Source organism: Mangifera indica, chromosome 20 (assembly GCF_011075055.1).
Source record: "Mangifera indica cultivar Alphonso chromosome 20, CATAS_Mindica_2.1, whole genome shotgun sequence".
Lineage (NCBI taxonomy): Eukaryota > Viridiplantae > Streptophyta > Magnoliopsida > Sapindales > Anacardiaceae > Mangifera > Mangifera indica.
The window spans coordinates 1643766-1714728 of NC_058156.1; the positions used below are offsets into that span (position 1 = coordinate 1643766).

The 70963-nt window shown below is 30.9% G+C and overlaps 8 protein-coding genes and 2 long non-coding RNA genes across 21 annotated transcripts; 6 read left to right on the forward strand and 4 right to left on the reverse strand.

The window, feature by feature from the left end:
• Positions 1–226: 226 nt before the first annotated feature.
• On the reverse strand, positions 227–2288 carry LOC123204792 (cytochrome P450 78A9-like). Its single transcript, XM_044621589.1, has 2 exons — positions 1252–2288; positions 227–874 (listed from the first exon to the last, which is right to left on the reverse strand). The coding sequence occupies exons 1-2, from the start codon at positions 2212–2214 to the stop codon at positions 263–265; spliced, it is 1575 nt and encodes a 524-aa protein (XP_044477524.1). The 5' UTR covers positions 2215–2288; the 3' UTR covers positions 227–262.
• Positions 2289–16000: 13712 nt separating this feature from the next.
• On the forward strand, positions 16001–18241 carry LOC123204586 (mediator of RNA polymerase II transcription subunit 10b-like). Of its 2 annotated transcripts, none has more exons than XM_044621325.1 (6): positions 16001–16161; positions 16407–16640; positions 16734–16814; positions 16894–16996; positions 17086–17175; positions 17983–18241. In XM_044621325.1, the coding sequence occupies exons 2-6, from the start codon at positions 16423–16425 to the stop codon at positions 18052–18054; spliced, it is 564 nt and encodes a 187-aa protein (XP_044477260.1). In that variant the 5' UTR covers positions 16001–16161; positions 16407–16422; the 3' UTR covers positions 18055–18241. The 2 variants fall into 2 exon arrangements, with proteins under 2 accessions (XP_044477260.1, XP_044477261.1); XM_044621326.1 differs by having other exon boundaries at positions 16003–16161; positions 16411–16640.
• A 102-nt stretch (positions 18242–18343) lies between these two features.
• On the reverse strand, positions 18344–19695 carry LOC123204584 (homeobox-leucine zipper protein ATHB-12-like). Its single transcript, XM_044621324.1, has 2 exons — positions 19086–19695; positions 18344–18991 (listed from the first exon to the last, which is right to left on the reverse strand). Exons 1-2 carry the CDS (start codon positions 19365–19367, stop codon positions 18656–18658), a joined length of 618 nt encoding a protein of 205 aa, XP_044477259.1. The 5' UTR covers positions 19368–19695; the 3' UTR covers positions 18344–18655.
• Positions 19182–20980, forward strand: LOC123204587. Its single transcript, XR_006499581.1, has 3 exons — positions 19182–19316; positions 19709–19824; positions 20573–20980. It is a non-coding gene; the product is annotated as an uncharacterized LOC123204587 (long non-coding RNA).
• A 6476-nt stretch (positions 20981–27456) lies between these two features.
• LOC123203843 lies at positions 27457–30468 on the forward strand. Of its 11 annotated transcripts, XM_044620292.1 has the most exons (4): positions 27621–28211; positions 29335–29441; positions 29514–29590; positions 30125–30468. In XM_044620292.1, the coding sequence occupies exons 1-4, from the start codon at positions 28115–28117 to the stop codon at positions 30168–30170; spliced, it is 327 nt and encodes a 108-aa protein (XP_044476227.1). In that variant the 5' UTR covers positions 27621–28114; the 3' UTR covers positions 30171–30468. The 11 variants fall into 11 exon arrangements, 2 of the variants coding, with proteins under 2 accessions (XP_044476227.1, XP_044476225.1); XR_006499384.1 differs by having other exon boundaries at positions 27632–28597; positions 29514–30468; XR_006499386.1 differs by lacking the exon at positions 29335–29441 and having other exon boundaries at positions 27646–28597.
• Positions 30469–43528: 13060 nt separating this feature from the next.
• LOC123203817 (transcription factor MYC1-like) lies at positions 43529–45328 on the forward strand. Its single transcript, XM_044620261.1, has one exon. It carries the CDS (start codon positions 43714–43716, stop codon positions 45166–45168), a length of 1455 nt encoding a protein of 484 aa, XP_044476196.1. The 5' UTR covers positions 43529–43713; the 3' UTR covers positions 45169–45328.
• A 3590-nt stretch (positions 45329–48918) lies between these two features.
• Positions 48919–52728, reverse strand: LOC123204191 (probable lysophospholipase BODYGUARD 3). The gene is made up of 4 exons (XM_044620779.1): positions 51947–52728; positions 51530–51861; positions 51237–51436; positions 48919–49413 (listed from the first exon to the last, which is right to left on the reverse strand). The coding sequence occupies exons 1-4, from the start codon at positions 52455–52457 to the stop codon at positions 49047–49049; spliced, it is 1410 nt and encodes a 469-aa protein (XP_044476714.1). The 5' UTR covers positions 52458–52728; the 3' UTR covers positions 48919–49046.
• Positions 52729–64162: 11434 nt separating this feature from the next.
• On the reverse strand, positions 64163–66057 carry LOC123204109. Its single transcript, XR_006499445.1, has 2 exons — positions 65114–66057; positions 64163–64954 (listed from the first exon to the last, which is right to left on the reverse strand). It is a non-coding gene; the product is annotated as an uncharacterized LOC123204109 (long non-coding RNA).
• Positions 64215–66586, forward strand: LOC123204108 (endoglucanase 1-like). The gene is made up of 5 exons (XM_044620667.1): positions 64215–64649; positions 64733–64933; positions 65453–65545; positions 65620–65781; positions 65861–66586. Exons 1-5 carry the CDS (start codon positions 64215–64217, stop codon positions 66473–66475), a joined length of 1506 nt encoding a protein of 501 aa, XP_044476602.1. The 3' UTR covers positions 66476–66586.
• Positions 66587–67967: 1381 nt separating this feature from the next.
• On the forward strand, positions 67968–69728 carry LOC123204621 (protein CANDIDATE G-PROTEIN COUPLED RECEPTOR 7-like). Its single transcript, XM_044621382.1, has one exon. It carries the CDS (start codon positions 68111–68113, stop codon positions 69419–69421), a length of 1311 nt encoding a protein of 436 aa, XP_044477317.1. The 5' UTR covers positions 67968–68110; the 3' UTR covers positions 69422–69728.
• Positions 69729–70963: the final 1235 nt, after the last annotated feature.

Here is a 70963-nt window from a genome sequence, read left to right on the forward strand (position 1 = left end):
AGTATAAAGCAAATAACACATAAAACAAAGATTGTATTGATTACTAGCACACATAGAACACTTAATTATATGAATAACATTATGTGTATTTATTTTAGATATATAATTATGTATACACTTATATATATCATCATATGATTGTGTGTTATTTTTTTAATTTAAAATTATTCAATTATATAATGACATATATAAATATATATATATTTATATATCTAAAATAAATATACATAATTTTATGTTTATTAATTAGGCTTAAACTTAATTATCTACGCCTTGGCAACGCCTTAACGGTAAGTGGGTTTTTCATTTCACACGAAAGCCTTAGCTCCTCTGAAAGATCCACCGGGTTATCATCCGATTCGACCCACTTAAATTCATGCAATAAACTTCCTACCCAGAAGGTGGCCGTAGCCAAACCCAACGCTTTTCCCGGACATGTTCTACGACCCGATCCGAATGGCGCCAGCCTGAGGTCAGAACCCATAACTGAAAACTCCACGTCACCACACAGAAACCTCTCTGGCATAAATTTCAGTGGGTCCACCCACACTTGTGGGTCCCTCGTGATTGCCCACATGTTAACCATTGCCGTGGTCCCCGCGGGCACGTGATAGCGATCTACTGTTATGTCAGTGATTGCCAAACGGGCCCACGACAAAAGTGGGCCGGGTGGGTGTAGCCTTAGAACCTCCTTCACTACTGCTGGCAGGTATGTCATTGATTGAATATCAGATTCAATTAACGGCCGTGATCTTCCCGCAACTTTATCAAGTTCATCTTGTACCTTTGCCTGAATATCAGGGTGTAGCACCATCCTCGCGAGTGTCCACTCAATCAAAACCGCCACCGTGTCAGTTCCTCTAAATATCATCTCCTGGTTAAGAAAGTCATTAATATTACTAAAAGGAAACAAAATATGGACAATCGAAAATAAGAAAGGGGTGTTTTAAATTCATTATTTAAGTGATATATTACTATATAATTTAATGTTATTTATTTTTAATTTAAAAATTTTTAATTATATAATTTATCTTTAAATAGTAGTTAAGTGATAATAAAAAGATTTTAATATATAAAAAAATATAAATATAAATTCTTTATAATATTTTAAAAATAATTTTTTAATTTTTAATTTATTTAATTTAATAATTATAAAATTAATCAATAAATTTAAAATTTTGTTTATTTGATAGTTTGGTTTTGAGAAAAAAAAGGGGCAACTCGAGTGAGATTTCTCGCTAAAGAGCTTACCCAGAGGACAGCAACCATATCATGGTCTGATAACCTGTCGGCTCCACAAAGAGAGAGTAAAACATCGACGAAATCATTTTTCTTTTGGTGGGTTTGGTTTTTGTGTTCTTGGATAATCCGGGTCACAAACCGGTTCACTTTCGGGACTAGTTTTGAGCATCTGTATCGGATTTTTTGGAGGTCAAAATCTGCAAGCCATGGAAGGTGATCAGACCAATTGAGCTTCCCTAAAAGCTCGTACCCTTCTTCAACCAATTGCCTTATTTCATCAGCTTCACTATTATCAGCACAACGCAGCTGGTATTTACGACCAAAAACTGAACTCATCATGTTGTTCAGCGACGCCCGCTTGAGTATATCACGCACGCGGAACTTTCCGCTGCTGCATGCAATGATCATCGCCATTTCGGAGGCGATATCAAACCGCTGTGACTCAGTAGAACTAATCTGTCTGGGGCAAAAGAGATGAGTCGCAGCGATTCTTCTTAACGTTCGCCAGTAAACTCCATAAGGAGCAAACCCGATTGCCCGGTTAAACATTAAACTATAGGCAGACTCTTTAATCGGACGGTCAGCGAAAGCCGAGCTGTTAAGGATCTCTTTAGCAACGTCTGGATTGCACGTAACAATACAACGAGTGTAACCGAGGCTAAAAGCCATCAGCCGTTTTGCTCCAAAATATTCCGCCACTGCAAATAGCTTCTGGTGTGGCAGGTTGTTCATCAGCATGATGCTCCCTACAATCGGGAAGCCTCGAGGTCCGGGGATTGTCATAGCTTTGATTCCTCTTTTGACCCAGTATCTTCCCCAAGCAGGGCCTCCTGAGTAAGCCCAGTGGCAAACAGCCATGGCTATACAAAGAAAAACAAAAAAGCAAAAAACGTTTTGAGAGGATGAGAAAGTTTTGCATTTGGAAGCAAGAGCGAAAACCCAAAAACAATCCCAATCCACCTTTGTATCCATTGAAGCAAAAAGAACAGTGAAAAGATAAAGAATTTTTTTAAGTGTTTAGTGTAGTAGAGAAGAAGAGCGTTCTTTTTCCTTTTTTGGGTTGATCTATGAAGTGGGAGTTTTGGTATATATAGAGGGGAAATTGAAATTTTTACCACTATTTTATTCCGTGTATACAAAAATATCACATATTCAAAAGTTTAAATATATATACCACAACAGTAACCAACTTCTCTAAAATACTCTTTTTTAATCTTTCATACAGATATTCTCTCTCTTTTTCCCTGTAACTTTTTTCTCTCTTCTTTCAAAGTGATAAAAGAATCACTCTTTCTTTTTCTTTGTCTTCAAAAACAAAAGAAGAAAGAAAAATACTGAATTCTTCAGATTAAGAATTATTCAAAGTAAGAATAACAAAAAAAAAAAAGAGTAACCCAAAAAAACTCAACTACATCCACTTTATATCTTGAAAGAAATGACAATTAAAGAAGATCATTTAATAGGATTTAACTGAAAAAAAAATTAATATTTGAGGATTTAAACTGAAAAAAAAAATTGTATTTCACTGAAAAAAACATAAAAAAAGTTTGACGTTAACTGAAAAACAAAGATTGATGTTAACGCCAACCCTTGCGTAATTATATAAAGGCTAGCGGCAGACGCCAACCTTTGATATATTTTATATTTTATATATATATATATATATAACAAAATATATTATAATATATATAATATATTATATTATATATAATATATAATATATTATAATATAATATGTTTTATATTTTATGTATTATATATTAACGCTAACCCTTATATAATATTATATATTATATAACTATATAATTTTGTAGAAGCCCATCTTTTTATGTTGTATTATATATTACATAGTTAATGCCAAAGGTTAGCTTATAATTAAGCAAGGGTTGGCTTGACGTTAACGCCAACCCTTGTTTTTCAGTTAACGTCAAAATTTTTTTACGTTTTTTTCTCCAGTGAAATACAAATTTTTCTTTTTAGTTTAAATCCTCAAATGCTAATTTTTTTTTAGTTAAATTCTATTAAATGATCTTCTTTGATTGTTATTTCTTTCAAGATATAAAGTGGAAGTGGTTGAGTTTTTTTGAGTTGTTTTTTTTTGTTATACTTTGAAGAATTTAATATTTTCCTTCTTTCTTTTGTTTTTGAATATAAAAAAGAAGAGAGAGTGATTTCTTTATCACTTTGAAAAAAATAGAGTTTGAATAATATTTCTTTGTTACTTTCTCTCTCAACTAAAAAAAGAATCCTGCAGCATAAAAAAAAAATTCAGTGTTATGATTTTGTTTCAATTAAAAAAAAACTTTAATTTTTTCTTTTATTTAACTGAAAAAAATAAACTAAAAATTAAAAAATAAATTAAAAAGGGTTAGTAAGGATTGGCAGACGCGAACCCTTCAATTAAAAAAATAAAAAAGAAGGGTTGGCGTCTGCCAACCCTTCAATTAAAAAATAAAAGGAAGGGTTGGCGTGTTAACCCCTTTAAAATACGCCAACCTTTAAATTTTTTCTAACTTTTTATTTTCATTGTTAACTCTTTATTTTTACGCCAAACAGCCAAAATCAATTTTTTGATAATTTTTTTATTTATAAAATTATTACACTAATAATTCTCTACAAGTTAATTTATTCCTCACAAGATTCTTTTATAATAAAAATTATTCTCTCATGCTTTTATAAATTTTTCTCTGTAAGATTCTATAATTCACTTTTGTTTTGATTCTTCAGATATATATATATATATATATATATATATATATATATATATATATTAATGTATTCTTTACATATTCAACATCAAATACACATAAATATAAATTTTGTTTTAAATATTGATACTAAATATTTATATATTTTCTCTCTCTACAGTGTATTAAAAATAAGTAATACTAAAAACTTAGTTTTAGTTTCTCAAGGTTGAAGATAAGGACAATTTAGGTATATTATCCTATAAAGTGGTAAAAACGTTTAGAGTGTAAAAAGTATGATATAAATGTATATGTGAGCCCAAATAAGGGTAAAAATTTCAATTTCCCTTTATAGAGTGTTGATGAGGACTGTGGACGTGGATTGAGGGCATTTTCTGTAAGGGGATTATAGAAAGGAGCGGCTAAACCTATGGGCGGACACTCAACCAATTTGTGTAAGATGACATGTTTGAATTAATAATAAATTTATACATATGATTTCTATACATAATATTATATAATATTAATAATATATTATTTTATAATTAAATATTAAATTATCTTTAATTTTTAACTACCTAATTATATAATAATATATAATTATTTATATATAAAATATTACTCTAAAATAATATTTTAAGAGTTTTGGGTCTCAGAAAATCCTAACAAGTTGTACAACATAGGTATATACATTGATTGTTGGCCCCATGTTCATTTCCCACCTGAACTATAATGAAAAGACGATTTTCATTTTTCAAATTTGAAAAAAAAAACTAATTTATTGTAGATCTTTTAATGATTGAAGAGTATTTATGTAATTTTATTAATTATTATAATTCAGAGATGAAATTTTTTTCAATTTTTTTAAACTTATGAGGGGGCAAATGGGTATTTTCTCTGACTTATTTTAGAAATTATTATATTTATTTTATATATATTAAAAATATATTTATACTTTTAATGGTTTTACTATAACAATTGCAACTCTAACTTTTTGTATTATATAAATTTGTTGAGAGTGTAATTATAATTTTTGAAATTATAGATAAACAATTTTTTTATAATAAAGAATTTTATCTAAATCAGATTATTTTTTCAAAGTAGAATAAACCACATTGAGTAAATCAAATTCTAGGTCTAATAATCAATCAAAAGAAACATATTAAAATTTAAATTCTAAAACACCCTCGAAATTTTTTAAAATTTTTGCAAGCCCCTAAAAATCTCTTTATCACCTCTAAAATTTAAAAAAAAATATTATACATCTCAAACATTCGATTACATGTCTTATAAACTTTTGGGCTATAATATTATTTAGGTAAAGAGATTTTTTTTATTGCCTTTTTCAATATTTAAAAAAAAAAATTTACCTTTTTTTCAACAAATTAAATAGATAAATATGAAATTGGTTTTTTCAAATTTAAAAAATAAAGATCTATCAATCATTTTATTAAACATTGGGTGACAATGGAGGCTGCTAGTGAAGCATCCACGCGTCTACTTGCAGCTTCCGTCAGTAATGATTGTCCAAATCATGTGATGTGCCCTTTATGCCGAGGACAAAATCGTCATATTATAAACATTATATATATTTACTTGGAATCGTCATTTGGAATTATATATATTTACTTCTATTTAGTATTATTGTATTTTTTTATTTCTACTTATTTTATAATTAATTTATTAATATAGAATTGAAAGTGCACGCGCCCAAGTCAGAGTGGGAATAGCGAAGCAACTTGTGTGACAATGGAAGCTGCTAGTGAAGCATCCACGCGTCTACTTGCAGCCTCCGTCAGTAATGATTGTCTAAATCATGTGATGTGCACTTTATGCCGAGGACAAAATCGTCATATTAAAAACATAGTTCAACACGGAAGAGTGGGGTCCATAGTGCGTCAGACGTTTTCCAAAATTGAGTCTAATTATTGGGAGATTATAAAATATTAAAAAAAGGGAAAAAAAAATCGTTTTTATTTGCAAATCGAAACATAAGACGGACAAAATCTAGGGTTTCGAGAGGGACTTCGTTTCCAATTATGGTCATGAGATTCCTTTGTATAATTTATCAGAGTAATTTATACTAATTTATGATGATACATTAAAATATGTATATTAATTTATGTATTTATATATATATATATATATATATATATATATATATATAAAATATTACTTGTATCAAAATGATAAGTTGCAATTCTTAAAATTGAAAAATAAAATTTTCAAATATTATTATCAAAATTATTTAATTTCTAGAATAAATAAATTGAAAAGATAAAAATACTTCTCATAACTTTTAAAATTTATTAAATATCAATAACATTTTATCTCTAAACTTTATTAAATATATTTTTTCCTCTATTTTATTAAAAAAAAAAAAAAGCCAAAGGACTTATTCCCATCCAAAGATTCAAAAAAAGCTTTCCCACTTCTGAATCTGGCCGAATTGTGGTTGATTCAACCATCGATGGCCTTAACCTTTTCATCTTCCTTCGGTGAGGGTCGTTGGCGGCAGGTGAAGGGTATGGGTTGTTAAGGGTATCTGCTGGCTCCGGTCATCAAAAAAAAGAGAAAAAACTGTAGACCCTAGTAGGGACAAATGTAACATTTTAAACTTTTAGATAAGAAGAAATTATTAGTTTTTAAAGTTTGAGAAAAGGAAACAAAAATTCTTAAAATTAACATATTTGATTAACTTTAATAGTTTATAAGTGGGTAAAAAGTTTTTCAAAATTAAATTGTGAAAACTTAAGAAAACAACAATCCTTGGGTGAGAATAAATCTTTTGGCAAAGAAATTAAAATTTAAAATCTAAACCAACCAAGCATAACGAAATATAACAAGAATCACTTAAAATATTATAATTCTAATTAAAATCATATTACAATAATACAGTAATATAATTAGACCCATAGAGGTGTGATTTCAACTATTTTTACACCAGAATGATGCAAATCTAATTGAAATCGTGTCAATATAGTATAATTTCAAGGAAATATCAATTTTTTTTTTTTACTTTTAATAGTGAGAACTTATCATTTTAAGGTAATTTTAGTTAGGGCTGGATTCGAGTCGAGCCGAGCTCGGCTCGATTTATTTATGGGCGGCTCAAGCTTAACTCGGCTCGGCTCGAGTTCGGCTCATTTTCGACTCGTTTTTCATATCAAAATGACATCATTTTTAATATATATGGATCAAAACAACGTCGTTTTGTATAAAAAATTTTAAAAAAAATCTACCGAGTCAACCCGAGCCAGCTCAAGCTCGGCTCGAGCTCGATCGAGCAGAGCAAAGCCCGACTCATTTCGGTCTTGAACAGAGCTCGAGCTGGCTCGGCTGGAATCCATCCCTAATTTTAGCGGACAATAATTATTCTCACTTTTTTATAATTATTTTTTCACTTTCACCTTATATTATTTTGACACTAGTGGAATCAACTGTCAAGCAGTTTCATAAATAATAATAATAACATTTTATGTATAAAATTAAACATTAATAAATACAAATAAGTTGATATGTCATCACATTATTTAATATTTTTAAATTAAAAATAAAATAAAAAATAAAATATCTCATCAATAGTTTATTTTTTATTTATATCTATTAATACCTACTATTTATTGATATAATATTTTACAATAAAATAATAACCTATGTGGTTGAGGCCATTGGCTTTGTCACTTGTTTCTTGTGGGATGCCATTGGCATCCATCCATTTTCGTATCATTAATTAATTAAGATTTTGGTTAGGAGTATGTATAATTTGATTTAAACTGTAAAACTGAACTGAACCGCTTATAAATTATAGTTTGGTTTTGTTTGATTTAATTTGAAAGTTTTTCAAACCATTTTTTTTACTTTGTGTTACAATTTGGGTGGTTTTCAAATCAAACCAAACTGTAAACCATATTTTTTTAATACATATATATAACTATATTTAACAAATTTTTTCAATAAGTAATTAGGTCTATAACTTTTTTTTTTTGCTATCTATTTTGTCATATTATTTACATGTATATTTTATATATATATTTCGTATTTTTATTTTACTTATTTACATTATATTTTAGGAATCTATAATTCAATTAATTTTTATTAAATAATATGTATTTAGAAGTGAATGATTTTAATTGATTCAAACCGTAATTTTAATTAGAACAAATTATGTTTTTTCAGTTTGAAAATTTTTTAAACTATTTTTTAGTTTGATTTTAAAAAAAAAAAAAACTTTCAAACTGTATCAAACTAGACTTTAGACACCCATAATTTTGGCTAATCAAAACCACCGTGCAAGGTTCTTCATCATCATCTTCTTCTGCATTTAATCTGAAAGATGAGGATTACAGTGAAGTAGATAAAGGTTTCAACAGCTTTTGCACTACAAGAAAAGAAAATAAGGCAAGCCAACGCTGGGAATCAGATTTGTGATGGCATCATTCAAAAGAGTCGTGGATTTCAGATTCCAGTGCAATCAAATAACCTTAGAATACTAGATATGCTTTTGTGGAGGTGCCATTATGAATCTATAAAGCAAATCTGAGATTAGCAGCCACAAACTCATTATCCTATTATAAATATCAGTGCCTCTATAGAATCATATACCTTTTTTTTTTTCTTTTTTATAATGCTAGGCTGCCATTCATATGAATTGAACGGATAAATCTGAAATATAATAATCAAACTTATAATTACTTAATTAAATAAGTCAAAGTTTCATAAGTATGAAAGAAACTTAAACTCAAATCTTTTCTCTGAAAATTCTTATGTTTCACTAATTTTGTAACCCTAAGAGTCAAATACTTTTGCTATTACACAACATCATCTCTTAGAAAATTTTCTCATGTGAACTAACATTAATTATAATTATAATTTAATATAATTAGGTTATTGAATAATCTAATAACAGTTTACAAATGAAATTAAGTAATCAATAAGGATTAGTAAGCTTGATATATTTAAAAAATTATTATCTAAGTAGATAATATTAATATGAATCTTAAGGTTTATTGAACATTTAATGGACAGTTCATTAATCAACTATAGATTGGCTAAATCTTCTCTCCAAAACCATACAATTTACACATTTAAAACTATTATTTAAGAAGGTTTCAGGAGTGAAAGACAAATCACTCCAGTACAGGTTATTTTGATAGAGTTACGAATTCAAAATGCATGATTTTTTACGTATTTTTATAATACTAAAATTTTTAATTCAATATTTTATAATTTATATATAGATCATGTGGATTGGGATTAAATATTATTATTTAAGAAGGTTTAAGGAATAGAAGATCAATTACTTTGATCTATGCAATCTTGATTGTTTTATAAATTTAAAATATATGATATTTAGGATATTCTTATATTCGTAAATTTTTCAATTCAATATTTTATAATATATGCACAATTCCTATGAATTATGAGTGAATGCTATTTCTTTGGTCATGTTAAATCTTACTATATGAACATGAACTTGTTTAGGATTGCTTCCTATTTCCTTCCCAACAGCGGTCCTGATATTATTTTTTACTTGTTATTTGGCGACTCAAATATTAATATCAATCAATATTCCAATTTAAAGAGTGGAGCATATTGGCCATTATTTGATTCCATTCCATTACTTTGACTCATCAACTCATTCTTCAAATCATATGAATGAATATTAATTAATTAATTACTCTCTTTTGACAAGCATTTTAGACTTGCCCAATTGGTGCAAATGGAAGTTTTCTAGATCCAATATTGAGTACAAACTTACATATAAATAATAATATATTATCATATAATTAAATGATTTTCAATTAGAGATAAAATATCAATTAATCATATGATGATACATAGTACTATACTTGTCGTTTTTATTCAAAGGTAAGTCGAAAGTGCATTGATTTTGTAGTATTGCTACAAAATCTTAGTAGTATGGCTAAATAAAGTAGTGGTGGGAAGAATGTTTAACTTTTCAATCTTAGCAGTATGGCTAAATTCAGAGACAATGTGGCCATCTTAGCATCTATTCTCTTAAGGACAATTAGATAGTTGCGACTGACACTACACTATTTTGCTATCTTGCCAGACTTATGGTTAAATCTCAATTGGGACATTGATTATTGTTGGTGTTAAAATACTCCTAAGTACAAATAAGTATATTGAATTGTTATTGAATTGTTATGAAATTCAATGCAAGAATAAGAAAATACATATAAAAGAAAATAAAAAGTTAATTGTGATAATTAAAATGAGTACATATAGTATTGTTCTATTTAATATTAGAAAGATTGTAGGAATCATTATAGATATGAACTTTTTTATCTTATTTGTAGCTTCTAAAGAAGATCGTATTTTATCTAAAGCCGCTTGTTGAGATGTGGGTTGGTGTAATGCTTGTTTGCTACCCACTTATCATTGGTGAATTTGATCGAGAAGAAATTTTGACTATATAACAATAATATACATAGTTGATTCATGATATAGTTTCATATCAACTTTACAAGAGAAGCACTAATGAATGGAATCTTAGCCATACAATTAATTAATCTTAGGCTTTAATTATTCTCCTTTTCATTGAGCGAGATGCGAGAGAACAAGACTAGTTCAATGATTTAAATATGTTCAACTTGAAAAGCTCTAGGGTTTTTGCTTACAATGTGCACATATCTCACCATCGTTTTCTTTATATATTAATTCACTACATTAAATAAATCGTCGTTGTTGACAGACAACTTTCTTTAATTGTGTATGATTTGTTCACTAAAAATTAAGGCAAAGTTGCTTCTCCATTAAATGAAGAATATTCCTCAACAACTCAAGTCTTGGTCATTAAGAAATATTTATTTATTTCTTATACAAGTTATATGTATATAGTTTTTATATATAATTTAGATACATAGATGATAAATTATCATGTGATTGAATATTACTTTATTGTTAATTCAAAATTATTCAGTCATATGATGACACATAATTTATATACAAAAATTATATACAAAAAATATATATACAAAATTTTATTGTTCTTATATTTAACCTATATTAATAGCAATGCATACAGTATATTATCGACGTTTTGGGTAAGATTGTTAGAAACTATTTTATTGTAATTAAATAATATAATAAAATTATTAGGTTTAAACACTTTCATTTATATTATTTTCGTTTTGGTTTGTGACGTGTAGAGACCAAATCTATTATATTTTATTATTTATGATGTGTTAATATAAAATATAGTATAGATTAAAGTAATTAGTCTAAACCCTAATTTTTATTTGTATAATTACCCATATCTCATCACTAAGTAATATTGTGTGAAAGATGATTAAGTATATTTCTTTACATAGTTATGGATTTAGGTACGTTTAGATATATATATATAGTTTTTTATTTCATTAAGATGACGATGAGCTGAATTTAGATGTATCTCACCGTTACTCTTGATTAGCCTTTGTGAATTTCATTCATGCAGCCAACTGAATGTGACAAATCAAAGGATTCGATGGTATTTAAATCATCATTAGTTTACAAACAAGGTTCTTGGGAATTCCACAGTTTAATTCCTCTGCCAATGGAAAGTACCGCTGCTGGTATTTCTCAATGTAATCAATGAAATTCAATTCAGTTTATAGGTTGGAAGACCTATTTCCACCAAAGGTTTAGCCCATCAACAAAAATGGTACTCACAACTTTTCGAAAATTTTAATACTTATTTATCATTTAATTTCTATTAAAGTTTTTTATTAATAATATCATTTTATTAATAATATTATAAAAAATATTATTTTATTTTATTTTTTCCTAGGTTCCCCTCCCTTCATCCTTAAAGTTTTTTCCTTCCATTTTTTATCACCATCTTTGTGTCTGACAACTGTCTCTTCTCACTTTAAATCTTCACGAGCCATCTCTCTTTATCAACACATGAAGACAAAGACAAATAATTCATGAAGAAAAGTCCTCTTTGTTTCTTCATCGAGGAAGAGAGACAAACCGTTCTCATCTCTCTCCGTTGACAAAGAGAGAGTCGTCGGAGATGAAAATAGTAGCTAGAAAAGGGATAAAAAAACTTAGAGATACGGAAAAAGTCATTTTTTAAAATTAGAAAAGTTGAGGTTGAAGTAAAATTATTAATTTTTAAAACCCGAGAGAAATGAGGGATGAGATGAAATTATATTTTTTTAATATTATTAATAAAATAACATTTTTATCCTTACAACTAACAAAGAACTTTAATAAAAATTTGATGACAAATGGGTATTTAAATTTTTGAAAAGTTGTGGGTATCAGTTTAACAATGACTTAAGTCTTTCGGTCTACTTAATAAATTACCTTGTTTATTATTGTTTATGGACATTCATCAGGGTCACAATTAGCTGGGAAAGCATTAGCTTTATGTCTTTTTTCGGGGACTTCTAATATATATACTCCAGGCCTGTTCTTATCTTCTCTTTCGATTCCCTGAACCAGAAACGTGGGAAATAGAATTACATTAGAGGCTGGTGTGTGCTGTTTTGATTTTTTATTTCTTCTTTACCCTGGAAGAAGCTAGATATAGCATATCTCTGAAGCTACTTTAAGATCTTCTAAAACCTTAAAGCTACAAAGAGAAGGATGGATTTATTAGAAAACTAAGTACACGCTAATAGTGGGTAATGATTTTGACATCTTGAAGTGCCATTCGACGAGAGAAAAGAGATGAAGTTAAAAACAAGGCCAAAAGACTTATTCCTCCAAACTCCTCCACGTAAAGTTTTGAAAACTTAAATACTCATATTTTCATTAAAATTCTTTATTAAGATTAAAAAAAAAATCGTCATTTAACAAAAAAATATTTAACTTGTTAAATGATAATTTTACCCTTAATCCTAACAAAAAATTTTAATTGAAAGATAGATATTTAGAGTTTTGAAACTTTGCAAGTAAAAGTTTACCTTAGGTGGGAATAAGTCTTTTGGCCTAAAAAGTAAAAACAATCACACACATATATATAAGACTTAGTCGAGGGACCTTTTCTAAAAGCAAAGCAAATGAAAAACATGTAAACATATTTATATATAGCCTAAATGGATCAAATATATTAATTTGGTTCCCTTTGCTTTTGTGCTTTGCAGAAAATAATGGCGTACCCATTTAAACCCGTTTCCATTTGCCAACAGGAAAATAAACCCAGAGATATTTTGTACTTTTGATTCGAAACCAACCAATGCATTGAAGTCATTGCTGTTTTTGCTAGCTTTCTATAATGCTGTACTGCACAAGTTGATTATAAAGATGTATCTTCTGAAAACTGACTGCAATGAGGATAATATTAAACATTGACGACTGTGATCATATATATATATATATATATATTCTAAAGTTAGATTGAGTTAAAGCATTTCTTTTGCTCATGCTTCTGGCTTGGAGTTTCTGTGCAATCTTTCAAATGTAGACATGATCATCTGAAGGATCTTTGTGATAATGAAGTCAACAAATAAATTATATATACAAAGCTTTCTTTTCTTTTGCTCATGCTTTTGGCTTGGAGTTGTTAGCAACTTTTTTTTTTTTTTAATGTGAGTTAACATTAATTATAATTTTAGTTTAATAAAACTGAATAATCGAATAGTCTAATATTAGTTTACAGATGAACTTAAATAATCAATAAAGATAAGTTTAATACACTTAAAGATTATGATCAGGGTAAACGGTTTAGTATGAGTTTTTAGGTTTTTGGATTTTTGATAAGGGTCCAAGTAATTTTTTTTATAAATTGATTAGGTTTTTACTCTAAAATCTATTTTGTTACAACTTTACCCATTAAAAGTCATCGTAAGGGAAATTTTTAAAGTGAAAAATTAGACATAACAAATCTTCAATTTATGGGGATTCTCAAAGATTGTTCAGATTTAAATTGCATGATGTTTCAGATGTTTTTATAACTTTTAATTTAGTATTTTATAACCTGTGCGTAGAATACTCTAATTTAATATTGATTTATTTATTTAATTTATATAAAATAAATCTTACAAGAGTCTCTATGCAATCTTTCAAACGTTCACTCTCAGCTTTTGAATTTGATAAGCTTCAACAAACTATAGTTGGACTTAGTAAAGTCTCTTGACAACATCATCCAAAGGAAGGATCTTAGTGATAATGAAGTCAACAAATAAATGAAAAATAGGGTTCTTTGATTTAAGTACTCGTCTTTTATAATATGTACATAATTAATTGAAAATAACTAAATCAGTAGTGATTGGTGGTCCATCGGGTTGGATAGCAACTAAGTTGACTTAGTCTTAATGTTTAATTTGAACAAATCCAAACTTGAATAGGGGTAGCCCCAGTTCAAGTTTGAATCCAATCGATTTAATTTTACTAATTCGTTAGAAAGTCGTTGACAAATCTATATTGTCTAATGATTTTTCATACACAATGTTGACAGATCTATCTTCTCCAACTTCTTCTTAGGTAATTCTCTCTTTTTTTTCCTCATCTCTAACGATCTGTATTCTTTCTCTTGAACAGCTTGTTTGAAACTTGTCATTAATTCGAACTAGTCTTTCTAAATTTGAACGCATTTAAATATCCCTTAGTTGAGGGTCACTCGAATCCAGCCCATTATTAAAAATGGTGGAGGAGGTTTCTAAAACTGAAAAACTTCTTGGGCCAAGAGGGGTTTATATAGAGTGAAAATTCACAGAGCCCGCCCCAAGAAATCCGCCCAAAGCCTGTTTCTTTCAACAAATACACAACTCAAAATAGCATTCAAGTTATTCAACCAATGTCAAATTCTTTTATTGGCAAAATTTATCTTCTATTTGTGGGCTGGTTAGCAAATAGGAAAATGAATGCATAATTTGATTTAAATTGTATGATGGAATCAAATTATTTAAAAATTATGGTTTAATTTAGTTTAGTTTGTCAAATGATTGGGTTTGAGTTAAAAAATGGCCAAAGGACTATTTCCCACCCAAACTATACTGAATTCTCAAAGTTCTTCTTATTAACTATGAAAATGCCGTTTACCCACTTATGATCGGTTAAATTTAACAGAACCCTAACGCCTGAAAATTTTATCTCTTTTTGCCCCCCTAAACTTTAAAAACTAAAAGTTTTCCCCAGCCTAAGTTTTAAAAAATGACAGTTTTACCCTAGGGTTTCGTTTTGAAATCTCTGACGACATCTCCAACTTTATTACTGACGGTCTCTCCCTCCCGAAGCATCCTCTCCTTCCGACGATCTCTTTCCTCTCATTTGGATGCTTGATCGACATCGAAAAAGCCTTGGGAGACGAAGAACTTCATCAGGGAAGACGATGGACTTCGTCTCTCAAGGTTTCTCCAACACTAATCGGGCGTTCAAATAGGAAGAAAGAGATCGTCGGAAGGAGAAGATGTTTCGAAAGAGAGAGGCCGTCGGCATTGGAGTCGGAGATGTCATCAGAGATTTCAAAACAAAACCCTAGGGTGAAACTGCTATTTTTTAAAACTTAGGCTGGGGAAAACTTTTAATTTTTAAAGTTTAGGGGGTAAAAATAGATTATATTTTAGTTTATTTTTAATATTATAGAAAAAATGATGATTTTACCATTATCGCCGTTAATTTTAACTGCTCATGGATGAGAAAATGATATTTTCGTAGTTAATGGGAAGAACTTTCAAAATTCATCATAATTTAGGTGGAAAATAGTCGTTTGGCCTTAAAAAATTTTTAAATTATTTTTTTCAGTTTGAGTTATAATTTGGGTAATTTTTAAACCAAATCAAATTGTAAATCTTATTGTTTTAAAATACATATATATAATTATATTCTATAAAATTTTTCAATTAGTAATTAGATATACAATTTATTTTTTTATATTTATTTTGTTATTTTTCTTATATATATTGTGTATATATTATATATTTATTTTATATTTTAAAACATTATAATTTAATTAATTTTATTAAATAATATATATTTAAAAATATATAATTTTAATATATCTAAACTGTAATTAAAATTTTTTTAATTTAATTTAGTTTAAAATTTTTTTAATTAATTTCTTTTTAAGTTTGGTTTGACAAAAACTTTAAACCACGACAAACCAAACCGCGTTCACTGTTACAATATAAAACCCGGCCCGATGGCTCATTCATGGTCAAAACCAGTACAGAAGGAACGCTAGATTGACGAGAAAATTTCGACCGGATTGGTGATTGCTGAGTAGAAGATAAATAAAAGAAATCTCGACGGCAACGAACTGTTACAATTTTCAGTTGTATGTAATTCTATTTCCTTTGTTTTCCTCTTTCAAAATTTGTACTGCAGTTGTATTTCGGACTTTTAGGGCTTCAACGATTTTACTATTTTGATTTTCTGATTATGCAATTACTCACTTTGTTTGTTTTGTATTGATTAATCTTTTGCGGGCTTATATTTCTCTTGGTTTAAGAAATTGAAGCTGAAAATACATGTGAATTTTATTTATTGTTTGTTTATTTTTTTGGTTTATGTGTTTGGTAGATAGATAGATAGAGATATGGATGCTTCGTATAATGCAATTGGCGGAAGCGGTGGCAACGGGATCTTGAGTAATCAAACTGACGATGAAGCTATGGCGGCAGCTGCGGAGGAGGCGAAGCAGAACCTAAACGAAGTTACTAACTCAATTCAGAAGACTCTTGTTCTGCTTCACCAGCTCTACCTGACCGTCTCTTCATTCAATGCTGCATCGCAGCTTCCTCTCCTTCAACGGCTGTAATTGTCTTCAAATCTGCTTTCTTTTTCTTACTGCTGTTTGATTTTTGTTTGTTTGATGGTGATTTATTTGTGTTAGGGTTGTTTTTGTAGGAATTCGTTAGTTACAGAGCTCGATAACATGGCTAAATTGTCTGGGAAGTGTGAAATTGAGGTTCCCACGGAAGTTCTTAAGTGAGTTCTTTTTTGTATTTTTATTTTGGTATGGAGGTTATTTTTGTTTCTGCCTGATAATTTATTGTTTCATGTTTAGTTTGATTGATGATGGAAAAAATCCGGATGAATTCACGAGAGATGTTATAAATAACTGCATTGCTAAAAATCAGATCAACAGAGGGAAAACTAATGCTTTCAAGGTAGTTTCTTGTGTTTATGTTTTTTCTTGATTTTAGTTTGATTGTTTGATCAAGTTTGTGAATCATCATTCTGCTTGTGGATTTTGCAGAGTTTACGTAAGCATCTTTTGGAGGAACTTGAGCAGACATTTCCAGATGAAATTGAAGCATACAGGGAGATACGTGCAAGTCCAGCTGCTGTAAGTTGTCACACTGGTGCCTCACGTAAAATGGATATCACAACTGATTGTCCCATTGATTTATTTTTTCTTCTGCTTTTCTTGTTTTCTTTGTGTCAACTAGCTGAGAAGCGTCATTTTTCTACATCTTCTATCTTATTATTATTGCAATTTCTTTATGATCTAAGAATGGTGCACAATCTAAAAATTGAGGCAGTGTATGCATGTTTGAATTTTTAATAGCGTCAAGCTCTTAAAATTAATTTTTACAGCCTCAATAAATGCATACTGAGGTTATGTCAAATGAAATATTCCTATACTCTGTACTTTTCTGCTGATTTGGGACTTGTTACCTTATTGCTTTCACCCAGTCAGTACACATGCTCATTAGTAGGTGCCTGTAACTGTTAATGGTCAAGTGTTTCATCTGCTTCTCCAATTCTTGGAAGGTTCAATATATTTCTATATATTGATTACTGTAGCTTAGGTTAGTGGTAGAACTCATACATTGAATTCAATATATCAAATATTGCAGCTTAGGTTAGTAGTAGAACTCAGACATTGAAATCAAGGGGACTTTGTTCAGTATTTGTAAAAAGAAAAAAAAGGAGATGTCTGCAATTATAGAATTAGGCTAGAATTAAAAAACTTTGTACTGTAAAGTGAATGGATGAAGTTCAGTCGTGGATTTTGCCTCTAAAATTACTTCTTTTTGCATTTAATGGAAAGGCTGCTTGGAAGCTTTTGAACATATTAGGCTCTCAGTCTTGCTCTGTTAGTTTTTCTATACTATTAGCGTAATATACAAGATCTATGCTTCTAATGCAGGATTCAAAACAACTTCGTCAATCACAAAGCATGCAACCAAATGGAGGTGTGAAGGTTAAATCCGAGCTTTAAAATGTTGGTTTATCTAGATGGGTTGGGGTTTTTTGTCTACTTTTCTGTGTCATACTTTGAGTTGCTTGTACTTGATTTCATGGATATGTAGATATAAGTGGCAACATTTATTGCTTCAATTAGAGGGCTGAGCACTTGTGATCAGTTATTTATATATCAATAAAGAATATTCTTTTAGAAGAGTTAATATATTATTCCCTATGAATGTTGCTATGCCAGCATTCATGTACGAGTCATTTCATTGTATATATTTGTCAACTTTAAATTTTGCCACTATTGGAATCATACGTCTCACAAATTTGCTCTATATCACAGAATTCGATTTCCTATGTTCACCCTATAATCTGTGTTGGAAATTTTCTGTACAACCTATCTATTGAAAGTTAACCTAGATTTTGGCGAGTATTGATGATGCGGATTCTTTAGCAGTGGATCAAAGGATATCTAGAATGAGCAACATCCCTACAAGTGATATGCCGGAATTGGAATTCTATCTAAGATGATTCTCCCATTTGTTGCCGATGCTATGATAGTCTCTCCAAACTATGAGGGTATAATCTTACATATTCTGATCTAATTTGAGGGGATGCTGCCCGCTGGTTCAAGACCAGAACTCCCACCATTCTGAAGTAGAACTTGACTCCTTTAGAAAACTGAACTCAAAATTGCACCAGTTTCTCGATGATTCTGTGTGGCCTTCTATGTTAATCACTGCAGTGTTTTCCACAGTGCTTTCAACATCTCCTTTCTTATTCTCAGTGTAAGGCTCAGAGCTTATATGATCATTACATTCAGATACAAGGATGGAAACTTCTTTCAGTTCAGTTGTTGTGTCCTCGTTCATGCATTTGACATCTCCGCTGATTTCATCATGGTCCAGTGCTGAATTTTCTATGCCATGTTGATGCTTCCCAAGCATAGTCTTTAGTGTTTGTAACTGTTGAAACGACAAAATTCTTTCAGTTCAGAGCATTAGAAGCCATGGTTAGCGTGTTGATATATATGCAACCAGAGAAAAGAGAAGCGGGTACCTGGACAATCAATGAGTGATGCTCTTCTTTCAAGGACTCATAGCTGCAAGCTAGAGTGTCAAATTTTGCTTTGAGCTTGCTATAATCGAGCTCAATCTGCTTAATCTTCAGTCTTGCTCGACGATTTTGGAACCATGTCGCCACCTGACGAGGTTGTAGACCAAGCTCCTCAGCCAGCTGCTGTTTCATCCTGGACTCTGGTCTTGACTCCGACTCAAACATGAATTCCAGGTACTTGATTTGTGTATCGCTGAATTTTCTCTTACTTGCTATCTGCTGCATATCCAAATCTTGGCCTGGTAAAATGGCTTCAAATTTCACTGTTGTTTATGTGGTCGATCAAACTCAAAGCTTGCTCCTGGCCTGGTGGGCGTAGTTATGTTTGCAGAGGTGAACTGGGTGATGGATTTTCAACAAATAAATACATTCATAGTCAGGGAAGTGATGTGAAAATTCCCTCGAGTGGGCCTCAAGCTTGGTCTAGCTGGGGAAAATTTTTCTGGATGTACTCAGATTTTTTGCGTTTAATTTGGACCACCTGTCATTGGATATTTCTGTGTTGTACTCTCACGGCCACCGACATTGTGATTCATATTCATTTGTCTGGTTGACTGTTTCTACAGCACACAATCTTCAGGAGGCTAGCTAAATCCTTCTCGAACAGTCAATTTTCTGCTCCATTCTTACATGGATGTAAATACCCCTGATAAAACAGACAGGTTATTCACCGGATTTTCAGGTAATTTGCTTAAAAACTAGGATTAAGATTTTTGAACTTGTATTCATTTTAGATCTGCACTAATAGGTAATAAATTTTTGCGGATAAATTAGGTATATCTATGGGTCATCCGTTATTTTGCATATTTATCCTCTTCTTCCTCGTCAATATCAAATTTACAACATTTTTAATATAAATTTTACATATTTTTCTTTCTTTTGATATGAAATTAACTCAAATTCATTATAAAATTAAAAAATTTATTATATTAAAAATAAATTTAAAAAATATGAGTGTCAAATATTTTATTATAAATATTTATTCAGTGTTTAATATTAAAAATTTTCAAATCTATAAAAAATATTTTTATAATTTAAGATAAATTTTTATTTCTCTACGAAATAGTTATATATTGAGGAGAAAAATATTAAAATTTAATAAATAAATATATTAAAATAATAAAAACAAAATAAAAAATAAAAAATTAATATTAGTAGGTAATTCATAAATATGAGTATAGATTTTGTTTTTAGATTTTATAATTTAAAATATATTTTAATAATTTAAAGAGTTTATAAAATATTTAATTTATCTTATCTTATCATCTTCAAACAATATAATATATATATACAAACCCTAAATTTTTCTCATACTTTATCATTGTAAAATTTATGGGATTAACATTCATCCCTCTTGTATATTTGCATGGGTGTTAACACTTTCTCGATTACTCATTCCTTCAAACTGATTACATGGGGTTTTGGGTCAGATTTCATGGTACAATGAATCATTCAACATTTGGGAATTGGGGATCTGTAACTTTTCCAAAAGACTAACACGTTGATTAGAAGTCATTTATCCAGAGAGGGTGGCAACCTTTAATCATTGCTAACGACAAAGCCATGGCCGATGGGTCTTCGTTAAACCAATCTCAAAATGCCACGGCTGTGACATGTCAAAACAAGGGTCTCCTTGAATGATTTCAGGAATTGGAACGTGGCTCTTGAGTTGTGGTTGTGGGAACGATGGTCCAGCTGAAGCTTGTCTTGAAGCGTTTGAAGAATGCAGTGGACTCCATTTCAGGTAGACAAAGCTGATTCTTGAAGATTTCGATCGTCAGTCTTTGTTGTCCAACCGTAACCAAGTCTCCTTCAATTACAGTTTCATTTTCTTGCTACGGCATTTGCAATTTTCATGAGTCTCTTTAGAATTGGATCGTTATCAAATCAATCATTTTATTGATTTATGATTTGATTGATTTAACTAAGTAATCAATTAATTTAGTTTATTATCAAATTATTATGTATTTTTAAAATAATATTAAATATTTTTCATATTTTTTAAATATAAAATATATAAAAAATAATTTTAAATATTTTAATTAAATAATTGACACTTTATTATATAAATTAAAAAAATTAATTATAAATTATTAGTTTTAAATAATTTTTTTAGTTCAATAAATTTATCAAGTTCAATTGAATTTTAAATGAGCTAATATTTATTATATACATTGAATTGAATTGTGAAACTATACTGCATTGTAGACTAGCTCACGGTTCAACCAATTGAACTTAATAAACCCGGTCGAACCGGTCTGGGTTTAAAACACTTATTTTCATCAATTGAAAGCAGCTTCAAGATTTTCCCTTTTAAGGACAATAACTTCGTCTGTACGCACAGGCAGTTTTGAGCCCAAATGGTTGGGCCTGTTGACATCCATAACATCTGACTTGAGAGCACTTTAAAAGCCCAATATATGAAAATTAATATATTTTTGCCATGGATTTCCATTTATGAGTAACGCACGGACATTTAGTTTTACATACTCAATTGAGTATTTAACTAATATATTATTTTATGTATAATTTTATTTTTAATTTAAAATAATTTAATTACATAATAACATATTATTTAAATATTCTATTAAATACTTAAAATTAAGTACGTATAGTTTTATTGTTAATTTAAAAGTATTAAATTAAAAGGAATCATTGGGATTAAATGGATTCAAGTTGAGTTAGCTCGGTCATGGTTTGGTGTTTAGCTCTAAATAAATTGAATTCAAGTATAGGTAGTCCTAGCTCAAGTTCAAGTTAAATTGATACGGATCGAATAAGTCATAGGTAAACTCATCGTCTTAAAGGACATTTTTGACAACATTTCTTCTTCTTCTTCAGCATTTTTCGACAGTTTGTTCAACAATTTTATAGCCAGCTCTAACAAGTTTGAGCTCAAGATGAACTTATGGATTTAAGTGAAATTTAAGCTGGTTCATACTCAAATTTAGTTTGATTTGAATCCACCCTTACGACTGCATATGGATAGAACAAAAATGGTAATAACTCCTAGAATAACATTATGGACTTATGCCATAAAAATATTTGTTTGACAGTTGATATTAATCTTTTATGAGAATTAATTGATTACAAGAACGAGGAAATTACACATGAGAGTAATGGAAACTTCGGTAAGTGAATATAAATTCAACCACAAATAAATTATTATACCTATTTCGATCTTCTCAACTCTTATCAAATTTGAGCTCTCTTAAGCAAGAGAGCAGGATCTCCTGTTAGCAAATCAGAAATGTTGCTGGAAGTAATTTAAACTTTCCTCTCATGATCGAAACCTCAAACTTTTGGCATTTAAGTTTATGGTTGTTAAATCGGGTATTATATCATTTATCAAAAACCAAATTTTCTGTCATATATATTGAGTATCATATAATACAATTTTTTAAAAATAAAATAATAATAAAAAGATCTAATTCACTCGTCATATTTTAGAAAATATCATAAACATCTGTGAAAATTTAATATTTCTCATATATACTTTTATTATATCATTATTTTCTTTATAAAATATATCAAATCATATCAATAATATGTATCGTATCATAAGATACATATCGTATTGTATGATACATCCGTTGTATCGTATTAATTTGATATACCTCATGATATATATTATTTTTTACCTATATCATATCATATCGTAAGATATTTATCATATATCGTATGATACTGATAATTATACCCAAGTTATCTTTAAGCTCATGTAAAAGATTTGGGAGGTTATGGTATCCAACTTTTTAGTAAAATTAAGGTCAAATGACTTATTCCCACATGAAGATTAGTGTTTTCTTAAGTTTCCATCCAAAAATTAGTGTTTTTTCAAGTTTTCATCCATTAACTTTAAAATACTTAAACACCCATCGATCTATTAATTTTTCTAGTTATTATTAGAGGTAAAATCATCATTTAAAAAAATTTAGAAAAACAAAAAATTTATCACATTTCTCTCTCTAGATTTAAATAAAAATCTAACAATTTACCCCCACCTCCTCACCCAAGGTTTGAAAAGTAACAAAATTTCCTATGGGGTTTGGAATTTTTTGCAAGTGCTTTTTCGGTGATCGGAGCCAACCTTCCCCACCCATCTTTTGTTAGTTGCCGAAGGAGAAGGAAGGGCACCACTTTTATCTTTGTCTGATGCTTGAATGGGAACGAGAATCTCAGTCACAATGCTCAATTTGACAATGACTACTATAGGATGATGTTCGGGTGTTTGGACGATGACGAGAGATGCTCGGACAACATTAGTGAGACTAATCGTGCAACCAAAATTCTAGTGTCATTCGAGCATCATGGTCGAGATTTGTCACCCTTCAAGTATTGGGCAAATTGGTTAGCCTTCCTTCTTCTTTTGCCGCCGATGAAACATGGTGGGGAAGACTAGCTCCGATTGTTGGAGAAGCCTTTGGAAAAAATTTCGAATCCTATAAAAGAATTTGTCATTTTTCAAATCTTGAGCGAGGAGGTATGAGGGTAAATAATTAGATTTTTAAATTTATAGAAGAAAATATAATAAATTTTTAATTTTTTAAAATTTTTTATTAAATAATAATATTATTTCAGTTTTTTAAAATTAATAAATAAAAATGTAAGAAAACACTAACCTTTGGTGGAAATTAGGCCATTGGCCTAAAATTAAACAATGTCCAACAGCTGCTGAAAGTTGGTGCCGTCTTAAATGAATTGGAAACGAAATTCAAGGTACCGCTGTATGCATGTTTGAGTTTGAAGTTTCAAACTTCAAAAAAAATTTCACCCACGTAAGCTTGGGTTCTAATTTCTACGTTGTTTAGTCTTCAGAGAATCTTCTTTCTCAACCAAGACCTACTAGGGTCGGCTCCCCTAAAAGCCTCCCTCCTCCTCATCTTTTTCACTTTTCAACCACTCTTGCACCTAATGCTATTGGCAGCTGCGAGGTTTAGACTTAAATATACAAAAGCCAAATTAATTTATTGAATTACTAAAGCAAGCAACATTATGATATTTATTTCACGCCCTTTTGTGACCAAATTTGATCACAATCTTTTATTTTATACAGCCTTTCATGGTCTGATTCCTCAAGCTGCGCACATAATGACAAAAACACAGTGACAGTAGCTAGCTCAACCGAGTTTGTGACAAGTATTAATCTAAACTTTGAATATTTTGGGCGCGTTGTGTTCAGGTATTTAATAATTAATTGGAGATTTTATTTGATTTATTAAATAATAAAATATTATGATAATATTCTATTAATAATAGTGATATAACTGGTAATGTAAAAATAATTAGATTATCAGTTCTACTCTAACTATTAAAATATTATCAGGGTAATTCTAATTTTGTTATAATTCTATTTTTACTTATTAACTTATTAGGATAAAAATAGTTATATTTTTAATTAATATAATAAATATTATAAAAGCCAAATAATCTTTAGGATAATTTAGTAAAATAATATCTTAATATTCTTTTACTGTATCTAACCAAATATAATAATTATTTATACCTAAAATTTTTTATCTAATATAGCTATAATTTATATCCAATAATCTTTTTGTTATTTATCTTTGTGATAATTTTTTATTTTTAATAATTAAAATTACCTGAATCAAACACATCATTGAAGTAAAGCAAGAGACTATGTCGGTAATGTTTGAGGTGGGAATTGGAAAATTTATCTTTTTCTTATATTAGATCTACGTATTAATAATGGTATACATTGTATACTGTCGACATTTTAGGTAATGTAATTAGAGCTCCTTTTGTTGTGATCAAATGGTGTAATAAAATTATTGGACTTTAGACATATTTCACTGATATTATTTTTTAGAGTAATACTATATGTATAAACTTTCATGTTCAATATGATGTGATGGTATCTGATTGAGTGATTTTGAAGTAAGAAAAAAAATACATAATTGCATCACCCAATTATAAATTGTTATCTCAGGTTGTATACAAAAATTTGTATAATTTTTGTATGCATGGTTTTATTCTATTTTTGGTATGGGCTTTGTAATGTGTAGAAACCATATTTATAAAATTTTATTATTTATAATGGGTTAATATAAAATATAATATAAATAGGTCGAGGTCCCGGTCTAATCTTATTTTTGTCTACATAATTACTTGTATCTCATCTCCAAATGATACAGAGAGGTTTTCTCTGTAACTGGGTTCTAAATATAGAAGATGTTCAACCACATGATTTTATGTTACTATGGATTTAGATTAGTTTTTGCAAACATCTTTTCTTTGAGATAAGATCTTGATTTGATGGCTTCAGGTTTATTTCACCATTATAATTCTTACATTTGGAAGTAAAGAGACAATGGGGTAGGAAATGGGAACTAAGAACAAAAATCTAGATAAAGTTTGGTGCCTCCTGGATTCGTTAGGTCAATGGTCATGAAATTAGGGCGCCTGGGAAAGAGAGACCTAGAATGCTTTCAAAATTTTCATGTTGTTTGAGTCAAAATGATCACTTTTGGCTCTCTACAAATTCCTTGATTTCAAGCAAAGGACTCTGCATGTTAGGAAAATAATGAGCATTTATTAGAGAATTCTTGTAGTACATACATACATACAAAAAGATATTTTATATTTATATATAAATATATATATACCCTATAATATTTATATATTTTATAAAATGATAAAAATATAATTTGATTGTTAAAACTAATATTTAATTTCAACTTTATTAAAAAAGTATAATGCAAATAAAAAGGAGAAAGCATGAGATATTTCTCAGACTTTTGTCTACTCTCTCTTATTTTGACTTCTCTCACTTTAAGGGAATCTAAGGTTCTGGTTCTACTCATTAATCTAACCTAGATTCAATTGACGATGTAAAATACGGTTTTACAGTGAGTTTTCTTTTTGCAATCATTTTCATTTTGTAAAATGTAAGGTGTGGATTAATCTTACCAGTTTGTAATTTGTTGTATGCTTGTATAAGTTTTGTAAAATGAGATATTTGTGTATTGTTTCTCATTACGATAATAAAATATCGAAGTATTTTTTTAATTTATACTTTGTTCAACACTTTTACTATTCTTGAGTTTCCGGCTATTTTTGTTCTTATTCTTGTGTTTAGAGTTGATTTTATGGTGTATTTGCTTTGATTCTTGAAGAGTATTGTAGATTTCTAGTGTTTCATTTTAAACTTTAAAGATATGTTTGGTTTAGACAATATTTTATTATCAAAAATGAAATATTACTATAAAGATAAATTATCTTCAAGATCACCAGTATAAATTTTCATTATATTCGACAAAAATGGGTAAATATAAATAATATTATGTCTGGTTAGATATAAGAAAAAATACTAAGATATTATTTTATTTAAATATCCGTAGATATAACTATTATACCATATTCTTTATGTTTTTTATATTAATTTAAAGTGAGGGTATTTTATTTTAAAAATTATTAAATAAATATAAAATTAAGATAACCTTAAGATAACCTTAATTTTTTAATATTTAAATTTGAGATGGTAATAAAATTATCTCATATATTACTTATCATATTACTGTTAATAATAAAATAATATAAATTTTTTTCTTATTTCATAAATTAAATAAAATAATAAAAAATAAATTATTAAAATAATTTTTATTTATTAGAAACCAACCGTATCTTTTATCATTTTGACATAATTGTCATTTTGGCATTATTGGGTTATCATTTTGACATAATTGTCATTTTGGCATTATTGGGTGGGGAATAATAATTGTTATCTCTTTTAGAAATAGCCTCTAGATTAGAACCATTTACTCACTTTCGTACCCCATTGAATTTCACACTAATATATGCAATTCTCGTGACTACTTGGATATTGATGTTTTCTTTTCAAAAATTAGTGCTACTTCCCAACACAACGCACCCACCCTTTTACACAAAATTAATTAATGTGATGTATACTGATGCTTCGAAACTTTAATGCAATCGCTGAACACAGCATGCCTTTTTAATATGATTTATATTATGTTTTTGTAAGGAGAGGGGTAATGGTAGATTCGAATCGAATCAGTTTAGGTTTAAGTCTATATTTGATTCAAATAAGTTAAATCTAGGTTGGAGTTTTACTTTGATGATTAGGTTTGAATTCAATTTGTTTATCCCTTTAGTAACACTAATTATTCTTTGATGACTGATCACATCATATCTTAACAAATAATAGTAATCTTTCAACGAAATTATCTACTAACTTGAATGAACCTAAATTTGTTAACAATAATACAAATTTGATTCAATTTAAATCGAATCAATATAAAATTATATTAATTTAAATTTAGTTTGATTTGAATCTATACCTAAAATATGAATACAATAAAAGTGGAAGGGTGAAGTTTATAAATGAATTTGAATAGGGTGGACCATGTGTCATCGGGTGGAGCTGAGACCACCTGAATTTTGAACAGTACGCTGACCAGTGACTACTGCTCTTTTTTATGTCTGTCTGTGTCTGTTGTCATCTCGAATCCCCCGCGAGCGAAGAAAAAGTAGAGAAAATTTTGCACTGAACGAGGGAGTTCCCTTTTTAATGAAAATCATTTATAGTTTACACCCTTCAAAAATATATATGGTAAAAAATTAATAATTGAACAAAAAGCAACCAAATTTTCTTATACAAAGTCGGTGAATTAGCTCAACTAATTCTGACTCATTTTTGGCTTACCTGCTTGGTGCGATCTCATCATCATTATCATCGTTTTCATGTACAAATAATCACATGGTTGAAAATGGGTTCCCATAACAAGATGCCTAATAATTGTGAGATTACTGGGGTTTGATTAGATTGATTAAGAATAAGATATATATTTTTATATGATGGCGTGAATAGGTCATGATGATGAACATGGGATTTGAAATCAACATGTAAAGAGAAAGAGAGAGAGAGAGAAGGAGGGGCTGAATTCTATAAATATTGCTTTTGCACGTTGCAGAGACGATGCGATAGATGGATGAATCAGGTGAGTGATAAGAGAGAGAGAGAGAGAGAGAGAGAGAGAGAAAGAGAGAGAGAGAGATGGGAGCCTTGGTCATCTCTGGAGAAGTTGGGTAAGGAGGGGCCTGCCGCTTTAATTACTTTGTTTGTCCTTTTAACCTTCTCCATCTCTCTTCCCTGAGCCTTTTTATGTCTTCGTTTTCCTTCATATTGATTTCTCACTCACACACTTCACACAACACAAAACCCATCCATCTCTCCCTTTCAACTTCGTGGGTCAATTGGGTTTGTCAAATACCGGAGAAATAACAAGATGAGAGGAAGCTTTTTCTTTTGAGGGGAATGTTGTCTGGCTCGAGGCCACCAACTGGATCTATGAACAATCGAGATATTGATCATTGATCATAAGTTGTGACGTCGGACCAGGCTTCATTCCCCCCAATTATTGCTTCTATCTGTCATTTAGACATTTTAATTCTTCATTTGGAGTTGATCTGAGGTGAGTTTTCCCTAGTTTTAGTTCCACATATTTTTACTATATGTGGGGTTTCGTTTTTGGTATTGATTTATGTGGTTTTCTATGTGCGTTTTTTTTGGGTAGATAGGGCGATCAAGGTCATTGGACATGCGCAGATTGGTGTAATGATGAGGGTTTTGACTGCCTTTGAACTCCTTTTCTGACTGAAATGGAAAAGATCATCATTACACTTTTTTTTTTCTTTCTAAATATTAAGGATCAGGGTTTGTGTTCTTTGTCAGTATAACTCTTTTTGGTTTCATCATTGAACTGATTTCTTTCATGATTACTTTAAGAATCTTCTCTGTCTGTTTCTACTCTTTCCTGATCTACTCGGCTTCCCTTCTTGGCTTCATCTCTCATTACCAGTATCATCCACCATTTCCTCCTCCACCAACTCTGACTAGGTTTTCGTTTACTCCGAACCTTTTGTGATGAGCTTTTTCCTAGGGCTTTCATGGTGAATGGTGTCATATGTTCAGATTTTAACATTTACTAACTCTCTTAAACACGATTTCTTTCTTTAGTTTTCAACTTTGAACCTGTACGTTGTGGTTTCTTTAAGCTTTTTCATTAAGCATCTGAAACCACTGAGTTTTATGATTTTATATGTGGGTATATGTGGTTTTGTCCTGTTACTTGTTGTAATCTCCGCTTGTTTTATTTGGTTTTGTTCTTTCAGCTGCTTTATCACTGATCAACTTAGTACTTTTTCACAGACGTTTGGAGCTATTATAATGGTCAACTGATGGCCCCTTGCAAAGCTCAAGAGATGAGCTTCATACTCTATATTTCTGTGGTTATTTGTAAATTGTTTGTCCATCAGGTTCTTTTATTCTCAGACGAGTTTTTATTTAGGTTAGTGTCTCACTTTGTTTCTAAAAGAGCTTATATGCAGGATCAGCTTTTGCGAAACTGTATGTGTTACACTTTCTATTTCTTAAAGGAAGGTGAAAGAATATTATTTCAGAAGAGGTAATCGGACTGATCTGTATTGAGAAGCAACTTACTTGCAACTTTATAAGGTTTCATTCCGCCCTAGATTGTAGCTCTTATAATGTTAGATAGAGTGAACCACTGAATCTGTTTAAACCCATTTAGTCTTGTCTATACATGTACAATTCCAGGTCGGGAAGTGATATGAGGACTACGTCTCAAAAACTTGCTATTAAACCTTGCACTTGCTCCAATGTGGGCTGATTGTTAGCCTTGAGCAAACACTCAAGATTGCAACTGAAAAATGTTAAGATAACTTTAATACCAAATTATATGAACCTTAGGAAAATTATACCTCAAAAACTAATTATTGAGATTAAAAAGTTTAAAGTCATATAAACTTTACACTATAAACTTGTATTTTTCAATGTAGATTTCAAATCTCATGCTTTGCATTTGGACTTCTACCATAAAAATATAAAATAGTTTCTCAATTTTGAAGAGTTTTGCGTTATTGTGCCACAAGATTATAGTGTGTTTTAGTTTGCTTGTTTTGTTTGTGGGGCTGTTTAGGGTTCAGGAAGTATGCAGAAAACTATGGCGAAAGGTGAAACAGTAGGTGATTAGAAAGGTGAAAGAGAGAAGCGTCATCAAGAGAAGAACCAAAGTTGGTTTATTAATGGTGCGTGGTTTGTGTAGTGTGCCTCACATTCTGTCATCAATTTCTGAACCTGAGTCATATGGAAACACTGAATGCCATTAATGGTCTGACTCTCTCTTTCTCTTTTACTACTGTATACAGTTAAGTCAGCATCAGCATTGACGCCATGGATTCCTCTTTATCCTCACTCTGTGATTAATATGGACTACGATGTATCTATTGAACGTAACTCTATGCAATTAAACGCAGTTGTTTCTTTTGGTTTTTTTTTTTTTTAAAACCCAGTTGGCGGTCTATAGTACAAAATTGTCAGCTTAAGTGGTGTAAATGCCACCATTTACTCACATAAAGTTCATCCTATTTTATAAGACTGAGGGTATGAGTGGTTTAAATAATCTTTTATTATAAAAAATAAAAATTATTACAAAAATTATTGTTATATTTTATTAAATTTGTTAAAATTTAGATAAATATAAATAATTATTGTATTTAGTTGTGAATAATAAAAAAATACTGATATATTATCTTACTTAAATGTCTTTAGATATAAATTAATAAGTAAAATATAATTAAAAAAAATTAAGAGATTATTTTGATAATATTTTAATACATAAAATAAAGGTAGTAATTATATTATTTTTAATATTACTTATCACATCATTATTAGTAATAAAATATTATCAAAATATTTTATTACTTATAAACTAAATAAAATAATATAAATAATAAATGATAGGTTAATAAAGTAATCTTTGCATCCGACCAACCAAACTCACCCTTAAGACTAAGGATTAATGGCTATTTCAAAGCCTTCAAATATCAGAAATATAATTTTGCTCAGCTTTGACAGAGTTAATCTTTGTTATTATGTAGGAAAATTGTGTGAAATGACTTTAACTATTGATAAGTCAAAACTGAAACTCACCAAACAATTGTACCTAATAAATACTGCTGCACTTTAGGCAAATTAATAATGTATACTTGACCTCAATATTCATGCAGCACAGCTATTAGCTTTGCAGTGCCTTCTCTTCTTGCCCTCGCGAACCTATTGTTGCTTTCCGGAGGCCTTTAACTTAACATGATTGAATGGCTGCTCTTAACACAGATTTACTTGAAATGTTAGACCATTTTGCAGGCCACTTCACGGACTGATATCAAGTTCAAGTTGATCAAAGATTTTGAGTTATATATAATTTAATAAAATTATGTATAAACACTTTTAAGTATACAAATAAATATACAGGTGATGTATTATTAACATCAATAATAGATCTAAAGATATAATACAAATGGGTCAAAATTATATAAAAATAAAAGTAAAGGGGATCAATAGAAATGATGAAGTCTAAGAAATGTTAATATAGAATTTTAGGGATTATTATGATATTTTAAATATATTAAACTGGTAATTTTTTAAGAAGGGTATATTGAACATTCATTTTTCATATAAAGGGGTAACTCAAAATTTTCAAGGGTTAGATGACTCTACTTGACCTCTTTGGGTCCACAGTCAATTAGAGATAAAATAACACTTAATCAAAAGATGACATATTATTTGTGTATTTATTTATGTACTTAAAAGTGTATTCGCATAGCATTTGTGCGTTGATGTTGACATTGTTCCTTAAAGTCTTTTAGTGTATAACAACTCTAGGATCCACTATCCCAGCATGCACCTTGATGGGAATTTTCTTAATTTAATACATGGACATAGTCAATCAGAGATTATTTGGCAATTTTTCAGCAATTTCGTCTGATCTCTGAGTTGGCTAGCCAAAAGAATTTTGATCTAAAAAGGTGGGCATCTTAATATTTCAAGATGAAAATGGGTCTCTTTCATGCACCTTTTCTAATTTGTTACGCCTCAGATTTGTATTGTTTATGGGCAACAAGAAGTCAATCACGAAACGTTATTATAAATTTATGTTATAATTTCTTTCATTCCTTGAACAAGAAAAAATTATTTCAACCCCATGTTTAAAGTATGCTTTTAATTAAGCACCGTCCCCTTATTTTCCTTCAGAAGGGAAATTTTCAATCTTGATCATGCTGATTTGGCAGTACCAGAGGCACTATCCCCTTATTTTTCTCTCCAAACGGAAAAAGAATTCTCTGATAAAAACAAAAACGATAATTAAAATCTCCATAGATGGAGATGGGGCTCTTCCCATCCTCAGTTCTTCTTCTTTCCAATTCGTCTCCTTCCTTACATTTTAAATTCCTATATATTAAATTACTTTTAAAAATTTTAAATTATTGTAAATACATTTTAACATATAATAAATATTTTATTATTTTTTTAACTGAATAGGGGGGAGAGAGTGTGAAAAATACTTTTTACGAGGATGAAAAAGTGCCAAAAAGAGAAATTTTCTTGTAAGGAAGAGACAAAGATTGGGAAAAGTTTCTCTTATAAACACAAAAATAAAAATTAAAGTATTCGATCTTTATCCGTTAGTTGCCACCTCAAGCAAGAGATATTAGTTTCTTGATCTAAATAATTGCCCATTAATTTATTATTAGTAATAAGACTAATAAAATAATTGTGACAATCATTTGAAAATCACCGTGACTAGTCCAATTTGGAAAACTAAACTAAGACACGTAATTAATTAAGTGATGAACGGGTCAACCCATTGAACCCATTTTAAAGCCCTCTATCCAATTTATTTGGGCCTAATTAATTCACGGTCTCAATGGCCATGTAAATGCATACATGAAATCTTCAGAAGCTGAAATTTTCAATAGTGTTTTGTTCGAAGAGACGTGAGCATTATGCAAAGAATGATGCCCAGAAAAATTATACAATTCTAGAAACTATACTGTAGCGTTTTTTGGTCATTGTCAGAGTGGAAGAGACAAGTCCAAAGAACTAAAAGTTAAGAAAATTTAGGCCAAAATTTTTCCCACGCAAGGTTTGGTGAAATTATTATTCATACCCATTAATTTTCAAAAGTCCAAATTTCTACTTTTTATTTAAAATTTACTATTCCAGTTAAGGATAAAAATGTTATTTAGATTAAAATATTAAAAAAATTAAAAATTAATCATATTTTTTCCCTCCTCAAAGATTTATAAATATAATAATTTCCCCTACCTCAAGTTTTTAAATTTTAAAAAGTAACAATTTTCTCTCTGAATTTTTTATCCTACCCTCTAGCAACCATTGTTCTCGCCATCGTAGATCGAAAAACGATGAAACCTTTTCGTGGTTAGTTTTCAAACTGAGGTAAAAGGAAAATATGATAAAACTTTAGTTTTTTAAATTTTTTATTAAATAAAGGTTTTACCTTAACTTTAATTGAGAATTTTAATAAAATTTTATTTATATGTGAGACTTTGAGTTTTTAAAAGTTAGAGAGTATGAGTTAAGATTTACACCTAACCTTGGGTGGTAATGAGTCTTTTAGCAAAAAATTTAATGCCTTTTGAGACTTTCTGTTTGGAATCAGAACAGACCAATCAAATAGTAACATGACATCCCAAAGGGTTGTTTTCGTGCGGAAGGGGTAGGGTGTTTAAACTCTTACGATATTTCAATATCAAACACTTGACTTATTTGGTGTGATTATCCTGTAAAACCAGGTGGCATTTCTTGTGACTACCCTAGCAATGGCTCTTCAGTTCTTCCTGTGAAACTCTCACCCAATACAAACACTAGTACTACCACACCTAATGCTAAAGTCTTGATCTTTGTTTGCACAATGATTACTAGATTCATTTCAAAAGTCTTTTGCTGAAATCATTTTTCCTGCGTCTAGATCCTGTGGCTGGTTAATGATCACAGCCCAGAATTCAACTTGGGAAATGGAAGAAATGCCTATACTAATCTTAATTAACAGGTTTCAGATTTTAAGTGGTTCCATTATTCCACTTCTATATCAATCCTCAGCTCATTTATCCAACTGAACCGCAATTTCCCTACCCTTTACCCTACTGAACTAAGTCTTGAAGCATCAACCCTATTTTAACCAAAGAAAACCTAGGCCATCCATCGCTGCCATATTTAACGCCCGGCATGTTGCTGAAATATAATAAAAAAAATTCAATTGGGTTCGTGAGAAAAGCGTAAACTTGGCAATATTTATGTCACAATGATAGCCCCAGCATTTCCAACACATTCAGTTGCCTTGAAACAAAGGATACTAGTTTTGGCCGTTAACGAAGTGCAAAAGAATGCTAATTTACAGAACTATTATTTGGAAGGAGAAGCCCCGGCCATTAGGGCCCTGGCACCACCAGGATATTGTCAGTTGTTTGTGGTACATGAAGGTTTTCAAGTAGTGGTTGCTGTGTGTTTGAAGAATTAACGAATGGAGAACTTATCTTCAGAATAATATCATCATTTCTGACGCAGATTAACCCATAAAAGCAAGCCAGTATCAGTTTGTTCTAGAAATAGATGTAAAATTTAACCTAGATGAACCAAATAAAATCAATCAATCAATCAACCATAATTTCTGGATTTATAAAGTATTGAATTGAAAACTTTTGGGTTTTGAAAATATCTAGAAAATCATGCAATATAAATATGTAAAGCTCTCACTCTTGAAACCTTGTTAATGGGTGTTTTCAATAGGTAAAATTATACTATATAGATTTCGGAGAGGATATCTAACCAATATATAGTATGTTAGACTATATCAAAGCTCCAATAAAACCTTAGGATGTACACTAATATTATCTAATTAAATTATAACATTTTTAGTGTATTAGTTTGTCTTTATTAATCATTTAAATTTATTTATAAATTATTATTTAATTATTTAATTATCCGATTTTATTTAAAAAATTCATAATTAATGTTAGTTTTCAAAAAATTTTCTAACAATAGATACTTAACATAGATTTAGAGTAATTTCTATAGATATCTTGAACATGTTCATCAAATCTTTTCATCCATTGAATGTATACATCAAGTGTACCATGGTGTTCAATTGTTTTGTAATATTCTCTTGTATTTAAAGTTTGTGATATAAAAAAATTATAAGATTTAAATGATTCAATCTAATATATTTAACAAGTTGACTTTAGATTATAACAGGAACGTTTATCACATTTTAATCACAAATCTGATTTCATTTGTATTATTGCTTCTGTTTTATGGGAAAATAGGATCTTTTGAATTAGAATGCAACATGGGCATACATTGGACCACATACATAAACCTTTTTTTGTTAATTTTGGTCAAAATAATCTTATCAAATAAGATAAAAGTTAAATCTAATAATAAACTCTATAATTATTAATCCAAATAAATCAAAAATTTAATTTTAATACACCATTAAAAAAAAATAAATTTAAACCTATATTTTTACACCTAAAATCTTCACTTTTCAACATTCAATCTTCTCTCTTCTTTGAGGTCATCCATATAATCTTAATTAATATTTTACAGTTTATGAAGCCGAGGAAGATGAAGAATTTCCATCTTGTCCGTTTCTGCACCACCACCATCATTGTCATCCATCATCGCGCGCTTCGATGCATGCAAGGGGAAAGTGTACAGTGGATATTCCTTCCGAGTTAAAAATCACAACCGTTGGTTAGATCAGGGAAGTAAACGTGGTGAATGCACGTGCAAAGAGACTTTGATGTGTTGAAATACTGAAACATGCATATGCTGTCACTAGAAATTTTCTTAGAAAAGTGGCCATGCCTTTTTAGTTTGGAGTAGGAAAAAGTAAAGGGGACGACGACTACTATTATATTTCTTTCATCAACTTGATTGAATAAATATTCTGATTGGTCAAATATTACTAAAGTAGCTTTAAACATCATGGAGATGTTCAATCATAAAATATTTTTCATGGGAACTGCATCTACCCAATCATCAATTCCTGCTTACGCGTATATGTTTGTCAAAAGCTACTATTTCATGGACAACTTTGATATTTATAAATCGTATCCCTCTGTTTTCACTTTGCCTTGTAATTTGGAAAGTGATAGCATGACCCTTCTTTATTCAAAATGATAATAGGATGAATAGAGATTAAATACCTTAATTTTTATTTTTGTTTTTGTTTTTACTTCTATAAGAGAAACTTTTTCTCGTTTTAACCCTAAAGATGATATGGTATCCTCATTTCTTTTTTACGAAAAAAAAATCTCTCTTCTTCCCCTCTCTATTCCTATAAAGACAATTCCTTATATTTTTCTGTCATCATCCTTATTAGAAAAATAATAAAATATTTATCTAGTGTCAAGACACATAAGAATAATTCAAAACTATTGAACAATTCAACATGTAAGAGTTTAGGAAATATATAAGGGAGAAGAAGAGTCAAAAATATATTTATCTTTGTCCTCGCTTCATCCCTTACTACAAAGATTTCAATTATTTTTAACCCTGTCTTTATGGAAGAATCTTTTTTTCGTTGCGGGCTAAAAACTTGGTTTTACAGGCAGAATTTTCTCAAATCCAAACCCTAAGCTATAACCCAGATCATATGGTTATATATGAGGTTAATCATTGGTAATTAGGCTCAAATTTAATTAGGGTTAGTGGGGAAAGAGGTGGAGTTTTTCAAAGGATTATAAAACAAATAGTCAATTTCTGAAATACGTGTTTGAAAGCTTCTTTGATAAGAATGCAAGTCGTCCCAAACCCCACCAGCTACTTTCTTTGTTGAAATTGTGAGTCAACCGATTAAGGGTCAGCCTTACCCCAATTCTAGAAGTTGAATTAAAATAAAATCTTGAAATCTAACATACTTTTTTCTCATATACATGATGTATATATATTTGTATAATGAATGTGAATTTTTAAATCCAATTAAGGCATTAATACAATATTTAATTTGCATCAAATAAGTTTTTCTTATCAAGATTAAGCACATGTTTGCTATTAGTTAAGAAATCATAGCCAACCACTTGGCATTACATTTCATTAACAAGTAGGCAATGCAATAGAGAGAGTCTCCACATTTTGTCCTTACACTCAAGCAAATGAGGTAAAAATACTACTAGTAAAACGAGATTTGTTGACTTAAAAGATAACTAATAAAATTAATAGAATATTAGAATCTAAAAAAAAGTTTGATTTTGAACTTCTATCATATAAATAAAATTTTAACTTATCCGATATATTAATTATAAATTTAATTATTATATCTTAAATTTATTTATCTAACACACCGAGGTGGAGAACTGTTTCGATTAAAAAATAATAATAATAATAATAATAAAAAGAGGCCTGTGTTTTAAGCCCTAATCAATTTAAAATTACTATTGGTTGAAATTTCGGCTGGGAGATAGACGTTTACAGTCTAAAACCATGATTGGATTGGAATTAATAATGTGGTACGTGGCAATTAATGAAATCAACACTAGCATTTTTCTTTGGCGATGAAAAATATATAAAGCCGCCCACATAAATCATGTGTGTTTTAAGAAATGTCTAAATCAAAATATGAAAATCACATGGTAGTGGGGATCCTTTGCTTGAATGAAAAGAGACCTCTAGACTATACTCATTCTCTATTCTAGTCTACCAATTGAAAGATCAATTTGTTTCCTTTCAGTAATGTCCTACCATACAAATGAGAATGGGTGCATAAGGATCAAGTGCCTTAATGTTCACTCTCATTCTTATAGGTGAAACATGTCTAAATCAAAATATGAAAATCAAATGGTAGTGGGGATCCTTTGCTTGAATGAAAAGAGACCTCTAAACTATACTTATTCTCTATTCTAGTGTACCAACTGAAAGATCAATTTGTTTCCTTTCAGTAATGTCCTACCATACAAATGGGAATAGGTGCATAAGGATCAAGTGCCTTAATGTTCACTCTCATTCTTATAGGTGAAACATGTCTAAATCAAAATATGAAAATCACATGGCAATGGGGATCCTTTGCTTGAATGAGAAAAGACCTCTAAACTCTACTCATTCTCTATTCTAGTCTACCAACTGAAATATCAATTTGTTTCCTTTCAGTAATGTCCTACCATACAAATGGAAATGGGTGCATAGGGATCAAATACCTTAATGTTCATTCTTATTCTTGTAGGTGAAATATGAGTATATTTTTATCCTATCTTTGATATAAGAATGATGAAAAATCTCCGTCTCCTCTTCGTAGAGTGAATTTCTCTCTTCTACCCTCCCTAATCTTGTAGGAAAATTTTTTCATATTTTATCCTCTCTATTCTATTAAAAAAATAATAAATTTTTTATCGAATATCAAAATATATCATAATAATTCAAAACTTTTAAAGATAGTTTAATATATAAAAATTTAAAAAATATATAAAAAATAAAAAAATTAAAGATATATTTTTACTCATCTCATCTTCATCTTTGTTCTTATTTTTTATCAAAAAAATTCCTTTCTTTATTGGAAAGAGACGAAGTGGATACCCGATTTTTTGAACTGAATCATCATCTCCAACCTCCTATACTCTTGTTCTTCATTATTATTTATTTATATATTTTGCCGTACTTTGCATCTCTGAAACTATCAGTCTAGTAAAAGAATTGTATTTATCATCATATCCCATACACCTCAATTCAGCACATACTTGAAAGTTGTTTTCAATGCTCTCCTTTCAATACCAACTCATCTTGAAATTAACATCTGTTTTCCTGGCAACCAGACGACGACAAGGATGACATTGACACTGATCTTTATATATGCACAAAAAAGTTAATTGAATTAAACCTTCTCTATTCAAATTGAAGCTGATCTGAAGGATCTTGAAAGCTCCTGCTTTTTATTACTCAAAAGGTTAAGAGTATAGCAACTACAAAGTTATTATAAAGAGTTCAAAAGAAAAGTAGTAACTACAATGAAGTCATGAAAAGAAGATGTACTAATAATGGAGGCAACCTATCAGTCACTAATAGCAGAACTTTTTTTTTTTTTTGACCTTTTTGTTCTTTTAGCTTTGATTTTGTAATTACTTCACATGCCTTTCACCCAAATTAATTTTTGCGGTCCCTATATTTTCCTTTGTCACTATGTATTTCACATCAAACTTCAGCATCCAACAGTGACCAAGAGGAAGAGGTTGCAAATATGCAGTATAACTGGACAAAATCAAACACGTCAGACTTTTTTATGGTTGTTTTCACTTGCACCACGTGATGATGAACATGATCCATTCCTTGTATTGACAAATAATTAGTGAATAATCAATCACCAGGATCTACAGGGTAGGGATTAAGGGATTAGATTATTAGAGATTAGGTTTTAATTAATTTCAAGATTATGAAAAGTGTTATGTGTATAATGTTGTAAATAAATAATGATGTATTATTATGTAATTAGATAATTAAAAATTAAAGATAAAATAATATTTAATTATATAGGGATGTATTGTTATTTATGTATAAAATTATACACAAAATTTATACACAAAATTTTATTTCAATATTATATATCATTACCCTAACTATAAGCCAATTTCATGATTATTATAGATTTTATTAAAGTCCTTTAAGATATCATTAATATACCCTTATCATTAATTTATTTAAATTGGGTATTTAAATAATATATTATTATATAATTTAATGATTTTAAATTAAAGATTAAACATTATTTATATATGTAATTGGATAATCAAAATTATGTGTATATAACATGACTCTTTGTATATAAACTTGATCAACCATCTATGGTATGACAAAACTATAATGAAAAAAACAAACCAACCAGGATGTTAGAAGATTTTTTTTCAGAATGGCTGAAAATTAAAATGAAAATCCTTGGACTTGTAATTAATACGAGTCGTTTTTTTTTTTTGGAATATTCATTAAATTATTTGTGATTGGTTGGAAAAACGGTATAATATTAAGTGGGTCCTCCTTAGAAATACAAAATGACAGAAGGGTTTTGACTCTTTGACAATATTTACTTATATATTTCGGTAGACTCAATGTCAAGCTTCTGTATATCAGTTTAACATAAAAGTTAAAACGTAATACATACTTTGGTAAAGACTTGAAAGTCTTCTAACAGCTAAATCCCACTCCTGCCCATTACATCTTACTAGATTCGGAGCTGGAAAAACATATATAGCTCAAGGAATACAGAGCAGAAGCCTTTTTTCAAGAGTTCAAACACTTATATGCTAAACTCAATTATGATCCTTCACAACTACGTATAATATATAAAATACCAAATTATATGTTTAATCTAAATACAGAATCAAAATTGAGGAAGTAGAAAAAATTGTATAAGCCATGCAATTTGTTGAGCCTTTGAGAATTATCTGTGTGCAATAAGTGGTGTTTCATTATTGAAATCGATAAAACTATAACAGTGTAGTTCCAGAGAAGAATCTATCAAATTTATAGAAAATTATTAGACTTATTCATCAAAGGTCTAATAATCCAAAATCTACACTAAATCATTTACCGAAATTAATCCTAATCTGTGGAGTATATTATATCTATCCCTAATGATGACTTTTAAGCCTATTTATAATCTGTCATTATACTGTTTAATTATTCGGTTTTCTTAACTAAAATTTTAATTAATGTTAGTCTATGTCGAAAAATTTCTAACATTAACATTGTCAAGCAGAATCAAATAATGTCGATTCCAACTGTTACTAAATCCTACTTAGCTTCACTGAGTCAATTATATAATGTAAATGATTTATGAAATTAAACTAATTAATACAGGAGTGGAGTTGATTAATGAACTAATTATGGTGAATATTTTTTTATGAACAAATTTTTTTTCTAAGTTTATTGAATAAATAAAATTTTTTAAAATATAATAATTAAATTTATAATTATTACATCAAATAAATTAAAATTAGACAATGTAATTCCCTCTCAAACACCATATGATTTTCTAGCGATGGTGGAAAATAGTCTCCCGAGTGCTTGCCCAAACAGTCAGCCTAATTTCGAGTTCCCAGGAGCGCTCTCCGCGACAGTAAATGATGTTTAAAAAATAATTACGGTGGAATTTGAGATGACTTGACAGGTCAAAAAAGAAAATTGAATAGAAATCCCAGTGTCACAAAAAGAGATTGATTTGTGTAGAGAAAAGAATAAATAAATAAAGAAAGAATCTAGAACATGCATGCATGTCATACAGCGCATCATAACATGCAAACTTCCATGATAACCTTTTGACCAAAATTATCAGAATTGTAAATCGTAAGGTCTCTTCAAATTTTCAACTCTTTTCTCTGTGAGCACGCGCATAACTTGTTTAGCTTTTGTAACTCATTTTGCCATTTGATTTTTCCGAGCTGACTTCTGGTTTTTTATTTATAACTTCTTGAGGCTCGTCGTGTTCTTCGTGGGACATTTTTCTTTTCTTCCGTAAATTTCACGTTTGTTTTTATACATATATATATCTCTATGGCCAAAAGGTTTTATTTTATGCTCTCTCCGCATCAAATTTCATGGTGATTGAAGCTTGAAATGATTGGAAATCTTGAAATGGTTGAACTTGGCTCACGTGTGTCAATCATTATGGTTGTTGGCTGTTAATTTGCTATACAGTTCTTCGCTGTAAGATATTATTAATTTTTATTTTCCCACCCATATTGAAATTAACGAAATTTTGTAATATCATAATGTACCCAATTCAGTAATTGATTGCCATTCCTTAAAGAGGTGGTTTTTGAAATTAAATACTAATCCAAATTTAGTACTTGTTTGTTCCTTTGAAAATTGTTTCAACCCCTTGAGTGGTTTCTGAATTTAAGTGTTCACAGATTTGACAATGGTTTTGGATATTATTATTTTAGAATTGTTTTCAATATGTAAGTATAAGTATCAGTATTTTATGATACACGATATATATCTTACAATATAATATGATATAGGTAAAAAATGATATATATGTCGTAAAATGTATCGAATTAATACGATATAATTAACATATCGAACGATAGAATACCGATCAATATACTTCTTATAAGTATTTTTTATATTTTTTAAAATAATAATATATCAATTATATTTATTATATTATATTATTTAATAAAATATATATCATGCGATGTGATACAATATTTAATATATAATATAAAAAATTTGTTTTTTAATATATAATATAATTAATGATTCGACTACCATATAAATAATGGATTGTTTTGTTACAAAGTCAAGATCATAGATGGAAACTTTACACTTATTAATTATATTTTAACATTTGGTCCACGATTCATTGAGATAAAAACTCAACCCAGATGTTCAAATAAATGTAAAAAATGCAACAAGGAAATGAAACTATACATAGAAAACTGTTATTATTTACAATACAATAAAATTATATATATCTATTATATATATAAAAATAAATATATACTTGATATATATTATTATATAATTAAATAATTTTAAATTAAAAATAAAATAATATTTAATTATATAATAATATATATAAATATATATTTATTTATATATATTTAAAATAGGTAAATGTAGTGATAATAATTGTAATAATAAAAAATAAAAAAAATTCAATGTATCTTAGTGAGTGTTGGGATGGTCCCATGAACAATAATTTAATAGAGAAAATAATGCAAAAGTAAACGTTGATGGTTATCATAAGGAGTGTTGGCATGGTCCCATGATGATTTAATTGTTAATTTTATATAATATGATTCAAAAAGGTTATTGATCAGATTGATGTACACAGAAACAAAGCTGGAGCATTATTGATTTATACATCAAGAGAACGTATGTGAAGAAGACATACGCTATCTTCTCGAAGTTGAGTAATTTTTTTTTACAGTAAAACTATGTATATCTATTTTTGATACATAATTTATATACACAGATAAGATGTTATCATGTGATTAGATATTTCTTTATCATATGATAACACATGTTTTAAAATCATCTAATTATATGATGACACATCACTGTGTACATGAATTGTGTATCAAAAATAGGTATACATAGTATTACTCTTTTTTTTAACCCCTTTATTAGTGAGAGAGATAAATTAGAGATATAGTAATTAGATATATAATTATTATATTAGATAAATTAAAATTTTATAAATATGATAAAAATTTAAAATTAAATTTATTTTTGAAAATTCCAATATTGCACAAATTTTGCTGATATTTAGAGTCTTAACTTTGGTAATTTCCCTTACACTTCACCTTCTATGTATTCTAATAATCAAATACGTTAATTTAGACTGTATATTAATCAGATAAATAACGTAGCTTTTTGACTTAATATGTATGAAAACGTGAATCTCTTTGTCTGAGCTATCTTCTCAGCTTCATTCTAGAAGTAAACAGTGATTACAGTAATATTCCTTTTAGGCTGAAGATGTATAAATAATGTAAGATCGAACACGTTTTAAATGGTGTGGAATAGTGATGGCTCTTTCTGAGACAGTACTCATTTTCTTATATACGTCCTAGCAGCTATACTTAAATCATTCATTTTCTTATCTTTTCTTGGGCTTTTATAAACAAATTGCTCTTAATCACTTTACTGAATCAATTTGTGAAGTGGGGAAGTTTTTCGACTGTATACGAGCTGAAAGAAATAGGAAAGAGTGCCATGGAAGAGATTGTGTCGTCGTCTTCTTCTTCTTTTCCGATGTCTTTTGGTTTAGAAGCTTGTCCTACTCTTCAACAACGGCTTCAATTCATAGTTCAAAGTCGTCCTGAGTGGTGGGTCTATTCCATCTTCTGGCAACCTTCGAAAGATGTTAATGGCCGCCTTGTTTTATCTTGGGGCGATGGTTGTTTCCGTGGCAGCAAGGATTTCGCAACCAAGGGGACGAACAAACAAGGGCATGAGCTTAAGTTTGGGTTCAATTTGGAGAGAAAGAAGACGATTAGAGAAGTCCAAGTTCATTTCAATGAAGATATGGAATTAGATAGAATGGTTGCTGGAGATGTCACTGATTACGAATGGTATTACACGGTATCTGTAACTAGATCATTTGGTATTGGCGATGGTGTTCTTGGAAGGGCTTTTGGGTCCGGAGATTTTGTGTGGTTGACTGGCGATCATGAGCTACAATTGTATGAATGTGAAAGGGTTAAAGAAGCTCGTATGCATGGGATTCAAACTTTGGTTTGTATTTCAACTTCATGTGGCGTTGTTGAATTGGGGTCCTCAGATATGATCAAAGAAGATTGGGGCATAGTGCAGCTTGCTAAATCCCTTTTTGGACCTGACATTGCTAGCCTTCTCTCAAAACAAGCAAACCCTGATGGCCAGGTTCAAATCCCTAACAGAAGTGTGCCTCTTCTAGATATTGGAATGTTTTCAGGTACAACTACACAAAAAGATTGGAGTACTCTTGATGAAAAGCAACGTGGAGCAGGCGACATGAAGAAAGAGCTAGCTGGTTTAGGGCGATCGTCTTCTGATTCGGGTCCTTCTGATTCAGATGGAAACTTCGTTTCTGCAAATACTGAAAGCGCTAGGATGATCAAGAAAAGAGGAAGAAAGCCAGCAAGTGAAAGAGAGTCTCCATTAAATCATGTGGAAGCAGAAAGGCAGCGTCGTGAGAGACTTAACCATAGATTTTATGCACTTCGTTCTGTGGTTCCAAATGTGTCAAAAATGGACAAAGCGTCTCTTCTTGCCGATGCTGTCGCATATATCAAAGAGCTCAAGGCCAAAATTGATGAATTAGAAATCAAACTTCAGGAACAGGCAAGAAAACCAAAGGCTTATACAATGAACATCTTTGACAATCAAAGTACAACCTCCACAATCGAGCATCATATGAGGCCCGCCTCAAGTCATTGTGTTACAACAATGGATGTTGATGTGAAGATTGTAGGTTCAGAAGCCATGATTCGTGTTCAATGCCCAGATATTAATTACCCATCTGCAAAATTAATGGATGTACTTAGAGACCTTGAGTTTCAAGTTCACCATGCCAGTGTATCAAGTGTGAGAGAGATGATGCTGCAAGATGTTGTGGTCAGAATCCCAGAAGGGTTCGTCAGTGAAGAGTTCATTAGAACTGCCATATTTCAGAGAATGCAAAACTAGCCAGCTAGGTCACAATCTCAACTGGGATTTTCCAGCTGACTAATACCACCATAGCATCTTTTCATTTTTAGTTTCTTATTATTAATAATTTTCTCTTGTCTTTCATGTAATTTTGAAAACCTTGCTCTTGACTTATATATGTCAATGATGTTTAAATTAAGTTTGTAATTTAAACTGTGCCATCATCAACATCCTTTTAATTCTGGGTGGAGTAATGAAGGACCACAACTAAAAGAAAGTAATTGACCTGATATTTAGAATCTGCAGCTTGTTAAACTTGATTATCACATTTATTTTGTTTCAGTTTAATTAACAAAGGTCAACTCCAGTTCAGGTCAAGCTTTCAATTCATGTTGAACTCAAGATTCATATTGAATCAATCTTTCTGGGTCAACAAGTTGATTCAGAATGTTTCTGACATACTCAGCCAACAGATCTTGTGAATAAACTTAACGAAAATCTTTATAAATTGAATAGCTAAGATGACAATGACACAAATTTTGTAAATTTATACTATAGTATTTATAATTAAGAGTTGTATAATATTTTACATCTCCCTTCTTTTCTTATTTGAGCGAAGCTCCTTAACCACTTGTTGAAATTTGTCTTAACATTTTCTTTTAGAAGTCTTTCAAAAACCTGGGATTGTCGAACAGGATATGTCAATGGTGAGGGAGGAATTTTCGGAAGATCAATCTTGTATGTTAAATTAGATATCTAGATAATATATCATAATGTGATAAAAAATATCTAATTATATATAATATATTATCTAAATATTTAATTAATTATCTAAAATTTGATGTATATAGTTTTATTGATATTACGAAAAAAAGGGTATACTGAAAATTTGACGCATTGGCGTTCGGTAGAGTTATATAAATAGTTAATCCTAAATGGCTGGCCCAACGGACCCAACTTTTTCTCTCTCAGGTCAGGTCCAATCGAATTGGACTAGAGATGAATTGTGGTCTTGCACAAAGCCCCAAGATTCAACGTCTACACGACAATAACGCAAAAGATTTGGGGAGTCAAAACTGAACTGCAGAAGTCGATTTCATTTATACGGATAATTCTGACAGCCCTTTAGCTAGTTAAAAGCTACCAACTTTGTTACTTAGTTCTTTCACCAACCTGCAAGTCTTGGTTTCTGAGAATAAGTATCCAAATTGAAATGTCACAAAAATGGCACCCGTAAAGATACAGAAGAAAATTAACAAATCCCATAGAACTAGTCAAAGTTGGGTAACACACATCACACATCCCTTTAACTAAAACCAGAAGTTTTCTTTCTGATGAATCTAAATATATTCCACTTACAGAAGATATGGGAAGAAACAGCACAAATTCTTTTTAAGACCAAATGAAATTATTATTTATCATTAATATTAATATAGCAGTGTAATATGTACTTAGTTTTATGTAATTAAGTATTAATATATTATCATGTGTTTGATTGTTATTTTATTTTTAATTTAAAATCATTCAATTAACACATCATCTAGATACGTTACTCAAACTGGATGCACATAGTTTTATTAAGGCAAGACTTATTCCCACCCAAAATTTGTTGCATTTTCAAATTTGTACTCATTAACTATTGAAAATTCAAGCACCCACTCATGAGTTGTTAAAATTAACAGAACCAATTATGTTTCAAGGATAAAATAGTTATTTAACTAGTAATATATTAAAAATAATAAAATATTATTTATTTCTCTCATAGGTTTAAAAAATTAACAATTTTTTTTAAGATTAAACTTTGAAATATTATATTTTTCCCTTATGGTTTCTTTCTTTTCTCTCTCCCTTTTTTTACGTCGTCTCTGATAAACTTCTCTCTCCCTCCTCTTTTTCGGCATCATCTTCTTTTCTTTCTTTTCTCTCTCCCTTTTTTGACGTCGTCTCGGATAAACTTCTCTCTCCCTCCTCTTTTTTGGCATCATCTTCGGACGAAGATGATGTCTTTATCAGTCTTCATCTAGAGACAATGCCAAAAAAGGGGGGAGAGAGAGAGAAGTTGGTTAGAGACAATGCTAAAAAAGAAAGGAAGAAAAGAAATAACCCTAAAGGAGAAAATGTAATATTTGAAAGTTTAATCCTGAGGAAACTGTTAATTTTCTAAATTTAGGGAAGAAATAAATAATGTTAACTGATTCTATTAATTTTAAAAATATACAAGTGGATGTTTGAGTTTTTAAGAGTTAATGAATACCAATTTAGGAATGCAACAAAACTTTGGGTGGGAATAAGTCCTTTGGCTTTTGTTAAACATAAATATATGGGTTATGGGTCATCCTCAATTATAGTTTAATTACCCATCACTGTGCTTTAGGGCAACAAATTAAGTTGACGATAGGGTGGTTGTGTATTTTTCTTTGAGACATATATAGAATTAGATTTCTTTGAAATAATGGCTTAGTAGCAACCACTAACATCACAAATCATAATAAATAAAAGTGAGCCTAAGCCCACTGCGTTCTGAAATTGATGCTCTTGTACAGTCTGTTTTGATTTGTTTAGCACATGATTCCTATTTAATTTGTTGGGTTACGTTAATTTATCAGAATTTACACGTCTAGTCGTCTACTGATCATAATCTAAGCTTTCCATGGAGATACTGAACTTAGACTTCCACTTTAACTCCAATGCCTTTTGTTGTGGCTAAATTTTATGAGTGTGGCATAGTTTATGGGCGTGCTATTAGGTGAGTGTGTATGCTTGTTGGTTTTGGACGTGTTATTCTTTGTTGGGAGTGCTCCGACCATAAAGCCAGGCCAATGTAACCAGGGGTGATGTTGAAGGGGGAGTATGTCATCTTGCACAAATTGGTTGAGAGTTAAAGTCGATTTCTTGATGAGTTTAAAGCAAGACAAAACAAGTGATGCTAAACCATAATATGAACACATACAAGACTAATTTTTGAGAAGACAAAATTTGAGATGCTACATCGCCGAACCAAGCAGTTAACCCATGACACTTTATCTTGGTCAGCTAAAAAATTATGAACAAACTATTAGATATTAATTTGTACTTTTTTATGTGCATCTCATATGATACAAGTTCAATGAACACATCTCTAGTGACACAAGTTCAATGTTAGTACAACTTCATTAATGATGTTCATGTATGTTCATAGTATAAGTTCAATGTTTGTAGTATAAATTCAATGTTAGATTATTAATGATGTTTATACAAGATTCATGTATTATATCATGTGATATAAGTTTAATATTAATGCAGGTTCATTGTTTAAGTTCGTTATTAGGATATTAATTATGTTCATATATGGTTAATATATTTAGGATTTAAGAGTCATATTTATATCTATAAATATTCTAATGGTTTTGCATTTGAAATATAAATTAAAATTACAAGTCCTCCTCTGAAATAATTCTCTCTATCACTAAGCCTATTCCTTCTAAAATTTCTCTCATTTCTAACACAAACAACTTTCCTCTTATATCTTAAATCCCTAATTTGATTCATCATATCTAATCTAATCGAGGTTACTCAATGTCCAAAAGGAGTGTAAGTTGAATTGACTCGGTTGGTCAGGAGGCTATTAATATTAGGGGTGTTCAGAGAAGAGGAGGGAAGGAGAGAAAAATTGCTAAATTTACTCTGATAATTAATCTGACCATTTATATGACCATCACTGCCGTCCAGTCCAGTGCAAATCATCATCAATGCGTAGATTTTAATGCTATCCGATAGTAATGAAGAAAATACTGCCATTCAACACCTGAATTATAGGCAAAGACTAAGTGGGACTTCTTCAAATTCCAGAAAAAAGTAAATAGCAAGAAAGCCTGCCAGTTTCAGGCTAGCTTTTTAATCCAATGTTCATCCCTATTGCATATCTATATTGTAATTATTTATTGGTGATTCTCTGTTTGATCACAATATGCGGATTTGTGGCCACTTGATGATGCCCTCCAAATCTCTTCAAGCTCCCTGGCAAAAGTCTTTTGTCTTCCAACAACAATCGTGATGTGATCTTTGTTTTCGACAACCTTAACCTGCGCACGAGGGATTCTTGATTGGACATTGTAGCTACATTCCACCGGAATAAGTTCATCGTCTCTGCCGTGGAAGATGTGGACGTCACATGTCAGATGGTCGCGGACGGCGTCTAAGTATCCGTCAAGCTTACTGGCGGTGCCACAGATAATGTTGTGCAAGGTGTGCCAGGCAGCGTTGTGTGTGTGGCAGAAGAAGCCTTCAAGCAAGAAAGTCCTCATCCTGCATATGTTTTTATTTAATTGCATTGATATTGGCCAGTAGAGGTCTCCATCAAATTAATGTAAAGGCCAAATAACTATTTCGCACCCAAGGTTTGGGGCAAACCCAACTTTCCACCTGTTACTATCAAAACTTTAAATATCCACCCATCTATTAAAATTCACTGTTTTTGGGATAAAATTATCATTTAAATTTATCACATTTCCACCCCTAAATTTAAAAACTAATAAATTTCCCCCACCCAAGGTTTGAAAAATCAACTTTTTCCTCTAGGGTTTTTCCAAGGTGCCGCCAATGATTGGAGACGATGGCGATAATGACATTCTCTCTTCCTCTCAGCTTCTCTATTAACCCACTTCCATTCCCGACCAACCTCAATCGACGAGAGCCAAAGATGAAGACATTCCTTCGTCTCCTAAAGAAAATGATGATTTGTCTTAATTTGAGATGAAGATGATTTCTTCTTCAAACGAAGATAATGCATCATCATCATCTCTCAGATAATAATGACAAGTCATCTTCATCTCGAGATGACCAATTTGTCTTCGTTGATCAGTTTTGTCGGCCAATGATGGCTAGAAATGAAGCACCTCTGAGAGAGAAACTAGGAGGAAGGGAGAACGCTGTCACTGTTGTCTTCATCTCCGACTACTGGCAACATCTAGAAAAACCCTAGGGGAGAGATAGAGTTTTTCAAACTTTGGGTAAAGGAAATTTGTTAGTTTTTAAACCTGAAATAAAAAAATGTTATAAATTTTTAGTTTTTAAAATATGTTTGTTAAATAACAAATTTATCTCTGACAGTAACAACAAAATTTAATAAACAGATAAATATTTTGACTTTCAATAGTTAATAAATGAAAAATTATATTTGTACCAACCTTTGGGTGGGACATAGTTAGTTGGCCATAAATAAATGAGCCAATTATTTCAGCATTTAGTATCTGTCCGGTCTGGGTGAAATCTGAGTACCTTCTGAACAATAGTTGACCCAAAAGCTGAAGCTCCAGGAGCAACACGGACAAGTTTTATTTTTACAATTACCTTGTAATTAGCGTGCCTTGCAGAAAATGCTCAAGGGACACCCATTTTCAAACCAGAAATAGCAAAATTTCACCCGTTTAAACAGTGTAGGTGGCCTACCATTCGGGTCTAATTCATTTTCAGATTGATCAGTAGAACTTATGAAGGTGGTTCTAAGGTTTTAAGGTTTGGATTAATTAGAATTACACATAATTGACTATTTGTTCATTTCAATTGAAATTGAATGATAAAGATGTGTCCCTACAAGGGGGCCATATGAGTGCTAAGTGTACGTTGTCACGGCCCAAGGTTGGTGAGTGTGACAAGAGTTTGAATAGACACAATGATGGGAATGCAAAAGAATGTGTGTATGATTATTAGTTTCGTAGGTGTATTATTGCTTGTTGGAGGTGTTTCAACCACAAGGTCTGAACAATATAGTTAAAGGGTGCATTGAAGAAGGATTAAACCACCTCCTTACAAACAGAGGAACTAAAGCTGCTTCCCTGATAAGTTTAAAAGAGGACAAAACCAATTACCTTAAACTATAATATGGATGCATACAATGTTGATAATTGAGAAGACATTATCAGAGATGTTGTACGGGTAGGCCAAAAAGGATAGCTGGTGACAATATACTCTTCATGGAAAAACACAATCACTTATTTTTTCGTCTAATTAATGGATCATATTATTTACAAAATGTGTTAAATCATTTGTTACTGTTTGCTTCTTAAGGAAGATTTATTAAGTTTGTATGAGGTGGGCAGACTGTACCTAGATGAGGTTGATGAATTTACCTGTTTCTGGTGACTAGTTTGGTGAGAGATTCCCACAAGCGATGGTTCTTGCAAATGAGCAAGCAGATTGTCCGAGAAATGTGCTCATACCAGCAAGCCACCGATGCCCCAAATCCTATCAACGGCCAAACTTGTCTTGGAGCCACCCTTCTCATCACGTATTGGGTAGCTTGTTGGCCCCTCGGTACTGGAAAATATGGCTGCCACATGTCATATTTAACTTGGTAAATAAGAACGACACCAATGGTTGTATTTTAGTTCTTTAATTAGTGTAAAAGGAAATTGGAACTTACTGGTGCAAGAAGCGTGAGGGACTTGATGGATTTAGGGTATTTTACAGCCAGAGTAAGAGCTAAAATGCAGCCTAAAGAATGAGCTACTATGTGGAAGGATTTAAGCTTTTTGGGTTCAATCACAGACTTTTCAATCATGTCCAAATGCTCTCTCAATGTGTAGAGGGAGTCTGTTGGCTTAGGGCTCCTTCCAAATCCTAGAAGATCAATGGCAAATAATCGGTAGGTTGATTTTGCCGTATTTGAGAAGTTGGGGAATAATGTTTCCGTCCAAAATGCTGAAGAGGAAATGAATCCATGAATAAACAACACATCTTCTCCTGCCTCAGGATCTGAGTGTCACATTTAACACGAGAACAACATTAATCAGGAGGCTTAATTAATTAATTATCCTAACTTTTTGGATTGTAACATTACCTTTTGGTACTTCTGCTTTAACAAAGAGGGTATCTTTGCCGCACGAGCTCCAACAATTACAAAATTTGCAATTACAATCGGACCATCTCGGAATAGGATGCAATTGCTGCCCTCCGATCTTTCCTTGTAGCATTTCAATCTTAGTGCCATCAAGCTTGAGCATTTTCAGCTCATTAACAGTGAACTTTGAGACCTCAGAAACAACGGAAGGTCGTGTGTAGAGAGTATCTGAAATCTCCTCTAGATGTAACTTGGTAGAAGTAAGGCGAATGATTTTTGATTCGCCTTGTTCAGATACAAAGATTTTGCCACTGCTAGTGATGGCCTCTTTGGCTGAGGAGCAATAACAAGGCTTCCATTCAGCTTCAATGAAGAAATCCGCCACTTTGTAAGCATAACATAGAACGAAATCAAATAGGTCTAAAAAAGAAAAGACAATGAAGCTTACAGCCTTGTTTATCATTATGCCTGTTAATGACAAAAATGATTTGGCTTTGTACATTACAGCCATTTAGAGAGAAAACGAGAGAGTTATGATATTAAGGACAACAATGAGGCACGCATTGATGTTATAGGAGGGTTTCAAAGGTCTTTTTGGGCTGCCTCAACTGTAATCTTCTCGTCTCTCTTAATACGAAAATGAAAGGTGCAAAAGAGAGAGCCAGAACAGAAGGAAATGAAGCTTGAGTCTTCAGTTTTTCTTAAAAAATCGACAACCCTGCTTAAGAAGTTTTCTAAACTCCAAGACCGCACCTACCCAGAAGAGCTTTCATTTATACAATGTTAACGTGTCGGAAAGTTTCTCTCAAAATGTAATAGGCAGAGGGAGCTTGAGTGCTTGACTGTCTAATAGAGAAGGCAAATGAATTCATTGTCTCATTTAACATCATTTGTTGGCCAAGGGTAAAGTTAGGTGGTTGTTGAACCTCCAGTGAAGGAAAAATTCTGCTAATAAGAAACTATTCAGCCTACAATAAATTCAACCATAAATAAACTTTCTTGCTCGTCTAGAACTTTAGCTCACTTTTTTACCCATCTACCTGGTTACAACCAAGGAATTATGAACTGTGTTATAAACTGAATTTGCATTATTTACGAAACATCGTACAATATATAATACGAGTAATATTATATGTACATACAATAATGTTATCATGTGATTGGTTAATATCTAATCACAAAATAATATATTAATATTTGTGTACAAAATTATACATATAATTTTATTAAGATAATATTTCAATATAGTCTAAATTAGACTCTTAATTCTATTAAAAATAATAAATAACTAAATTAAAATCTTAATTTATAAAATAAGGAAATAATAAATTAAAGTCAAATTTAATCTAAATTAAATTAATTTAAAATTAAACCTAATTAAAATCAAACCAAATAAGACTATGTTTAAGAATACGTTGTTATTGACAAGTAGCCTAACTTATTAATGCTAGTCCTTTTTTTCAAAATGCATGGGTCTCTCTTAATCCTCTTATATTTATGGCATACTATCGTGACACATGACTCCCATAATCATTAGGCCTAGATTCTGATGTCATTTACCACCGACAGTGGTTCTTTTATCATTTTCAAAATAGGTTTGCACAGCGATAGTTTTAACAATAATAAAGAAGTTTATACATAATAGATTATAAGATTAAATTTTTTTTGAATAATATTTTAAGATTAAATTTTTGATTTATTTATTTTATTTAAAGTGGGTATTAGAGATAATAGCTTTGGGTATAAAATGACACATGATAAATCCTTTGCGTGAGTGTAATGTTGGCTACCACCCTTGTTGGATTACACAATTTCGAAGAGAGTAGTATTGATTATACATAAATTATATTACATTTTGAAACCTTTCCAGAAAGCGCAACTTGTTTTGTTTATACGTAAATAAATGACACAAACACAAGTAATATACCAGCATATTTAGCTAGAGAATTCTGCTGCTCATCTTATGAACCATTTGAAAAGTTTCACATGCCTTCTTTTTCATGAAGAAGATTATAACTTGTAAGCTGGACCTAGTGATAAGAGACTTGTTCAAATATACGGTACTCCTGCTTTGACAAATCATGTAAATTATATATTTTTTCATATGTTAGTAATGTGTACAGTGGCTACTTTAGTTCAACTGAGAATTGATTTGCTTTCATGAAATGGAGAATCTGCACTCCAATTAATATCCAATTTAGAGACGAAATTTTTTATATTTAAGGACGAATTTTTTACTTTCAAGAACAATTTTTACTTTTAAAGATGAATTTTTCACATTTTAGATAAAAAAATTTCATCAAATTTTATGAAATTGGTTATATTGTCAAGATTTTAAAGAATTTTTCTTGTGATTTCATCCTTTCTATGTCACCATGTGTTTCATTCACTTCATTTGTGTTAGCGACTTGTTTGGTTGATGCAGGAAACAATGACTATCTCTCTTTCATCCTAACAACTCATTCACCTCTTTAGTCCCTATGACATGAATTTCAAGCCTTCTAGAAGATTCACTATTGGTCGAAATGTTGGAATTAAAGCTCGAGAGTCAATTAATGTAAGTGGTTTTTCCTTATCTTTCCTTTACGTATGCTATACATGTGAAATCAATGTTTTTAGAATAATTGAATTGTGAAAAGAGTATTAACATATATATTGATTGTAAGAACTTTAAAATCACATTAGATGGTCATTCTGAAAATGTTTGTAGCATCAATATTATCTTAATAAAAGGCAAAAACATTACAGTACTATTATTATCGTATTTAATGATCTTATTGAAAAGTAGTAACATGTCTCACATGTTAAAGTTGTTTGATGATTATCTAGTGTAATACATGGTTGTTTATTGACTATAAGTTTATTTGACTGACTCATTGAAAAATTTCACATATATAATAACCTCAATATCTATGAAATATACTTTCTAACAAACAGTTATATCTATGATCCTTTAGTTTGAGATCGCTAGAAAGTCTTATGCATCAATCAACACAACTTGACACTAGCTAGCCTAATGTAATCCTAAAGTTATGACTATCAAAATGTTAGTGATTGACTATGTTGAAAAATGTATGCAAGCTATAATGGATGGATATAAGATTCATCATGGAAAGACGAAAAGTTTTCAAAATCCTACATGCACTCCATAAAATGTGAGACAATAGCTATATGATGAAACTCCTCCTTGTTTGAATTTGCATGTACAACACCTAGTAGGTTATGATCAGTGACTAATAATAAGAACAATAACTATACACATATGCTATCCTAACAAGTTACTCAAAAACAACATGAATTCTGCATAACATTGTATCTTCCCAATAATCTACAATATTATTTTCCTATTCTCTATCGTCACTACAAGAGAAAGTTATCGTATCCTACCAAATTAAGATCTTTTTGTTTAAATGTAATTATTTTGTTTTAGTTCAATTAGAATATAAATAAATTTTGATAATCATATTTGAATTGAGAATACTCAAATACATTATATGAATATAACTCTTTTTCTTTGTTTTAAAAGTATAAAAAACCAATACAGAAAACAGAGAGGTCATGTTTAGTTTAGTCTATCATTATACCAGATATGTTACACAAAATAATTATTCTAAGACGGACAAAAGATCCTCATACAAATCTAGTTATCTTCCTTACTAGGATTATTGTCCAAAACTAAGTTCTTTTCAAAACACATCTCATTGTATATACGTCAATTAATAATATAATTATTCATACATATGGTTTTTAACCATCAAGCCAAGTCATGGTAAAAATTCCAAGAGTCCAATCCTCTTTACATTTCATTTTTCTCACCGTAGTAGATAGCATAATTGATTAATAGATTATCCATGTTGCTTTCATAACCTATCTTATACAATGTACTAAATTATATGCATTAGTTCACATGCAATTGTCAACTTGACATTGCCAATTCTATTTAATCAGGCTCATTACTTCTTAACTACTTTACGGGCTAAATTAATGACCTTAAAATTTTCGTTTATACGAAAATTAATTGAAATTTTGTACTAGATCACCACATGTCATTGGTCTAATACTTTCAATTTCTTCAATCACGCCTTAACTGCTGTAGAAATTTTAGGCAAAGCAGGGACAAGGAGATTTGAATTTGAAGAAATTCTGGCACCATGAATGCTTTAGTCGTCTGTTTGGTGGGGAAAGAAGAGGTCAGGCTCAAAGAAGTAAATCAAATGCTACCGACTCTGCATAATGCTTGCAAATCTCTATCATATCAAATGTCATCTCAAATATCACATAAATGCTCATTCTTTTATTTTCTTTTTTTACTTCCATCTTGTTCAATCTGTGGATAAGCATTTCCATAATCAGCAGCCGTCCCACTATGAAGTAAGTGTAGTAAGGGGTGGATACAAACCAAACCAAACTTGAACACACTTTAGTTTAAGTTCAGCTCGAATAAAAAATAGCTCATCTCAAGTTTATCGAGCCAACATTAAGAGCGATTCGAGTTCAGTTAGAATAAAAATAATTCGATTAAAATTTGACTTGAATTTATAGTTCGAATTCATAGTTCAAATAGTAATTTGAATTCGTGACTCATTGATAAAATGACATTATTTAATATTTACTTTACATAATTTGAATAGAGCTACAAGCTAAATTCGAATCAAATCAAACTATCTACCTAACTTGTAAGTCAAACCAAACTAAATTATCTCTAGCTTAAGTTCGATTCAGTTTCAAAACAAGTCGAACCTTCTAACTTGAACTCAGTTCAAATTCGAACTAAACAAATTTAAACAGAGTTGAATCTAGTCAAGCCAGATCAGTTCATGTCGAGGCCTAATTGTGGTAGGTCAATCTCTTCAAGCCAAGCAATTTCCACCACCTCATCTAGCTAGCCCCAAACACTACCATTCTCAAAGGAATAAATTTTGCTTCTCGAGCTTCAGGAATTTTGGACGAAACTGGATATATAGTGATAAGAACATTAATATTTACATATTGTTTATTTGTAGCATGATTTAATATTCAGAAGCAATACAATGGAGATTTAGTAATCATTATTCTCTAAAGGCCAAAAGACTTATTCCCACCCAGGGTTTAGTGTATTTTCAAACTCTCGTCCGTAAAGTTTCAAAAACCTAAATATCAATTTATTTGTTAAAATTATCTTTTAGGATTAAGAATAAAATTGTTATTTAATAAAAATATTAAAAAATTAAAATTTTATCTCATTCTCCTCTTAGTTTAGAAAATTAACAATTTTTTTTACCTAAAACTTTGAGAAGTTAACTTTTCCCCCTAATTTTTTTTCTTCCTTCTCCAGCGATGAGAATTCAGCCAGCCTACTTCATCTTCCCACCCATGCGCTCATTGACTCTCTCTCTCTTTATCTTCAGTTTCATTATGTCAAATCGGCCAAAACCGAACGACTTTCAATTGCTCTTCCATTGGTCAAATTGGGAATGATGCATTCTTCGTTTGTTGTCTGCTCTTTGTCCATCAACCCTCTTCGTCTGAATCAAGAGAAACTAGAGAGTTGTCCCTATCTCTCTTTGTCAACAAAGAAACAAAAATGAATCATTTTCATCTGTCACGTACGTTCATCTTAGTTTGCCAAGGACATGAGACGACCGAAAGGAGGGAAAATGGTGGTTGTCATAACTGGAGATGGTGGCCGAAGAAGGAAGTAAAAAACCCTAGGGATGTGGGGAAGGGGAAATCACTTTTCAAAACTGGAAAAAGATAAAACTACGGTGAAATTGTAATTTTCAAAACCGATGAAGAAATATGATAAAATTATTTTTTTTAAAATATTACATATAAAATGGTAATTTTACTATTGACCTTAATTAGAATTTTAATAGATAGATGTGTATTTAGATTTTTGAAATTTTACGAATGAAAGTTTGAGAATACACTAAACTTTGGATAAGCATGAGAATTTTGACCTTTGCTAAAATAACACACAAGATAGGAAGAGTTTCTTTACGAGAACAAGTAAACTAATTTCAAGCAAAGCAGAATTTACATGGTGACTGTTATGGGGCGAAAATCTTACACAGAATTCATTAAGAATGCCATATTCTCTCTCACAGTTGGGTCCAATATGCTCAACTAAGTCCAACCGTCAGTGCCAATTTTGGGCGGTGAAAAAAGAATTTCTATATCGATATTTCAAGATTTCATGCATGGTTTCAAACTTAGCCACTCAGCTTATGGTCACCACTTAATTGAAAAACCTGGACTTTTTGCTAATATATGCGGTGTTTAATTTGTGTAGCTAGAGACTCCACGAATTAGGTGCTAGAAAATTGGATTTTGGGGTTGGACCTCTGAGTTACATTCCATTTATTCAAGCAGTCGGACCAAAGTCAATGAATTAATCAAGGATACAATAATAAACAGGATGAGGAGATGGCCCCTTTAAATCAAGAGATTGACCTGAAGCTATAGATCTATCAATTATGGGATATTTGATTTGAGTAATATTTTATTATTAAAATTAAAAAATTATTTTGAAAATAGATTATTTAAAAAATTATTATATATAAATAATTACTATATTTGATAAAATTTAACAAATTTAAATAATTATTATATTTAATTAGAGATAATAAAAAAAATACAAGTAAATTAGAAAAAAAAATCTTATACGAGTGTATAAGTCAATTTAAAGTCTCAAAGTGAGTTAATTAATTTCACAAGTGGCATGGGAGTCAAAATTAAAAAGAAAAGTCTATTCCAAAGAGAGGTTTTCGATTCTTATAGTTTTCTAACTTTGCCCATCCTCACAGGCCTAGTTGAAGGGATTTTTCGCTTGCCTTACTCTTCGTGGGGCGCATAAACACAAGTTTGCTCTTTGCTTAGTGGTTGTGGGCAGTGTGGATTTGTTGCGATTAAATGGAATAATAACCCAATTTGTGATAGGTGAGAATTGTTAGGAATCTCACATTCATTAAGAAATGAATTAGGTGTAAGTATATTAATAAAAGAAAATCTCATTTGTTAAACTAGTTTTTACGGGAATAGAAACCTAATATCATTTTAAACAAAGATGAATAAATTAAGTGCATACGCAAAGTTTGACGGTAAGGAAAATTTTAGTTGTATTTGTGTATATAATATTATTCTAATTGAAATTGGAACCCTGAATCTCAAATAACTTTATCTCTAGTTCACGGGTAAGTTTGTGAAATGGTAAGAGTCATCATGTTTATGTCTTAAAGTCCCCATTCTTTTGAAGAAGCTTGAACTTTCAGAAACTTCAAAGTCGAACTCATTTTCGCACTAGTTTCTCACATAGTTATTAACTAAGTATAGAAGTCAACCCAAACCCATCAATGAAATCCTGATTTCTAAGGAGCCATATTGGCACAGGATTGACCATTTCTCTTTGCAACAAATTAATTTGTTCTCTTTGTTAACTTCCACCAACACAAGTAATAATGGAAACAAGAAAATCCTGATGCTTTGATACACATACATACCTGTCTTACCGCTTGTTGTTTCTCTTTGCATGCGCAAATTTATCAGTAACTGGTCATATTCCTGAAATATAATCATGTGGAAGAAGGAAGATGAGGTGTTTTCAAGGCAGGCCATAAAAAAATATTGTAATTTAATGTGTTCAACAAGAAATGCGGCAATTAGGTGAAGGGTCGACTTCTTCATCGTGGAAAATTCATTTCTTGTTGCTTCTTGAAATGCCGCTCTTGTTGTTAGGGGATAGCAGAAGCAGTTAACATGTTCCCACCCAAGGTTTAGTCTAAAAACACTTTTCCACCTCTAATTTACATAAAAAATATTTTTCCACCCAAACTCAAATTCTGTTAAAAAAAAAAAACAAACAGTGTAAGGATAAAATAGTAATATTACTATCTATTAATTTTAAAAATATAAAATAATAACTTTATATTAGATCTAAGAGTTCTAAACATGATAATTTGACCCTTAAAAAATATAGTTGCATTTTATTTAGTTCATTAAGGGTGTAATTGTTATTTTTTGAAATTATTAGAGGGCAAAATGATATTTTAAAAATTTTTAAAGGACTTTCAAATTTTTTAAAATATCAATAGCCCCCTCAAAATTATCATAAAGACCCTTGCATTTTTAAAAATTATAATTTACTCCCTTATATATAATTATATGATAAAAATACTCTTATTTATAAAAAGAGAGGGCAAAAAGGTGAAAATGAAATGAAAAGAAATTAAGTATTTTCTATATAATTTGGATATTTAAAAAGTTATTTTAATTTTTATTAATTTAGGATTATATGATAATTTTAAAAAATGAAATAGTAGGGATAAAATTGTAATTTCACTCTTTGATACTATTTTAAAAGAGTTTAATTTTGTGTGGGAAATTGTTATTTATGCTTGATTTTTGGGTGAAAATATATCATTTATGTCAACTAGGGATGAAAATGTGTGTTAAGGTTAAATATTGGGTGGGAACATGTGATTCACTTTATAACTTTCAACATAATTAGATGAAAACAGTAACAATATCAATAGAGGCAGAAGAACAAGATTATTTATGCTAAAAAATAAATTTATTAAAGTCCTTCTATCAATATGATTTTGTAAACGTTAGGATATATTGGGCTTATGCCCAAATAGAGAGGACCTTGCCTTCGGTGTTGGGTTTATATATTGTTGGCTAGTTCGTTTGTGGATTTGGTGTAGAGGTTTATGGACCCAATTTTTATCTTTCCTCATAATTTTATATAGGAGAGAATTTCAAGAGATTTCCTTAGTACATTAAATATATAAGGGTAGACCTTCTTTGGTTTAAATGAGTCAAATTTAAATTTAAAAAATTTCAATTTAAATTTGGTTTTAGATAGATGTTTTGTCAGCATCGCCGCATAAACGCTCACTTCACTAGTGATTCTTCTTCTGTGATAATTTTCCTTCTTCTTCTTCTTTCTTTGTGATTCTTGTTGTCTTTTGCTTCTTTTTCTACTCTAGTAACTATTTTCATTCTTCTTTTCTAATATTACCATTCACCATTTGAACAAGTTGAGTTCAATTTTAAATTAGTTACTTTGGAATTATTTCAACTGATATTTAATTTAAATCATATCTAACCTTACATTAAAGTTTTTCCTCAAACTTACGAAGAGATATTTATATCGGTTTCACCAACAAAACAATGGAAAAGAATTAGATTAAACTAAGATGTCATTATATGTGTTTACATACTAATTTTTATTTTTACATTCGACTTTGATGTCATTCTATTGTTTATATAAGAGATATTAAATTTTTTTTACCGCTCTTAAACCCTTCCCATCTAAATTTATCACATATTTTATTAACTAAATATTTATACTACAAAGTCTAGCATAATATATAAAATACTCTTATCTTCAATCTTAAAAACACAAGGCTTAGTTAGCCTTTGAATACTAAATAGTAAAATATTTTGTAAAAATCTTACATAAAACTCATCCTAATCTAGGTCAGTGTTGATCCATATCTCTTATATCATGTATTTTTTTGTTTTACAATTGAAAACCAAATAAAATATAGTAGATGAACTCTATGATTTATGAGAAATGAGAATTTATTCTTCAATGTTGTTATTTGTCAATTAAATTAGTTAGAACACTAATAATAAAATCATAAAAATAAAACTTGATTAAGTGGAATAATTGTTTATGATGTGTTTGGGTGAAAATCAAGTAGAAAACGTACTTAAAGAAAATCGACGAATAGGTAGGAGATATCTCCGAGGTAGGAGAGGTTGTTTACTATTTCTTTCAAGCCCCCAATTTGATTTAATAATTTAAATTACCAATATAATTGGAAGTTTAAATTATTAAATCAAATTGGGGGTCTTGAAGAACTGGTAAGAGATATCACCTATCTATTGATTTTCTCCAGGTATATTTTCTATATAATTTTCATTCCAAACACATTATTAATAATCATTCCACCCAATCAGTTTTTATTTTTCCGGCTGTACTATCAATACTCTAACTAATTTAACTAACAAATAACAACATTGAAGAATAAATTCTCATTTTCATAAATCATAGAGTTTGTCTACTATATATTATTTGGCTTTCAATTGTGAAACAAAAATGGTATATAATATAAAGGGTATAGATCAACACTTACCTAGATTATGATAAGTTTTATACTAGATCTTTACAAAATATTTACTATTTAGTATTCAAAAGCTGACTGAGTTTTGTGTTTTTAGGGTTGAAAACAATGGTACTTCAGGTATTATGCTAAATTTTGTGGTATAAATACTTAGTTTATAAAATGTGTGGTAAATTTGTATATGCGGGATTTAAAAGTGGTAAAAATTTCAATATCCTTGTAGTCCCTCAATAAAGGTGAGTAGGAATATTAGGGCTGGATCCGAGCCGAGCTCAAGCTGGCTCAAGTTGGCTTGGTAGATTTTTTTTTTAAAATTTTTTATGCAAAACGGCGTCGTTTTGATTAATATATATTAAAAACGACGTCGTTTTGATAAGAAAAAACGAGTCGAGCCTAGCCGAAATGAGCCAAGCTGAATGCGAGCCCGAAACGAGCCGAGCCAAACTCAAGCCGCTCATATATGAACCGAGCCAAGCTTGAGCTGAGTGCGAACCGAGCCGAGCTCGAGCTGGTTACGAGCCGAGCCGAGTTCGAGCTCGGCTCGGCTCGAATCCAACCCTAAGGAATATGAACAAATTGCATTCAGATGATGTTTTCATCTATTTAAAAAGGTTATAGCTAGTGGTAGACTCAAAAATATGATACAAATATATTAAAATTGAATAAAAGTAAAAGGTCAATTAAAAAGTAATGAAATCTAAGAAGGGTTAGCGTCAAATTTTAAAAATTATTTTGATATTTTAAATATATTAAACTAACAATTTTCAAAACTAAAAGAGTTTTAAAAAACTCATTTTTCATAGAAAGGAGATAACTCAAATTTTTCAAACTCATGACAGGTATGTGACCCTCCTTGACCCCCTTGGATCTGTCTCTAATTCTACCAGACCTCAAATATTCCCCTTTACCATCTCTTGATTGTGTGTATCTCATGTGATCACCTCGGCATCATCCTATGTTGGATTGAAAAGTGATACACGCACAAAATCTCCAAAGGAGTCTCCAAACATAATGGTTGTGGTATAAATTATGCATAATATGTATCATAATCTTATCTTTGCATAAATTATGGATGAATATCTAAATGTTAAAAATGTTCATTTGATGATTAAACCAACGCCTTGTAGGATGATTTTTATTCGTGTCAATCACATGGTGAATCAGGGAAGAATGACTGATAACAAGTAAATAACATCAAGATTTAAAAGATTTTTATGTTGGCCATGTTTTATGCTTATGTGCTCCTAATTTTAGTTTTAAGCGAAAGTTATTATTTTTGTGAAGAGGAACCTATCTAAGGGACAAACCCTAGATTAAGTGCCCAACCCCACATCCAGGTAAGTTAAAAGTTTAATTTTAATATATTGTCAAAGTAAACTTGAACTTATATTATTTTACACATAAAATTTTCTTTTTTGTCACTCAAATTACCTTTTAAGGTAACAAGGAAGTCCGGTAAAACTCCTCTAGCTTATTTCATCATGATTCAATTTATTTGCAGAAACATAAGGTCAATTAGCTTATTTTAAGGGAAAGTCAATGATATTATAATTTACTTCTGAAAATCAGTAAGAACGGCCATAATCACAGCTGCTACATTCCTGGTTTTCCTCTAAATTTGTAATATTTATACAATGGTCTCTGGAAAGTCTAAGAGAAGTTCCAAAAAAAACAAAACCCCTTATGGAAACAACTTAAAATTTAGGTCTTACATCTGTTCCAAATAATTTGACACTTCCTCATACCAGTAGCCATCTTGAAAACATACGATAAGAGAAGGACGGAACCCTAAAGGTCTACCTAGAGCACATCGACACAGAACTTTCCAAGATAGACTGTTTCAGATTAATGGTGAGACGATTACACCCACATACCAAATTATGAAAGGAACTAGAAGTCGAAGAATGCACATCCTTAGCCAAGTTTTGCAGAATGTTCCAAAAACATATTTGGATAGACAATAGGAACTTATCACCCTACCTCAAAATTATAGCAAAATATCTCACCATTATAGGAAAAGATATTATAATTATTTTTTAATTAATTAATTACCATTAATTGATTTTATCCTATAATTTTTCCATGGTTCTACTATAAATGGATTAGGTTGTAAACAAATTTCATCATCAAATAAGAGGAAGGTAATAAGAGCAAAGAAAATGGCTCCTTCATCTACTATTACATGTTCATCAACAGTGCAGATTCTTACCTTGACTATTTTTTCACTTGGCTTATTTTGCTCTGCTTTTACCTCTCGAGATTATTCTGAAGCTCTTGAAAAATCGATCCTGTTTTTTGAGGGACAGCGATCCGGCAAATTGCCGTCTAACCAGCACGTCAAATGGAGAGGAAATTCCGGCCTCTCTGCTGGTTCCTCTGATCGGGTGGACCTAGTAGGCGGCTATTATGATGCAGGTGATAACATTAAGTTTGGCCTGCCTTTGGCTTTCACAACTACATTATTGTCATGGAGTGTGATTGAATTTGGTAGCTCAATGAAGAACCAGGTTACACATGCCAGAAGCGCCATTCGATGGAGCACAGATTATCTTTTGAAGGCAGCTACTGCTACTCCTGGCACCTTATATGTCCAAGTAAGCAGACTGACAGTGTCATTATCGATTGTAGTTTCTTTTATCAGCAAGTTTTCTGATTCTGTTTCATGCTGATGAAACAGGTAGGAGATCCTAATGCTGATCACCAATGCTGGGAGAGGCCTGAAGATATGGATACGCCACAAAATGCGTACAAAGTCTCTACTCAGAACCCAGGGTCTGATGTAGCAGCAGAGACAGCCGCAGCACTAGCTGCAGCTTCTATTGTGTTTAAAGATTCCAACCCTCCATACTCCTCCAAATTGCTTAAAACTGCCATGAAGGTGAGGATCCATGCATGCAAACTGATAATAACATCAATCATTGCATAATTTCAGCCATCAATAAGCATAGTTTCCTCAATATATCAACATAATTTCAGCAATCAATCAGCATTAAATACCCTTTTGTACAAATTTTTTTTCATTAAATGAAATACAAAGCAATATTTTTGTATTGCTAACCTGGTATTTAAGCCATCAGGGTTCGAATCTCGACAACAACGCATGAGGTATTAAGGAATTCATCTAACTATCAGCTTAAGCTTTTACCTCTGATTGTAATGACATCATTCGACTCATCTCTATTCTTTCTAAAACCAAAATGTAGATATCTTCACCAAGTCACATCTTCTATGTTGTTTTCATTGTTTCATTTCCAAACTCAAGTTGGTCTCTAGTCTACCACTTGGAGTTGGTGTTAGCATAATATTATTACTTCAACCATCAATCAGCGTAATTGCACCAATCAATATCTGTTCCCCACCAGGCCTGTTTACAAGAGTGTGAATTGTTTTGGCGCAGGTATTCGAATTTGCAGACAAGTACAGGGGTTCTTATAGTGACTCTCTCAGCTCAGTTGTTTGCCCATTTTACTGCTCTTACTCTGGATACCAGGTGAGGCACCCCACATGTTTCTGGCTTTATTTAACTGAATCATCTTCATCACTGACCCCAATTGTGATAATTAGGACGAGCTTCTCTGGGGGGCAGCATGGTTATATAAAGCTTCGCGGAACAGTTCATACTTGTCTTACATCAAATCCAATGGCCCATCATTGGGAGCAAACGATGATGACTACTCCTTCAATTGGGACAACAAGCGAGCAGGCACCAAGGTCCTTCTTTCCCAGGTTTATTCTAAACCCAAACGCCTGAATCTTCTGCAATATTTCAAATCAAAAAGCTTATCTAAGTTGTATCACTTCACAGGAGTTCTTAAAAGAAAAGAACCAAGATTTTCAATCATACAAATTTCACTCGGACAACTACATTTGCTCTTTAGTTCCAGGATCACCTAATTTCCAAGCTCAATACACACCAGGGGGACTTTTGTACAAAGCAAATGGGGTCAATTTGCAGCATGTAACTGCGGCTTCTTTGCTCCTTTTGACATACGCCCAGTATCTCAACTCAAATAGAGGAGCCGTCACTTGCGGGGCTTCAGCTCTAAAACCAAAAGATCTCATAAAACTAGCGAAGAAACAGGTGGACTACATTTTAGGCGATAATCCGGCAAAAATGTCTTACATGGTGGGGTTTGGGCAGAAGTATCCACAGCGTGTTCATCACAGAGGCTCATCGCTGCCGTCGATTCATGATCATCCTGGTCACATCGACTGCAAAAACGGGTTTGATTACTTCCACTCTTCCTCATCCAACCCTAATCCCCTCGTTGGGGCCGTAGTAGGCGGTCCTGATAATAATGACAATTTCTCCGATGATCGTAGTAACTATGAACAATCCGAGCCGGCTACTTATATCAATGCACCGTTTGTTGGTGCCCTTGCTTTTTTCTCAGCCGGAACCGGAGCCAGGACAAACTAAGTGTATCTTTATCATCTCGCTCTTGAAGAAAAGCTGATTAGAATTTGATTTTTTCAATACTAATGTGGACGAAGAACGCAATAGCGCCACATTGATTTTTCAATAATAACGTGACCCCGTGAAGTTGTAGAAATAAAATTCCCAAGGAATTTTAAAAACAATATAATTATGTGGATAATTTTTATATTTAAATAATAAAATTTTATTATATAATTAAATATTATTTAATATTTAATATTTAATTATTTTATCATATAATAATAAATTATTTGTATATAAAATTACACATATAATAATATTCTTTTTAAAATAACCCCTTGTTATTAGTAAACTATTAGAAGTTGGAGAATAATTAAAGTTAAAATCACAATTTTGGATTTTAATTTATTTGGCCTAGTGGTGATAATTTGATCCACGAAATTGGGTTTACGATCTACCCTTCTTTGAATAGAGAGCGAATTATTTGATAAAGACGAGAATGAAGACAAAGAGGAAAATAATTAAAATTTTCAAAATCAAAGACAAGGTGAAGACGAGCATAAATATATTCCTAATTATCCCCTTCTTAACTTGTCTCTTCTCCAATTCATCCGCTTTATTTATATTTGTTAAACTCTTACATTTTAATTATCCCAAAAAATTTTGAATTATTATAAATATTTTTCCGTACATAATAAATAATTTATTATTTTTCTAGTGGATATGAGAGAGAGAAAGTGTGAAATTTTCTTCTTAAGGATGAGCAGGGTTGGATTTAAATCGAATTGAGCTCTAATTCAGTTTGGTTTGTATATAATAGAGTTCAAGTTCGTGGAAGTTAAGTTCAAACTCAATTAGAATTTGACACGGCTTATTTCAAGCTCGAGTTTTTAACTGTTTTGTTATTAAAATGACATCGTTTTAATATATATTGATCAAAATGACATCGTTTTATATCAAAATTTTTAATTAAAAAAATTGATAAATAACTCAAAAGCTCTATTGAACTTGTATAGAGCTGACTTATTTCAGATTTATTCAAATCGAATTTGAGTTTAAGTTTAAATAGATTCGATTCAAATCTAATTTTAAGGATGAAATAAGAAAAAAAAAATTTTTTTTCTCATAAAAAGAAAACGGAGATTTCCTGTTATCTATTAAAAACACAAAAGAGTTTTTTACAAAATTAAAAAATTTAACTCTTATCCAATTCGTTGTCATCTCTATCAAACATGACATTAGGTTATGCCGTTCGATATAACTCAAGCTTAGCACTATCAGAAAAATTTGTGGATTGTGTCGAGGTCTCACAACAAGCCTATGGGTGCCGCCATGCCACGTCTTAAGAACATCCCTGAAACGCGAAATTACAATAATACCTAAACCAAACAAGTTAAAGATTCTTCACTAAACCAGAATAAAAAAATTGTTTAGATTAAGAATATTCCTCAAACACTAAATTACAATAATACCCAAACCAACAGTGGCCGAGAGTAAAAATCTTTGCTTCCTCTGTCGGTTCAGACGTTAACATTTTCCCCTTTTATCTTTCTCACGAGCTTCACATCACTTCCATAAAACACCGAAAAATAGAGGATTGTTTCTCATCTGTTAGATCTGAATTTTCTTTCGCTCTGCAAAATTTTCTCAGATCTAATGGATTTTTCTAAATCTTTTCTCTTCTCGTTGTTTTTGTTCGTTTTGTTTTCGGTTTCTTTGGCTGAAATCCGATTCAACGAGATCCGATCCGACGCCCGTCCTATCATCCCTTTTGATGAGTTCGGTTTCACCCACCGGGGTCGTCTTGAGCTCAACGTTTCTAAGATTAAACTCTCTAATCGTAATCCTGATCTTGATTTCTCAAAAGTCGGATTCTTCCTCTGCACGCGTGAGTCCTGGCTGCACGTGCTCCAACAGCTGGAAGACAGCGAGGTCACGTGTGCTCTTCAATCCGATCTCATCAAGCATGTTTACACCTTCAATAAACTCAACGGAAAATCGGAATTCTCCGCTCTCTATGTGGAGAATGATTCCGATCAATTCACGCTTGTTTTCGCTAATTGTCTCCAGCAAGTCGAGGTCTCCATGGATGTTCGCTCGGCCATGTACAATCTCGAAGGAAGATCGAACAATCGCGATTATCTCTCGGCCGGAAAAACGGTTCTCCCTAGGGTTTATTTCCTCTTTTCATTAATCTATTTTGTTCTTGCTGGACTCTGGATCCACGTGCTTTACAAAAAACGATCTACTGTTTTCCGGATTCACTTTTTTATGCTGGCCGTTGTGGTTATGAAGGCGTTGAATTTACTTTGTGAAGCCGAAGATAAATCGTACATTAAACGTACCGGTAGCGCACACGGTTGGGATGTTTTGTTTTATATTTTCAGTTTCTTTAAGGGGATTATGCTTTTCACGTTGATCGTTTTGATCGGTACCGGATGGTCGTTTTTGAAGCCGTATTTACAGGATAAAGAAAAGAAAGTGTTGATGATTGTGATTCCACTTCAGGTGGTTGCCAATATTGCTCAGGTTGTTATTGATGAAACGGGGCCTTATGGTCAGGATTGGATTACGTGGAAGCAAGTGTTCTTACTTGTCGATGTAATTTGTTGCTGTGCCGTATTGTTCCCAATTGTTTGGTCGATCAAGAATTTAAGAGAGGCTGCGAGGACAGACGGCAAGGCTGCCGTTAATTTGATGAAGCTCACCCTGTTCAGGCAGTACTATATTGTGGTTATCTGTTACATCTACTTTACACGTGTGGTTGTCTATGCCCTTGAGACTATAACTTCTTATAAGTATCTATGGACTAGTGTGGTGGCCGGAGAGTTGGCCTCGTTGGCATTTTATGTGTTTACCGGTTATAAGTTTAAGCCAGAGGCGCACAATCCTTACTTTGTGATTGATGACGAAGAAGAAGAGGCTGCTTCTGAGGCTTTGAAGCTCGAGGAGGAGTTTGAATTGTAATTGGGCTGATTTGATTCCTGGGAATTAAGGTAGAATCTTGCCTACTCACGTCCTTTTTGTTTTTTTGTAATTTTGAGTAACACTAGCAGGTCATTTCATAAAACTTCTATGTATGTTTGTGATTGTCATAGTACTAGTAAGTGCTGATATATGATTATTTGGGATCACTTCTGGAGAACTGGTTGTGTTTCTTCAAGTTAATCAGTTCAAGAATTGTGATAGCATTTCACTTTGTGATGCAAAAACTATACTGTTCATGGTCTTCAAAATAATTTATGCTCTATATGGTATCATGATTTTAAGCAAATGCCTGTTAAAGAATGGTCACTCGTGTTTCACAGTTGTAATGCTTCACTATTAGGTGTGTCGCATTGTTGTTGCTTTTAGTGACTGATAAACACTTGCTTTTCTGGTGAGGGGATAAATTTCACATAAATCTATTGTTTTTAAGTTGGATGGATTATGTTTAATTTAGGGGTGAGTACTTTGATAATAAGATCTGGTCATCTCATTCTCGTGTAAAATATGCTTCTCAAAACCAGTTTTCTTTTCTTGAAACAAAAATTAGTTCAGGTTGCAAATTTTGGCTTGGCAATGACAGGGAAACTTTTGATGGTGAAAATTTAGATTCTAGCTATCTGACTTTTACAATACAGTGGCAAAGCTGCCAAATATAATTGCAATAAAACTATCTGCAATAACAATGAGTATGTAAAACTATATGATTGGATGATTTTAAGTTAGATTTAAAGTAATTTCAATTACATGGTGACATATTATGGATGGTACACAAATTAGTATTTATTTCTATAGAATGGTGACTTTGCATTTTCGTCTGAGTTATTTTCTTAGAAAAATTTCCTTCTTTGAATAAGTGTTTTTGTTTTTTTTAGAGCTTGGACAATTTTCTTTCTATTTTTGTGAGGAGGTAAACTAAACGATGTATCCTTTGGACTAATTGGATGCGAGTAAAATAACATTAAGTTACCCTCAAACGGTAGTTTGAGTAGTAAAAAAGAGGTTTTATATAAGAGAATATGAGTTCAAATTTTCCTTGACGATATATCAAAATTAAACTTTTGACTTACTTAATTTCATGGTTGTGAGATCGGTTATTTGACTTAAAGTTTTTTTCTATTTGGTGTGATTAGTTTGGTCTCAAAAGTGGCAATCCAGTTTAAGTGGGGTTCCCCATTACTAAAAAAACAAAGACATTAAATTTTCTATCTAAACCCTATAATTAAGAAATCTATAGGATAAATGAATATTTTATAATTAAAAAATATAGGTAAAAATATGTTTTATAAAGTAATAAAAAATATCATTTAACTGATAAAATTAATATTTGACTTTAATATAAAAGTAAAAAATTTGATTTTTAAAACTTAAATAACAAAAATTTATTATCTTATCAAAATTTGATAGAAAATAATCATGCAACCTATTTAAAATACATAATTATGGATAAATGTGATTTAGGTTTTTTGTGGGTGCTAACTTACACAAGTTTATTTATTTATTTTCCATGTCGGGTTTAATTCA

What these genes read in the sequence shown, in the direction of transcription:
- LOC123204792 (XM_044621589.1), bottom strand. Translation starts at nt 2,214, where the DNA reads ATGGATACAAAGGTGGATTGGGATTGTTTTTGGGTTTTCGCTCTTGCT. An exon ending in ATATGGTTGCTGTCCTCTGG is followed by an intron (nt 875 to 1,251) that starts GTAAGCTCTTTA and finishes TTTCTTAACCAG; the next exon opens with GAGATGATATTTAGAGGAAC.
- LOC123204586 (XM_044621325.1), top strand. Translation starts at nt 16,423, where the DNA reads ATGGATGCTTCGTATAATGCAATTGGCGGAAGCGGTGGCAACGGGATC. An exon ending in CTTCCTCTCCTTCAACGGCT is followed by an intron (nt 16,641 to 16,733) that starts GTAATTGTCTTC and finishes TTGTTTTTGTAG; the next exon opens with GAATTCGTTAGTTACAGAGC. An exon ending in GTTCCCACGGAAGTTCTTAA is followed by an intron (nt 16,815 to 16,893) that starts GTGAGTTCTTTT and finishes TTTCATGTTTAG; the next exon opens with TTTGATTGATGATGGAAAAA.
- LOC123204584 (XM_044621324.1), bottom strand. Translation starts at nt 19,367, where the DNA reads ATGCAGCAGATAGCAAGTAAGAGAAAATTCAGCGATACACAAATCAAG. An exon ending in ATCACTCATTGATTGTCCAG is followed by an intron (nt 18,992 to 19,085) that starts GTACCCGCTTCT and finishes TCGTTTCAACAG; the next exon opens with TTACAAACACTAAAGACTAT.
- LOC123203843 (XM_044620290.1), top strand. Translation starts at nt 28,115, where the DNA reads ATGAATCAGGTGAGTGATAAGAGAGAGAGAGAGAGAGAGAGAGAGAGA. An exon ending in GTCATCTCTGGAGAAGTTGG is followed by an intron (nt 28,212 to 29,334) that starts GTAAGGAGGGGC and finishes ACTTTTTCACAG; the next exon opens with ACGTTTGGAGCTATTATAAT. An exon ending in AGAATATTATTTCAGAAGAG is followed by an intron (nt 29,591 to 30,124) that starts GTAATCGGACTG and finishes GGGGCTGTTTAG; the next exon opens with GGTTCAGGAAGTATGCAGAA.
- LOC123203817 (XM_044620261.1), top strand. Translation starts at nt 43,714, where the DNA reads ATGGAAGAGATTGTGTCGTCGTCTTCTTCTTCTTTTCCGATGTCTTTT.
- LOC123204191 (XM_044620779.1), bottom strand. Translation starts at nt 52,457, where the DNA reads ATGGCTGTAATGTACAAAGCCAAATCATTTTTGTCATTAACAGGCATA. An exon ending in TAAAGCAGAAGTACCAAAAG is followed by an intron (nt 51,862 to 51,946) that starts GTAATGTTACAA and finishes TGTGACACTCAG; the next exon opens with ATCCTGAGGCAGGAGAAGAT. An exon ending in CCCTCACGCTTCTTGCACCA is followed by an intron (nt 51,437 to 51,529) that starts GTAAGTTCCAAT and finishes GACATGTGGCAG; the next exon opens with CCATATTTTCCAGTACCGAG.
- LOC123204108 (XM_044620667.1), top strand. Translation starts at nt 64,215, where the DNA reads ATGGCTCCTTCATCTACTATTACATGTTCATCAACAGTGCAGATTCTT. An exon ending in CTGGCACCTTATATGTCCAA is followed by an intron (nt 64,650 to 64,732) that starts GTAAGCAGACTG and finishes CTGATGAAACAG; the next exon opens with GTAGGAGATCCTAATGCTGA. An exon ending in GCTCTTACTCTGGATACCAG is followed by an intron (nt 65,546 to 65,619) that starts GTGAGGCACCCC and finishes TGTGATAATTAG; the next exon opens with GACGAGCTTCTCTGGGGGGC.
- LOC123204621 (XM_044621382.1), top strand. Translation starts at nt 68,111, where the DNA reads ATGGATTTTTCTAAATCTTTTCTCTTCTCGTTGTTTTTGTTCGTTTTG.